This window comes from Coptis chinensis, chromosome 8, assembly GCF_015680905.1.
Source record: "Coptis chinensis isolate HL-2020 chromosome 8, ASM1568090v1, whole genome shotgun sequence".
Taxonomy (NCBI): Eukaryota; Viridiplantae; Streptophyta; class Magnoliopsida; order Ranunculales; family Ranunculaceae; genus Coptis; species Coptis chinensis.
The window spans coordinates 4,262,407-4,334,495 of NC_141463.1; the positions used below are offsets into that span (position 1 = coordinate 4,262,407).

Consider the following 72,089-nt stretch of genomic DNA (forward strand, 5'->3'; position numbering starts at 1 on the left):
TTCCAGAATCCTTATCAGAAACTCCATACACTTTTGTCCATCCCATCTATGCCTAACTTGGAGCCTCGGGTGTTTGGATGTACAACTTATGTCCATATCCCAAAACCAGAACGAAGTAAACTTGATCCTCGTGCGAATAAGTGTATTTTTGTGGGTTATGCAGAGTTTCAGAAAGGGTATAGGTGTTATGATCCAATTACTGACAAAATACATATATCTCTTGATATCTCATTCCATGAATCAGACCCGTATTACTCAGGGTGAGTTTCCCAGTCTTCCCTTCAAGGGGAGAGTGGCAGTGAAGGGAATCCTTGGTCTATTGAAAACTTTGATGTCTTTGAAGAATTGGAACACTTGGAGGAACGATTTGATCTTCCTGCAGCAGAAATTGATCCCCAGTAGCGGTAGAGAATAATCATGAGCGCACAATCAACCATTTGGTTCCCAAATGACGATAAAGAAGCACATAATCGATGTATCCGAACGTAGAAAGACATTTTTCCCCCCTACATCAACAACAACTAAAGATCTCAGTCAGAATGATCCACCTCAGGTACCTCCTATAACCTTTAATGAGTCCGTTGGGTTAGAAAGTCTTGAACCTAGAAAATCACAAAGAGCGAGTAAAGGAGTTCCTAAGAAACAATATGAACCAGACATTAAAGTCAATGCTAATTATCCTATAACTAACTTTATGTCTAACCATAGGCTTTCTAAATCACATGCACTTGTTATAAATCAATTATCTACTGTATCTATTCCTAGTAACGTGCAGGATGCTTTGAAAGATAAAAAATGGAAGAAAGCAATGAATGAAGAATTGGAAGCCCTTCAAAAGAATGTAACATGGGAGGTAGTTGATATGCCTGTTGGAATGAAGATTGTTGGATGTCGTTGGGTGTTTACCGTGAAGCTTAATACAGATGGAACTATTGATAGATATAAGGCAAGATTGGTTGCCAAGGGATACACACAACGTTATGGAATTGATTATGAGGAGACTTTCACACCTGTGGCGAAGATCAATACGGTCCGAATTTTAATTTCGCTTGCAGCAAATAAAGATTGGCCCTTGCACCAGCTTGATGTGAAGAATGCATTTATGAATGGGAATTTGGAGGAAGAAGTATACATGAATATGCCTCCAGGTGTGAAGAACCATCCCAAAGATGTCGGGAAGGTGTGTAAACTGAAGAAGTCTTTGTATGGCCTGAAACAGTCTCCAAGAGCTTGGTTTGGAAGATTTACAAAATCCATGAGAGTTTTTGGGTACAAATAGAGCAATTATGACCATACCTTGTTTATCAAACACAAGGATGGTAAGATTACAGCTCTAATTGTGTATGTTGATGACATGATCATTACAGGGGATGATCCGAAGGAAATAAATAAATTGCAGAAGTATTTGTCAAAGGAATTTGAAATGAAAAATCTAGGACAACTAAAGTATTTTTTGGGTATTTTCAGGTCTAAAAGGGAAATATGTCCTTGATTTGCTTGCTGAAACAGAGATGTTGGATTGCAAACTGATGGAGATACCCATTGAGATTAATCATGGACTCGCTATTCATCCTGACCAAGTTCCTACTGATAAAAGAAGGTATCAACACCTTGTATGAAGGTTAATTTATCTCTCTCATACTAGCCCTGATATTGCTTATGTTGTGAGTGTGGTTAGTCAGTTTATGCATTGTCCGAGTGAAGAACATATGGATACAGTCTTTCATATTTTGAAGTATTTGAAGAAGGCACCTGGCAAAGGTTTACTGTTTGGAAAGAATGATGTATTGGACATTGTTGGACACACAGATGTAGATTGGGCTGGTGATAAAACTGATCGACATTCTAGCTACATCAGGATATTTTACTTTTGTCGGTGGAAGTCTTGTAACTTGGCGTAGTAAGAAGCAGAAAGTTGTGGCTAGATCGAGTGCAGAAGCTGAATTTCGAGGTATGGCACATGGAGTATGTGAATTGTTGTGAATCGGTAATGTCTTGAAGGAATTGGGCTTCAAGCTTCAAAAGCCTATGGATTTACATTGTGATAATCAAGCCGTCATTCAGATTGCACATAATCCAATTCAGCATAATGGAACAAAGCATGTGGAGGTTGATCGTCATTTTATTAAAGAAAATCTTGACAGGAAGGTTATTCGCTTTCCTTTCGTAACTTCAGAGGAGCAATTAGCTGATGTTCTTACCAAAAGTGTATCTAAAAAAGTGTTCCTAAAAACGTGTTCGACAGCTCAGTTGATAAGTCGGGCATGATTGACATCTATGCATCAACTTGAGGGGGAGTGTAGAAAGCTGTATATATATTCTAAATAGGAAACAATATATTTATGATATATTTAGATAGGAAACAATATATTTAGAATATTATGTATTTAGAATAGTGTGTCTTGGTAGACAAGAAACTAACTTGTATATAAACCCATGTTATGGGATGAATCAAATACACTGAATAGAATTGAAGTCTTTTATTCTACACATGGGCCAGCTCATAGAAATGTCCAATTAGGTGGATATTGTCAACGGATAGGGATGGATCAAGACCTGCAAAAATTGATAGTAGGTGTAAAGCAGTGATTTAGAACTAACTAGTTAACATTACCTAAGTAGTTGATTTCAATTACAACCAAATATCTGATTACGTACCACTTCAAGAAGTGTCCCTCAACTCTTTCCAATTTACACTACTCTAAATGGAGCAGAACTGGCTCGCTAGCATGTATCCGGCCTGCTAACATGCCGGAGGCAACGTTGAGGTAATGAGACCTGGAATGAAGCATTATGAGCAGAAGTTACCATTCCGCTCCATTTTACGGATTGAAACCAAGCAATTCTGGAGCAATGAACAGTGGCTCTAAAGCTTTGGGTAGAAATTTCCTCGCAAAAAGGAAACACAGAGTACTGTCATTCCCATTATACGTACAGCTAGAATCACTGCGGGTCTCCGCATCTGTTCAAGAAACTCTGCAGTAATAGCATTCCGACTAAATTTGTCAGGATGAGGAGCATCTATCGACCAATGAACCTAAGTAATACTCCTATTTGAATTCAGTTATGGTGAGATAATGTTCACTAGTGTCGGTATGTAATGCTCATCGGAGTAACATGGCTTTTCGCAGTAATCTTGGAAGATGTTGTAATACTTGTTATCCGATATAATTTCAATGGCAATCTTGCAATGGAGTTCGAACCAGTGAGACCCCTTACGCCAGTCTGACAGAGAAATTGTAGATTCGTAGGCCACATTTGCCTGTTATAACGGTTACGGCTTACTTTTCTCGGATTGTTGTGAGGTAGTTGTAGACAGTGGTGAAGTTAAATATAGGAATGCATACTTCGGAGAGTGATACAAATCTTTGGTTAGACAAGTCGAGGAGAGCATTAGCCAAAAGCCGTCTCTCTGCGTCGATCATTGATGATTTTCCCCATTCCACTGGCTACAAATATCAAAATAGCTATTATTCACCTGAAAGTATAATGCAACTCATACTCCTTATTTTATAGCTTTTTAATGTACATGTCAATTGATAAGATTAGGATTTAGGAGCGTATATGGGATGGAAAGTGAAACACTTATAAGTTATAACCTGGCCTGGCTTGGGATCCTTGGTATGGGATATATATCTGGAAAAAAAAATAAATACTGTGAGGGAGTAATATTCGCATCCAATGAATATCACACACGTGTCCAGCATATATAGAACTACTAACCGACTTCATATCCTCATCCTCAGAACTTGCTTCATAGTGACTCGACTCAAGCAAGAAACCGATCTCATTAACTGACTCATTCTTCATTAAAGCTTTACGCTTTCATGCCCTTCAAGTGGCTCGAAGTTGAGTAAACGATCTCTAGAAGAGACCTCCATAGCACTCAATCATCTTATCCACAATTGCTCGTTTTTCATGAACGTATGTCTTTACCCATATAATAAAATCAACTAAAAGCCTATCAAGACCGGAGCTTGGTGCACGATAAAGAATCTTACTTGTTTTCCTAATGGCTTTAACTAGCCATCATGGTTTGCGAAAGACCTCAAGACTGATCCGGTTTCTACTTTTTTTCTGACGGCTGAAAGCATAAGACATGGGCATCTTGCCTATATAAAGAGGAGGAGGAACAACGCCCCTACAAGGCATTAGGATTCAAGTTCCCCCTCCCCTAACATGCCGGAGGCAAAGAGAACGTAATGAAGCGTTATGAACAGGCCATTTCATCCACACAATGGAACTCGGGTTGGGTAGAAATCCAACTCCAAACACTATCTCCCCATTTCCGCATCTGTTCAAGAAACTCTGCAAATAGCATTCCGACTAAATTTGTCAGGTTAACCAAACATAACCTTTACATTTGAATTCAGTTTGGTGGATTGATTTTTCGGTAAGTTCACAACCATTCAACCTTGGAAAAACCTTCAAACAAATCTCAAGCCCACAATGGAGTTCGAACAACCCTTACAAGAACAAATGAAGAACATGGGTTACGGCTTACTTTTCTCGGATTGGGAACCATGAAACAGTGGTGAAGAAATTACCCTATTATGACAAATCTTTGAAAAACGCCGAGACTTAAAAAAGTCGTGACCCATTGAACCCCATTCCACTGAGTCACCACCTGAGGACGGTATTAACGGCTTAACCAAAGAAAATCAATAAGTTGTCCTAGTGAAGTAGTGAACTGACCAAAGTACTATGAAGAAGGGACCTTGGTATCGGATCAAAGATGTTGAAAACTTATCAAGCATCCCCATTCACACCGGAAGTAATCAATTAGTAAACCCTCCCCGCACAATTTCATTCAGCCACATTTTGCGATGTATGATCATTGTACATGTCCCGAAATGGCTTTAACACGGTTTGCAGAGCTCGCTACATCCAAACCAGCCTCACACACTCTACAAGGCGCAAAGAGTTTGACTACTTGCAATGCCGCTTTTTCACAACCATTCAACCAGAAAGTCCGAAACAACCTACAAGAACCTCGACTAGTTCTACTTACTGGAGCCAAACTCCATCGATAGCTTCGAGAAGCTAATAAACCAGTTCGCTAATCATTACGTCCACAACAGATGTAAGAAAACCGACGTTGACTCACTCTTCATGCTATCTCAGAAGAAAGACGAGTCAATCCGCTCCTTCTTATGGTGATTCAAGACAGACTTGCTGTCTATAGAAAGCGACCTCCACGAGTCCTTTACAATAACCTTGGCATTCACCAAGGCAATCTGAAAAAACACTTGGCTATATAGGTCGCACACAAAGAAGCGTCCTGAAAAATTGGAAGACTTGTACACTTGCGTGTACAAATATATAAAGCTACAAGAAGCTTTAGATCACGACGGTGAACAAGAGGAAGTTGCAGCAATCTCGCATTAATCGCCTCGCCCTCAAAAAGTGACCCGCACCACAAGCGACGTAAGTCTGGTACCGTGTCGCATTAATTTGCCGAAGTTCATTGCGGCTAACAAGATCTCCAAGCTACATACTGGAGAAATAAAAATAGCGGCCTATTATCGACCTGAGGTAAAGTGGCCAGAAGACACACCAAGAAATCCATACTGCGCTTTCCATAAAGCAAAGTGTCATGAGACCAATGAATGCTGCGGACTCAAGCACTACCTCCAAGACCTCATTGAGGCAGGCCATATCAAGCACTATACTGATATAGCCGATGGCGACCTACGCCATAAGTTCATGGCTCGCAAAGAGAGAAGCCGAACTCCTCCACGCAACCACAACCAAGACCTCTCCCGCCTTCAAGGACGCTCTATGGAACAATCTCGTCATGATCATCGCCAACATTCATCTGACAGAGATAACAACAAAATGATCAACATGATCACTTTCCAGGACGAATTTGTCACATCCACAAGGGAGAAAAAGAGACGGGTAGGCGCCCTCCAAGAAGTCTATCTCCTCACAAGCGGCTCCCTCCCCACATGCAACTGCCCACAACTCTGGAGACATCACTTTCACTAAGGCTGACCTCAACAAGGTGTGTCTCCCACACAATGACGCCTTGGTGGTCCATGTCAAAATCAGCGACTGGACTGTCAAGCACGTCCTAATCGACCCAGGCAGTTCGTGTGATATCTTTTTCTACCGCACCCTTAATGAGATGAACATGCCCAGGTCAATCATGATCTATCCAATAGCCCCCTCCCCCCTTTATGGCTTCAACGGATCACGAGCCGAACCCAATAGGAGACATCATTCTACATGTCTTAGTTGGGTCGCACGAAGACAAGGTCAGCATCAATACGCGCTTCAGCGTTCTGGATGTCAACTCGTCCTATAATGCTATTTTAGGACACCGTTGGATCCACAAGATGCAAGCAGTGCCATCAACACTCCATCATGTTTTACGCTTCCCTGGCCCTAGAGGCATGATGGAGCTCAGAAGCAACCAACTTGATGCCTATAATTGCAATCAGATCCTCTCAGTCAACAAGCCTATTGGGGCTTCACTCAAAAACATCAGAGAGATCGCCAAAACCAAGCTAGCAGAAGACTTCATCTCTGAGGTCAAGACCTTGACCAAGACCCCCCACAACGAACTCGTAAAGGAGAACATTGGGGGCTCGGTAAAAGACGTCCCTCCAAAAGTCCAGACCCCTGAGGTCGCCACACCCCTTCCGGTCAATGAGACACCGTAAGAAACCAAGACCCCAGAGGTTGCTCAATCCATAGAGGCAGATGCTCAGATCGAGCTGAAGGAAAAGATCAACCTAGGAACTAAGGATGACCACAAGTTCGTTTATGTAGGAGTTAACATTGATCCTACTCTTAAGGCACAACTTGTAAGCTTTTTATCATTAAATAAATACGTTTTTGTTTGGTCGTATATCGATGTGCCTGAAATTGATCCTAATATTGCATGCCATAAATTAATTGTTAGCCCAAATGCCAAACTAGTTCGCCAATGACCTCAAAAGTTATCCCTTAGATTTTAGAAATCTATCAATGAAGAGGTCAAAAATCTCAAAAAAGTTGGCTTCATTAGGAAGGTCGATTACCGTGAATGGGTCGCTAACATAGTAGCAGTCCCAAAAAAGAATGGCACAGTTCACCTTTGTGTGGACTTTACCAACCTAAATCTAAAAACTCCTAAAGATAGCTTCTCCTTACCAAGAATCGACCGACTTGTGGACCAGACCTGTGGCCACGAGCTCTTATCATTCATGGATGCCTACAACGGCTACAACCAAATACCACTAGCAGAAGAAGACCATGAGAAAACCTTATTCGTGATAGAGTAAGGATGGAAACAAAGTGTAGAAGCAAAAGTAAATAACAAGGTTTTCTCTAGTTACATAATATGAAGACTCTATTATCTCAGACTTGTCCTTTTGAATATCCATTTCCTTCCTTCTTAAACCATCTCCTAATCCCCGTAACACCTAATAAAGACCTCTAGCTCAATTAGGAATAGGTTAGTGTGATAGTAAGTGGTAGATGTGTTTGATCGACTCCTTCCCTCTGTGTGTCATTGAGATTGTAAGATAAAGTGTGCCCACTGCATTAATCGGAGTAGCTTAAACTTGAGTGGAAAAATCAGAGTGTTGTTTCTTGACTATTATTGTGAGAACCTACTTAAGGACGCTTATTCCGAAGTTCTCGAAACAAACCCGCTAAACATTTTATAAGTACTACTATCGTGTATATGTTTATTGTAGATGATAGATTATTATGCATATATTAACTTAGGTTTCTCGACTTGGTTATTCTTATTCAATTGCTAGAGAGATGTATAGATAGTTGAGCATGAATAAGGGAACCATAGTTTTATTTTCTTAGTCGCCAGTAGTATAGATGAAGTTTGTGAGTACCTTCACTCGAAAACTCTCACGAGGCTATAACTTCGTCCACTAGGAAATTCCTAGTGGTTTAAGGCCTTGTTGCATATGGTCAATGCAATCGCATCTTCAAATAAACGAGAGTAGTTAGAACTCCATTTTGGTCACTTATTCTAATTTCTCATCTTTGCTTGAGGACAAGCAAAATGTCGCTCGGGTGGTTTGATAAGAGCCCAAAACTGTAGTTTTAACCCCTTAATAATCATACTGTTAGACCAATTATGTGAATAATAAGTAAGAGTTAATACCGACACGTGTTTTTATGCATTTCAGGCTTCAAAGTCCATTATGTGCGTAAATGTGCCACTTTAGCGAGATAAAGGAGCAAAAGTCGCCAGAACTCCGAATGCCATATCTTTAGACTCAGACCTCGGATTGAGGCCTACCTTATGTCAAAACGACTGGCTCGGAAAGAGCTTTGCAATGGTCCAAGCCTTGACCCAATCAGAGGACCAGAAGTGGACGAAAAGTCTGTGGAAGCCAACTGCAGCTGAAGAGGCCTTTTTGGTTGAAGACTGGGTTTTGGGCACCGATTCTTCGCCCAAAACATGGCTCCAAGCCCATGCACGATTTTTGGATCTGAATGTATAAAAACAAAAGCTTAGCTCTTTGTTAATGGCAGTTAGGTTAGGTAGATAGTTAGACCTAGATTAGTTAGCCTCCATTAATTAGTTTTAGAACTTAGTTTAATTAGATTAAACCTTTGAATCTTGTTCTTCATTTGATTAGATCAATAAAGTAGTATTCTTTATCAATTTCGATTTTGTCATTTCCAATTCTAGATCTAATTTCAATTCCTGTCCTTATTTCATTTTAGTCATTAAATTAGATTTCATTATTGTTTAATTAAGTAAATTTCAATGCTTTATATTATGTTTAGATTTAATTTAAATGGAAATGATTGCGGAATGATTCAAGGCTAAAACTCCATTAGAGGGGGTTGAGAAACCTTGATGAAAGCTTGATTCCAATTATCTGGAGATTGTCGTAATTTCCTTTCAACTCTAGAAACGCGTTTAGTTCACCATGAGAATGGGTTTAATCGCTCACATGCTAATTATTAATTGGTAGGAATGCCATGTGTAATTAGGGATTAGGAAGAACCTATTGTTCTCGCATGCGATTCAATTCGATTACTTACGACTGCGTCGCTAGTGGATTAAGTTGAGTTAAGGTGGAATCAATCCCCCTCTAACTCCTTAACATCGAATCAACGTAGCATTCCCTTAGTTGTTTGATAGTCGACTAGTTGCATTTCGTGGGTAGTTGCATCGTAGTCTAATTCCCCTTCGTAAAGCTCTCATTGACTTAAGACTGATTTCTTAGACTTAGAAGACAATCCATGCTAGGGAACTAGGAGTGGAACGAACTTCCTACTCCACTTAGTGCAATTCGCATCGAGAGTAGAAGCTTTGATAATAAACTAGTAAAAGTCCAGTTTTAGTTTACTTACGGAGTGAATTCATCGTTCATTTCGTAGGTAGACTATACATTTTATAGTTATCACTGACGTGCAGTGTTGTGAAGTTGTGATAGAAGAAGCGGTATAAAGTGTATACAATAGTTGCATTTTGTTTTTATTAAGGATGGAAACCAAACAACACTGGAGCAATTGTTAATAGTGGCTCCAAAGTATTAGGTACAAATTTCCTCACGAAAAAGGAACTGTAGAATTTAACAACCAATCACAGAGACAAAACACAAGATTTATAATGGTTCGGTGCCATTGCGGCAACCTACGTCCAGTGGCGAAGCCAGGAATTTACCTCACATGGGGCACTCACTGACTCATATGCTAATAATTTTATAATTTTAAGCAAGTACTAGTGTACATGTCAACACACAATTTTATTTCGCAAAAAGACCACCATTGTAGTATACAAAAAAAAAGCTAAAGTTGTCAAAATACATTTTGCCACTCTAACAATTCTAAAAATGAAAGTTATAAATTCCCTTTACGATCTGCATCCTGGAAACGCTTCAAGATTGCCTCATTGCTGATGTTATCAAAAATATCTTTTTCTATGTATGTCACCAGACAATCATTCAACCACTCGTCTTCCATTCGATTCCTTAGACGATTCTTCACTATGCCCATAACTGAAAATGATCTCTCAACTATAGCAGTAGAAACCGGTAGTATCAGTGAGAGCTTTATAAGCTTATAAACCAAGTTATAAATAATATTTATTCCCAACTCAACCATTTTTCTAGCTAAACTACTAATTCCTTTAAGTGTTATAAAGGCATCATTATTGGATTTCATATCAATCTCATAAATCTCTAGTTGATTTTGAAGGACTATACGCTCTTGCTCTGAGAAATCATCAGGATAAAATTCAGCAAGACAAATCAACTTGTTAGTATCAAACACACCAAACAAATCATTGGGGTTTAAGCAAGCCATACAAAGAAGCAACTCCGTATTCACCTTATCAAAATGGTTATCAAGCTCAACACGTTGCTTATCAATACAGTCATAAAAGAATCCAACCTGGTAATAATGTAAATTAGTTGCCTCTTCTGCTTTTCTTCGGGATCTTCCTCGATGAACAAACTTAGCATCCATTTGAAGCATGTCTATACCATGTTATGTACAAAATGCAGAAACCTCGCCTAGTAGCGAATCCCAACCACATTCCCTCATTTTCTGCAAACGCTCCTTGCATACTTTTACTAAAGCTAAAGCATTCACTATATCTTGATCTTTTCGTTGCAATGCTTTTGAAAGATCATTAGTGATTCCCAATAGATTCTTCATCAAATGCAAGATGAAAATGAACTCAAATGAGTGCATCAAATCTAATAAAACGTGTGCTTCTCCTTTTTTATCTGAACTTGAGCTCTCTTCCATCACCTCATCAAGAACTTCAACCATGGAGGGAAATATAACAATGAAATTAACTAACGTACCATAATATGAGCCCCAACGTGTGTCGCTAGGTCTTTTAACACCAAGCTCTTGATTTAGTCCTTTACTGCTTGATAGTTCACCATTTCTAAGTTGCTCAAACACTCTAGTAGCTTCTTTCTTTCGAAGGTTGTCCCTACGCTTGCAAGAGACCCAAACAGCATTCACCACATTGCTAATAAAGGTGAAAAATGAAGTAATCTCTTTGATATCTTTTGCGACATGGACAAACGCCAACTGAAGTTGATGTGCAAAACAATGTACATAGATTGCAGACTTGTTCTCATTCAAAATGAGCAATTTTATCCCATTGAACTGCCCTTGCATATTACTAGCCCCATCATACCCTTGACCACGCAGTCTCGAGAAACTCAATCCATGTATGCCGAAGAATTTTTCAAGTGATGTATTGAGTGAAGCTGATGTAGTATCAGGGACATGCATCATGCCTACAAACCGCTCTATCACACAACCTTTCTTGTCAACATATTGCAAACAAATAGCTATTTGCTCTTTAATCGTCGTATCATGAGCTTCGTCAATCAAAACAGCAAATAATTCTTCTCCAAGGTCCTTCATAATAACATTAACAGTTTCAACAGCAGCTGCATTTACTAAAGCCTTCTGAATATCAGGTGATATCAATTTGAGATTTTTCGGAACATTGTTAAGAGCGACACTGTCAACAACTTTGTTGTGAAGAGGTAAGAATATTAAAAGCTTAAGGACGTTTCCCTTGTTTTTAGAGCTTTCAGATTCATCGTGACCACAAAAAGCTAATCCTTGGCGCAAAATAAATCGGATAACATCAAGAGAAGCAGTTAAACGAAGTTGATAGTTAATCCGTTTTTGGTCTGAATGCTTGATAATTAAGTTCTTGATGTGTTGGTCTTGCTTCATTAGATTCTCACTCTTCATACACGCTTCGTTATGAGCACTATTATGGTTCCCAACATGATCCTCAATCCTTCTGCAATTTTTCCAACTCCTAAACCCACCATTGATGAAAGTATAACACCCCGTCTTTTAATTGCTTTTCCTATAATAATATTAATAGTAATAATAATAATAAGAAGGTAAACAGTTAAAACAAAAATAGGATATCCAGTAGTTCGGAAAAAAGCCCGTAAGTAAGTAGATAGGTTTAAAACCCTTGTTTTACGGGGAGGTTTTAAAAAAAACTAGAAAATAAGGGCTTCTCACGTAGAGTTTTTAGGGAAAAACAAAAAGGGAGAGTTTTACAGAGATGAAAAAAAAAAGGGGGTTTGAACAAGAAAGATCGTCGTCGACTTCAGTCTTTGGAGGTTTTTCTCGCGACGAAAGTCGATCGGTTTATAACGGTGAGTAGATTTTTATCTTCCATCAACCAATGTTTTTAAGTCCGGTTAAAAACTTTAATGTCCGATATCCGCAAATCAGAAATTTCTTTCTGTTCAATTATTCATCAATGTTATTCTACGTACTATTCATTCTACATACTGCTTCGTTAGTTTGCTGGCCATGAACAAACTGAACGATTTACGTATTCAGGAATTGGTTGGATGGAGAGTTGTGGGTTCGGAGGTTGTCAAAACCTTGAACCCACCCAAAACGCCCTTTTCTTGTTTTTCATTGAAGTCGGTCCTGTATCAATGTTTACATTGACTCTTTTTAGTTTGTGTTTGTATATGTGTGGAACTGTTTAAACTATGATAGGGTTGAGGTTTGGTCGATTTTGTGTTGGATAGGGTGCCGCTGGGATGAGGATTGGTGTCTTTGAAGAAGCTCGGAAGAGCTTCAATGGTGACCAAACCGGCCCCGCTTTTGATTGTTTGGGTTGGTTTTGTTTGGAATCGTTTTTGTTTAGATTTTGTTGTGAGGTTATGTTGTTGGGTTGAGGGGGATTGTTGGTGGTTGATTGGGTGCTGGAGAGGGTGAGTGAAGCTTGAATAAACCATTAATGGCGAGATGCGTTTTTTTTTCAAGATAAATGTAATGGTGAATTGTTGATATAGGTAGCTGTGGTTTTTTCCCCTGAACCAAACCGCTGGGTTTGTTTTAATTATAGGTGGCCGGTGGTGGCTGTTGTGGTGGTCGGTGGTGGCTGGAGAATGAAGGAGTGGAGGAGATGAACAGTAGCCAAAAACGATTTTGGGCTTGGGCCAAAATCGTGGGCTAATATCTTTTATTTTGGATTTTAAAAATTTGACCTTAAGTTGCACTACGGGCCCCAGTGCTTTGGGCTTTTGGGTTTTGGAGTTTAGGTTAGGTTGACCAATATAGACTGTTGACTAGAGTGGACTCGACTTTGATCGCTGACCAGTGGACTTTGACTTTGACTTTGACCGTGGTTGACTTTGACCAGTTGACCTAAAAGTTGACTTTTTCCTAAAATTATGATTAGGTCTATTAGGATAAGTTTAGGACTACTAGCATGTTTGACTTAGGCTAGGACCTTTATAAATATACTTGGTAATGCGTGTATTTACCGCTTTGTGATTTTTCGGTCTTTTCCGATAAAACAACGCGTTATGACCCTTCTACATTCATGAAATTAATAACGCCATTAAACCAAAAATAATTGAATCAAGATATTCCTACGTTCTCTGAAATAATATATTCAATAAAGTACAATAACGCGTAAACAAAACTTACCGCACCCTTTTAACTCTCAACGCCAAGTTTTGAATCGAAGTTTATGACCGATGATGTCATATGTTAGGTGGGCATTTATTGAATGTGCCATAAATGGCCCATTAGTGTTATATAAGGGTATTCATTGAATGTGTCATGAATGACCCGGTATTCATTGAATGTGCCATGAATGACCGTGATGGTTTGACCGCCCTAAAGAGGAACTAAAGGTATTCGCCATGGTTAGTTGTATTCCTCGAGTGTGTACGGAATGTAGGATTGGGTATTCCTTGAATGTGGCAGAATGACCCAGGCATTCATTGAATGTGCCATGAATGGCCCGTTAGTGATATGATAGGTATTCCTTGAATGTGGCGGAAATGACCTAAGGTATTCATTGAATGTGCCATGAATGACTGAGTTTTGTGCCCAAAAGAGGCTGTGGAAATATGTGTATGAAAGCCCATAGATGGCTATGATATTGTGGTATTTGGGAGAGAGGCACACAGAATGTGTGATTTGGCAAATGTGTGGGAGTGCAAATCGTGGAGTAGGTACTAAAGGGTGGGTGTATAAGAAAAGTAATTGATTAAGTGATAAGAGAAATTTATTTGATTATCGCGAGTGTGTTTTGGGCTTACTTTTGAATACATAGAGGATATCTACATCTGTTATATACAAAGTCTAACTTTCTTTTGCAGGAGGGTAGGACTTAATAATATTTTGTGCAGGGACGCGGTCCTACCCTTATACAGCGGCAGATATCGGTAAGTGTAATTCAATTATTTAGATATAAAAAGGAGTTACTAGATTGAGTAGTAAGATGAGAGTTAATAAAATGGAAGTTTTGCTTGGGAAGAAACCATGCCGTTTGAGATGACGGAACTACTTGTCTTCCAAGCTGAGAATGATTAGGTTATGATAGATTTAAAGTATTAGTGGGATAAGTAAGGTTTTGAAATGTTTATATGTAGTTAGTCTACTCATACCAAAGAATTCCATTTTGTCAATCCATGTTTGCTTTGTTTTGGCAACGTGGGTGTGTTCTTGGGAACATAGGTGGAAGGCAAAGGGAACCGCCGGGCAGGATCGATCCGCGGCCGAGCAGCAGTTTCGGTAGTTTTTTTTAGGTCTGATTCTTTATTGGAAGAATGTAATAACGTAGTTTATCTTTTTCATGGCATGAGAACATGGTAGTGTGGAAATTTTATTCTGAGAGTTTGATTGATATTTTATTTGGAAGGATGTTATCTTAATAAAGAAGTTGCGGATAATTATCGGGATTATGTTATTTTAAGTTGTTTCTTTTATGACATGGCTATTAGGGTTTGTATGTGTAGTATCCTCCGTCATAGTCTGGGTTTTTAAAAAAGTGAACCTAGTGATGTTTGAGATTTTTATATTTCAAATATTCACTTTGTTATTGTTTAGAAATTCGGGTCGACATTTTTGCATCGAGCATAGGTTAGCTTAGTGTTGGAAAGTCTAAGTGATCCTCGGATGTGGAATATGGGTTATAGTGTTGAAAGTTTTGGATATATGTGAATATTAATGGGAGTTTTGTTTGAATTGTAGATCATGGTTGAGACACAAAATGGAAATACCAATCGACTGCAGTGAACACTCCAAAGATAGATGTCGAGTACGCAATTGAATCGGTTGTTGCGTGGCTATGCGAATAACCATCCAGTTTCAGGAGATCCTTTTTCTAAACGCAATAAGGAGTTTGGTACTCTTGGTGGGCAGCGATTTATGGTGTTGGGAACGCGATTGCAGCCGAGTCTTGATTCAAAGTCAGTGAAAAATGTCTTTGAGCCGCATGCGCAGCTTTATCGAGGTTCCGGAAGAGAGTCAAGTTTCCACCAACTTGATGACGCTAGGTTTTGGTGGCGAGCTCTCACCCCTAGTCCGACACTAGAACTTTGACTTGGGAAGACTTCAAGGTTAGATTTGAGAGTAAGTTCATTCCCTCGAGGCGTGAAAGAGCAAATTGGCTCAACAGTTCTCGAGTTGACTCAAGACGGAAGTCGGTAATCGGGTATGTGACCAAGTTTAATGAGTTGTCGAGGTTTGCTCCCTATCTTGTGGATACCTTGACAAGAAGAAAACCAAAAGTTCATACGCGGGTTAGAGAGTCACTTGTTCGGCAAGTTGATTCCTTTTGATCCGACACTTTTGATCGCGTGTTCGACTTGGCCTTGAGATATGAGGAGCGTAATGCAGCCCCAAGAGAGTCGAGGGGAAGAGGAAGTTTGGTGAGATACCAATTGTTGGTCCTAGGCCTTTTGAGAGCAAAAAGTGCAAATAGGTTTAGGCCTTATGATATACCCCGAGGGGTCCGCTTTTAGAGACCACCGGCCCCTGGGGGTTTCGTGGAGGATTTCATCGCCAGGGGTGTATTCACCCTGTGGAGGATTTCATCGCCAGGGTGGTTATAGGCCACCGGGCAGATCGAAGCTTTAGACCTCGGGGAATCGCGGGCGAGGCCGGTCCCCAACCTTCGTGGTCGAAGTTCCCGCTTCGTATCGACGCAGATTAGATTTACTTTTACCGCACTCAAAGACCAACGCCGTGAGCCATAGTTCCCGTTGAAAGGGGCTTGTCGGGAGTGTAAGCAGGTGGGGGCATTTATCTCGCTATTGCCCTACCAAGCGGGAAACCAGCATCGTGATCAGAGCACCAAAGACTACCACTCGTCTAGAGCCTATGCAGCCTATGCCAGGGACACCGAGAATGTTGAAGGTACCTTTAGTTCATCTCGGTTTACATTCAGAGTTTTGTTTGATTCGGTGCTTCACATTCCTTTATATCTCGGCCGATGTTGAGAAAGAAAGTTTTAAAACTACCCTTTACCTAAGCCCTTGTGTGTTGAGACACCGCTAGGGAGGTTCTGTTACCCTTGTATGACGAAAGTGCAAAGGTTTTAAGTTGTGTTTCTTAGACCGTGTCTTTATGGTAGACTTGATCATTTTGGGGTTTGAGGGTTTCCATTTCATACTTGGTATGGACCGGGTTGACACGCTATCATGTTACCTTGGATTGTGCAAGGAGGGGAGGTTATAGTGAATACACCGCATGCCAAGGTTGATTCACACCTGTGTTTTGTAAGGAGGACTCGCGGTGATGTCTAGCTTCCCTCGTTTCTATAGAGATACCCACGGGGATATCAGCGATGTGGAAGTAGTGAGAGACTTCGAGGATGTTTTTCGGAGATTCCGTGGTTGCCACCCAAGAGGGAGGTGGAGTTTCAGTATAGACTTGTTACCGGACTGCACTCAGTTTTAAAGTCATCTTTTACAGTGTTGGCACCTAAGCTATTGGAATCTAAAATGAAAGTGCAAGTCGAGGAATTACTTTCGTGGAAGGGGTAAGAGTTTAATGTTTAGTGATTTTGTTTTTGGCTTAACCATATCTTTTGAGTATATGGGTTTGAATCTTTTAAGGTGTGTATGACCAGGTTCATACGACCGAGCAACTCACCATGGGGTGCGCCTGCTATCTTTGTTTCCAAGAAGGATGGTACTTTGAGGATGTGTATTGACTTCAGGGATTTGAACCAGGTGACTATAAAAAATAAGTATCCGCTTCCTAGGATTGATGACTTGTTGGATCAGTTGAAAGGGGCTAAGATATTTTCAAAGTTTGATTTAAGGACTGGTTATTATCAGATGGGAGTTGAAGAGAAGAGTATTCCTTTGACTGCATTTAGAACTCGTTATGGGTTGTATGAGTTTTCTGTGATGATGCCTTTTGGGGTTTAATGCACTGCATTCTTTATGGACCTAATGAATCGTATATTCAGCCCTATTTGGATAAATTTGTGATTGTTTTCATTGATGACATTTTAGTGTATTCACAAAAACACGTAAGAACATAAGATGCATTTGAAGATAGTGATCTGCGACGCCCGAACATAAGTTGTATGCTAAGTTTAGCAAGTGTCATTTTTGGGAAGAAGAAATTCGTTTCTTGGGACACGTGGTATCTAGTGAAGGGATTGCTGTAGACCCTGAGAAGGTTGCTGCAGTGAAAGAATGGAAACAACTAACCAATCGCTACGAGATTAGAAGTTTCTTGGGGTTAAATGGATATTATCGGAGATTTATTGAGAAGTTCTCACTTATTGCGCCCGGCTCACCAAGTTAACTAGGAAAGATGTGAAGTTTATGTGGACTAATGATTGAGAGAAAGCTTTCCTAGAATTGAAACAGAGGTTGACTCAGACTCCAATTCTAGTAATCCCACTAGAGGCGGAAAGCTAGTGGTTTTACTAATGCTAGTGGAACCGGTTTTGGGTTGTGTGTTAATGCAAGACCGTATGGTGGTGTCGTATGCTTCACGGCGGGTTGAAGATACACGAGAGACGCGTTATCCTACTCATGACCGGAGTTAGCGGTAGTGGTTTTTGCTTTGAAGGTGTGGAGACATTATTTATATGGTGAGAAGTTCGAGCTTTACACAGATCACAAGAGTTTGAAGTATCTTTATTCACAGAAAGAGTTGAATATGAGACAGCAGAGATGGATGGAGTTCATAAGTAGTTATGACTTAAAGATTCAGTATCACCCAGGCAAAGGCAATGTAGTTGCAGATGCACTTAGTCGATTGCCTGGTGTTTTGACCACTCTTATGGTGCAAGAGTGGAAGAGTTTAGAGACTATAGCAGCTTATGATGTCCGGACTACACCAGATACGCATGAGGGGTATATATATGTAGTTTGGAGGTTAGGCGGTGATTTTTCGGAGAGTGATTGCCATGCAACACGCAGAGACCGATTTCTTTTGAGTCGGTTGGATGATCCGTCATTGATATTTTAGATGATTGTCCGTCCGATTAGGCGAGGATTCTCGATGGAGGATTGAGATTTCATGAGAGATTATGTGTACCGATGATGCAAAGTTAAAGAAGGAAATCTTATATGAAGCTCATCGTTCTCGGTTTACAATTCATCCCGAGGAACGAAGATGTACCAAGACTTGAAGAGGACCTTTTGGTGGGAAGGAATGAAAAGAGATGTCGGAGAATATATTTCGGTGTTTAACTTGTCGCCAGGTTAAGGCAGAGCATCGAGGGCCTTCGATTTATTTGCAGCCATTAGAGATACCGATGTGGAAAATGGGAGCACATTTCTATGGATTTCATTGATGGCTTGCCTAAGTCTCGGAGAGGTAATGAATCTATTTGGGTTATTGTTGATCGCCTAACGAAGTCTCGCTCATTTCATCCCTATTGACGTCGTAGAAATACGATAAGTTAGTTTCCTTTGTACATTCGGAAGTGGTCGGGTTACATGGGATTCCAAAGAGTATTGTTTCGTCGAGATCCTTTGTTCACTTCGAAGTTTTGGAAGAGTTTTCATGCTATGGGCACTAGTTTGGCGATGAGTAATGCTTATCATCCCTCGCACGGATGGACGCATTTAGAGAGGGTGAATCAGATATTAGAAGATATGTTATGCTCTTGTGTAATGGATTTTGGTGGAGGATGGGAGGAACATTTACCTTTGGTGGAGTTTGCATATAATAACAGTTTCCAGTCGAGCATTGGTATGGCACCCTTTGAGGCTTTGTATGGGCATCCATGTCGATCACCTGCTTGTTGGGCAAATGTGGGAGACCGAGTATTGCTTGGGCCTGAGATAGTGAGAGAGACATCTGAGCAGATTAAAGTCATTAGAGAAAGGATTAAGGCGGCCGAGTAGTAGGCAGAAAAGTTATGCAGATTTGAAGAGAAAACGGGTAGAGTTTTTACAGAAGCGATTTTGTGTTTTTGAAGGTTTCCCCATGAGAGGAGTTATGAGGTTTGGCATGAAAGGAAAGTTGAGTCCACGATATATTGGACCATACGAGATAGTAGCCTCCGCTGGTAGTTTAGCGATCGTCTTGCTTTGCCGCCTAACTTAGCGATGATTCACGATGTCTTCCACGGTCTATGCTACGGAAATGTGTGAAAGATCCCACCGAGGTTATTCAGCCCCAGAGCTAGAGTTGAACGATGATGTAACTTTTTATTGTGAGGCCTATCATGATAGTAGATAGGGATGTGAAACACCTTCGAAGGAGGATTGTAAACTTGGTAAAAGTGCAGTGGAGTGAAAGGGAAAATGACGTGACCTGGGAACTTGAAGATAAGATAAGACAGATGCACCCTGAGCTCTTCTCTGACACGCTACCTTGAATCTCGGGACGAGATCCTTTTAAGGTGTGTATATTATAACACCCCGTCTTTTAATTGCTTTTCCTATAATAATATTAATAGTAATAATAATAATAATAATAAGGTAAACAGTTAAAACAAAAATAGGATATCCAGTAGTTCAGAAAAAAGCCCGTAAGTAAGTAGATAGGTTTAAAACCCTTGTTTTATGGGGAGGTTTAAAAAAAAACTAGAAAATAAGGGTTTCTCACGTAGAGTTTTTAGGGAAAAACAAAAAGGGAGAGTTTTACAGAGAGGAAAAAAAAAAGGGGGGTTTTTGAACAAGAAAGATCGTCGGAACTTAGTCTTTGGAGGTTTTCTCGCGTCGGAAAGCTAATCGGTTTATAACGGTGAGTAGATTTTTATCTTCCACTAAACCAATGTTTTTAAGTCTGGTTAAAAACTTTAATGTCTGATATCTGCAAATCTGTAAATTTCTTTATGTTCAATTATTAGTCAATGTTATTCTACGTCTTCGTTCATTCTATTCTACATACCGCTCGTTAGTTTGTCGGGCCATGAACAAACCGGACGATTTACGTGATTCAGAATTGGTTGGATGGAGAGTTGTGGTTCGGAGGTTGTCAAAACCTTGAACCCACCCAAAACGCCTTTCTTGTTTTTCATTGAAGTCGGTCCCGTATCAATGTTTATGAACTCTTTTAAGTTGTGTTTGTATATGTGTGGAACCTGTTAAACTATGATAGGGTTGAGGTTTGGTCGATTTGTGTTGGATAGGGTGTCTTTGTTGGGATGAGGATTGGGTGTCTTTGTTGAAGCTCCTAAGAGCTTCAATGGTGACCAAACCGCCCCTGTGTTTTGATTGTTTGGGTTGGTTTTGTTTGGAATCGTTTTGTTTAGATTTTGTTGTGAGGTTATGTTGTTGGGTTGGGGATTGTTGGTGGTTGATTGGGCTCTTTGGAGAGGGTGAGTGAAGCTTGAATAAACCATTAATGGCGTAGATCGCTTTTTCTTCCTGATAAATGAATGGTGAATTGTTGATATAGGTAGCTAGGGTTTTTCTCCACTGACCAAAACCGGCCGGGTTTGTTTTAATTATAGGTGGCCGGTGGTGGCTGTTGTGGTGGTCGGTGGTGGCTGGAGAATGAAGGAGTGGAGGAGATGAACAGTAGCCAAAAACGATTTTGGGCTTGGGCCAAAATCGTGGGCTAATATCTTTTTATTTTGGATTTTAAAAATTTGACCTTAAGTTAGACTATGGGCCCTAGTGCTTTGGGCTTTTGGGTTTTTGGAGTTTAGGTTAGGTTGACCAATATAGACTGTTGACTAGAGTGGACTCTGACTTTGACTGTTGACCAGAGTGGACTTTGACTTTGACTTTGACCAGGATTGACTTTGACCAGTTGACCCGAAAAGTTGACTTTTTCCTAAAATTATGATTAGGTCTATTAGGATAAGTCTAGGACTACTAGCATGTTTGACTTAGGCTAGGACCTTTATAAATATACTTGTGTACGTGTATTTACTGCTTTGTGATTTTTCAGTCTTTTCCGATAAACAACGTTATGACCCTTCTACATTCATGAAATTAATAACGCGTACACCAAAAATAATTGAATCAAGATATTCCTACGTTCTCTGAAATAATATGTACAATAAAGTACAATAATGCGTAAACAAAACTTACCGCACCCTTTTAGAACTCTCAACGCCTCAAGTTTTGGAATTGAGTTTTATGACTGATGATGTCATATGTTAGGTGGGCATTTATTGAATGTGCCATAAATGGCCCATTAGTGTTATATAAGGGTATTCATTGAATGTGTCATGAATGACCCGGGTATTCATTGAATGTGCCATGAATGACCAAATGGTTTGGACTGCCCTAAAGAGGAACTAAGGTATTCGCCTTCCGGGTTAGTTGTATTCCTTGAGTGTAATGGGAATGTAGGATTGGGTATTCCTTGAATGTGGCAGGAATGACCCAGGGCATTCATTGAATGTGCCATGAATGGCCCGTTAGTGATATGATAGGTATTCCTTGAATGTGGCGGAATGACCTAAGGTATTCATTGAATGTGCCATGAATGACCTGAGTTTTTGTGCCCAAAGAGGCTGTGAAATATGTGTATGAAAGCCCATAGATGGCTATGATATTGTGGTATTCGGTGGGAGAGAGGCACACAGGAATGTGTGATTTGGCAAATGTGTGGAGTGCAAATCGTGGAGTAGGTACTAAAGGGTGGGTGTATAAGAAAAGTAATTGATTAAGTGATAAGAGAAATTTATTTGATTATGCGAGTGTGTTTGGGCTTACTTTTGAATACATAGAGGATATCTACATCCGTTATATACAAAGTCTAACTTTCTTTGCGCAGAGAGGGTAGGACTTAATAATATTTTGTGTCGCGAGACGCCGGTCCCTACCCTATACGAGATATCGGTAAGTGTAATTCAATTATTTAGATATAAAAAGGAGTTACTAGATTGAGTAGTAAGATGGGAGTTAATAAAATGGAAGTTTTGCTTGGGAAGAAACCATGCCGCTTGAGATGACGGAACTACTTGTCTTCCAAGCCGGTAATGATTAGGTTATGATAGATTTAAAGTGTTAGTGGGATAAGTAAGGTTTTGAAATGTTTATATGTAGTTAGTCTACTTCATACCAAAAAATTCCATTTTGTCAACCCATGTTTGCTTTGTTTTGTAAGAACGGGTGTGTTCTTGGGAACATAGGTGGAAGGCGGGAACCGGGCGTGTGATTGGGATCCGTGCCCGGAGCGGAGCAAAGTAGTTTTTTTTTTTAGGTCTGATTCTTTATTGGAAGAATGTGATAACGTAGTTTATCTTTTTCATGGCATGAGAACATGGTAGTGAGGAAATTTTATTCTGAGAGTTTGATTGATATTTTATTTGGAAGGATGTTATCTTAATAAAGAAGTTGCGGATAATTATCGGGATTATGTTATTTTAAGTTGTTTCTTTTATGACATGGCTATTAGGGTTTGTATGTGTAGTATCCTCCGTCATAGTCTGGGTTTTTAAACAAGTGAACCTAGTGATGTTTGAGATTTTTATATTTCAAATATTCACTTTGTTATTGTTTAGAAATTCGGGCTGTGACAGAAAGCATCCCTATTATCTCCAGACTCTCGCCTCCACAAGTAACAGTGTAAGCAAAAAACAGCATCCGTGTGAATGCTATACTCCAACCAATTTCCATACATAGTGAAAAAGTCTTTCTTGAAACGCCGAACCTTATTTCCATCTTGTGTTGGTGGATAGTAAGCTAGAAATGGTTGACTAGGCCCTCTTAGCAAATATGCCCTTCTAACAGCTTCTTGATCCTTTGGATGATAATTAGAAACTTTAGTTATAAACCAGGATCGGATTCAAGATTCAACACATCAACCTCAATACAAGTTAGACTTATCTTTTTCAATCTAGGCTCCATCTCCACTTCCTCATTGTTATGAATATTTTGAATAGGAGCCACTGGATTAGACACATCTTCACGATTTATTTTTTGAAACAAACTATCGATTCTCTGATTTTTCATTATTGAAATAAAAAAAAAAGAAACAAATGTCTACTGCGAGATATATATATATATATATATACCACTGTAGAAAATCAATAATGAAGAATGAAAGTTGAAGAGAATAAACTTTGAATAAGTGTAACAATAGGCAGTAAAAGGCTAGCAGCACCTGGTTTGAATAAAAATATTGAAAAGTGAAAACCCCATTTTTTTTATCTGTACGAGGAGGCGAGAAAGTGGTATGTTCTATTCAATCGGTTGGGCTTGGGCCTTGGGTGTTTTGTTCTCGCGATACATAATTTTTTTTTTTTGACAATTTCACTTGGGGCACATGCCCCATGTCACTACAACGTGGCTTCGCCACTGCCTACGTCCACGGGAGAAGAAAGAGATGTTATTGCTTGATTAATTTTTTAGGGTTCCATTACAAAGATATATATAGGCACAACACAAGTACACAAAATCGTCTCTTGTTTATAAGAATGGAGTCTTCCTTTTTATAGAAACACCAATATCGGTCGAACTTGTCATGAACCGACTGAGCGCGCCCGTGCCTAAGCGACTGTCTCTCACTTCTCCCACACTCCCCCTCAAGTTGGTGTGAAGATATCCAGCGAGCCCAACTTGAAGAGTATATCATGGAACTTGGAAGCTGGAAGTCCCTTGGTAAAAATGTCTGCAAGCTGTTGGTCACTTCGAACAAAGGAGGTAGTGACAATGATAGATTGCACTTTTTCACACACAAAATGACAGTCAACTTCAATATGCTTAGTTTTCTCATGAAACACCGGATTTGGAGTAATGTGCATAGCAGCTTGATTATCACAGTAAAGTGTAGTTGGCAGATGTAAACCAAAACACAAATCCTTTATAAGAGCGTGAAGCCATATGATTTCACTGGTGGTGGAAGCCATAGCTCTGTACTCAGCTTTAGCACTATAACGAGCCATTACATTATGTTTTTTGCTTTTCTAAGTGACCAAATTACCTCCCACAAAGGTACAATAACCAGAAGTAGACCGTCGATCAACTGGACATCCTGCCTAATCAGCATCTGTATAAGCAGTAATAGATGTATGTCTATTTTTCCACATCCAAATACCTCTACCTGGCGACCCTTTCAGATACTGCAGTATTCTGGAAACTGCATTCATATGTGGAGTCCTTGGAGCATGCTTAAAATAACTAACCAAGCTTACTGCATAAGAAATATCTGGTCGAGTAATAGTTAAATATATTAGTTTACCAACTAATCACTGATACTGACCAATGTCAGTAAGAAGATTACCGGTGTTGTCCAACTTGACTCTACTGTCAGTTGGAGAATCAGATGGTTTTACCCCCAGCTTTCCTGCTTCACTCAAAAAATCCAACACATACTTTCTTTGATTAAGAAATATACCTATTTTTGAATAAGCAATTTCGATCCCAAGAAAGTACTTTATAATACCCAGATCCTTGATGGCAAATTTCTTGTGCAGTAGATCATTGAGCTGAGAGATTTCAATATGGTCATTACCTGTGATAACAATGTCATCAACATAAATAAGAACAACAACCAAGCCTGACTTGCTAGACTTAACAAATAAAGAAGGATCAACATCACTCCGCTTAAGACCGGTCATAGCTAGAACAGAATTGAGCATGGCATACCACGCTCGTGGAGATTGTTTAAGTCCATAGATAGCCTTTTTTAACTTGCATACTAATCCAACCTTAGTCTCTTTCGGATGTCCAGGTGGGATGCTCATATACACTTCTTCTTTAAGATCGTCGTGTAAGAATGCATTTTTAACATCCATCTGAAACAATTTCCAGTCTTGATTTATAGCTAGAGATACAAGAACTCTAAACGTGTTCATCTTTGCAACTAGTGCAAAAGTTTCCTTGTAGTCCTGACCATATGTTTGGGTGAATCCCCTTGCAACGAGTCGAGCTTTAGACCTCTCTAAGGAACCATCACTGTTGAACTTGTTTCTGAACACCGAACAACAATCAACTATTTTCTTTCCGTAAGGTAGCATAACAATCTCCCAAGTTTTATTCTCGTCTAGAGCATGAAGTTCTTCTTGCATCGCCTTTCTCCATACTGGATGAGAGTTAGCTTCTCTAAATTTCTTGGGTTCTTGCACATCATCGACTGTACTCAAGAAAGCATAATGAGATGAAGTGATATTGGCATACGTTATATACTCATGTAGAGGATATGAAACGTCATGCAATGAATAAAAAAATTCCCCTGTGAATCACCGGGGATCACGCTTCTCTATCGATTTATAGTAATCCTTGAGGGTTACTGGAGGTCGTCTATCTCGTTCTGATTCTTGAAAAACTAGAGGTGCTGGAGTAGCTGGAGGAGCTAGAGCGAGTGCGCCCCTTAGTTGCTCAGCATGAAAGCGCACCCGTGCCTCGCTCTTGTAAAGTCGTCGATAGTGAGGGGGAGGCCCTGGTTGCTTTCGGTATGTGGCTGGCCCAGCGCTATTTTCTATAAAACCTATAACTTCATTAGGTTCACTAACTTCTACAGCAGGAACTATATCTTCACCAACTTCTGGGAGAGGTGCCAAAACTGCCATAACTACTGGGAGAGGTGTCAAATCTGCTAAACACTCCCCCTGGGACCGATTCCTAGACATAGCTGAATCTTGAAAAAACTTCGATTCCCACAAATCATACATCATGAGAGACAACCCGGTTTTCTTGTGCCAGATTGTAACATATGTAGCCTTTTTGTGTGGTAAAATAACCAACAAAAATACATCGAGTAGCCCGAGCATCAAATTTATCTTGATGAATAGCTTGCTGATGCACATAACAAACACACCCAAACACTTTCGCGATGAGAAAGATCCAAATGACTTAGATTTGAGCACTTCCAATGGGGATTTAAAACCAAGAACCCGACTTCGGAAGACGATTAATCAAATAAGCAGCCGAAGCTTAAGAGACACCATGAGACCAAAGATTGCTTAGGAACATTCATGCCCAACATAAGAGCATGAGTGGTCTCCAAAAGGTGCTGTTTTTTTCTTTCACCACACCATTCTGGCGAGGGTGTGCCAACACAACTAGTTTGATGAATTATCAAAAGTGCCTGTTTTTTCTTTTCAGCCACACCATTCTACCGAGGTGTGCCAACACAACTAGTTTGATGAATTATCCCCTGGTTATGAAGGTACTCAGGTAACAAACCTTTGCAAAACTCAGTGCCATTGTCAGATCTAAACATCTTGATTTTTGCACCAAATTGATTAGTAACCATAATATGAAAATCTTTGAAAACATTCACAACCTCAGTCTTCGATTTCAACAAATATAACCATGTAGCACGAGATTTTATCATCAATAAACAACACAAAATACTTATAGCCATCATAAGAATTAACGGGGCGAGTCCCCATAAATCGAGTGGATTAACTCAAACAAATTATTAGACATAGTATGTGAGCTTGGAAAAGGAAAACGAGTTTGTTTAGAAAATTGACAAACATCACAAACATCATAAGAGTTTATAGAAACATGTGGAAACAAATTTGACATGACATGACTAGATGGATCCCAAAGTCTTTTATGCAAAATGTGACTCTCAAGTAACCCACTAGCTTGACACGCCTTTTTATTCGACTTCAACAAATAGATCCCATTGGAATAAATTCCTTCACCAATCATCCTCTTCGACTTTCGATCCTGAAAGACGATAGAGTTCTGAAAAAAATGCCACAATTTAAAGAATTTGTAAGTTTGCCAACAGATAGAAGTTGGACAGGGAAGGAAGGAACAACTAGAGCGTCACTCTTGAGACTTTGATTAAAAAAATCCATTTGACCACTACCTAGAATGGGAACGGTGGATCTATTGGCTATGAAAATATTATGTTTGTCGGTTTTGGACACAAAATTATGGACAGAGGCAGGGCAATTAGCCATATGATCAGTAGCCCTCGAATAAATTATCCATGAGTTACTATTTTCTGGCATAGTAAAATAGACATGTAAATTACCTGACACATGAGTTGAGACATACTGACCTTTGCTAGATGGCATGGAATTAGTGAGTTGTTGGAGAATTTGATTCAACTGGTGACAAATATATGAGTTGGAAATTGATGTCTCGGCTACTGCAGCATGATCTTTCTTGGACAGTTCCTTTTTAAGATGCGGATGTAATTCCCAACAATGGCCCTTGGTGTGCCAGTTTTTTCCACAATGATCACAGTGAGACGGTTCCCTTTTTCCCTTACCTTTTTCAAATCCTTGTGAGTTCTTTCGAAAATCATTTTCTTCAAGTAATATAGTAGATTAAGAGATTGAAGACTTCACCTTGGAGTTCATAGTTTTCTTCCTTGCTTTCTCTCTCTGAATAGTTATACAAACAGCATCAAGTGTTGGAAGAGTGTTTTCCATTAGAATATTGCCTTCCAGATTTTCATATTTTGGTTTAAGACTACGAAATACTGTGAAGATTTTATCCTCTTCAGCCCGTTTCAAAAAAGTCTTAGCATCTGTGGTGTGTGGACGATATATGTTTAACTCATCTCACAATTTTTTAAGATTCCCAAGGTGTTCTATAAAAAATTTCTCACATTGTTGCAAAGTACCGATTGCAAGTTGAAGTTCAAAAACACGGGCAAAATTTTTCTAGTTTCCGTATAAATCTTCAATTGAATCCTACATCTCTTTTGCAGAATCAGAAAAATTAAAAATTTCAGCAATAGTTAACTCCATCGAATTGAGTAACCAAGATCGAACAAGCTGATCATTGGAAACCCAATTCTCGTATTCGGCATCATCAATGGTAGGACACACCTTTGCACCATTAATGAACCCTGATTTCCTTTTGCCACCCAGAGATAGCAAAACAATCCTGGACCAAAGTATATAGTTAGGTTCATCCAAAAGAATTGATGACAGCTTCCAACCGGGATTAGAATCAGTCTCTGTTGTTACAGCAGACTTAGGGTTTGGTTTTGGATCTGTCATAGTTTTTTTATGTTTGAGTAAGTTGAGATTGATTGAGAGAGGAGATTAAGCACTCCACTTTAATACCATGTAGAATTTAACAACCAATCACAGAGACAAAACACAATATTTATAGTGGTTCAGTGCCATTGCGGCAACCTACGTCCACGGGAGAAGAAATAGATGTTATTGCTTGATTAATTTTTTAGGGTTCAATTACAAAGATATATATAGGCACAACACAAGTGCACAAAATCGTCTTGTTTCTAAGAATGAAGTCTTTCCTTTTATAGAAACACCAACATCGGTCAAACTTGTCATGAACCGACTGAGCACGCCCGCACCTAAGCGCCTGTCTCTGACTTCTCCCACATGAATACATAGAAGTGTTGTCGCCATTATACGTGCAATTAGAACCATATCGCATCTGTTCCAGAAATTCTACATTAAGGTCCTTGTCATTGAATTTCCCAAGATGAGGGGCCACCCCTTGACCAATCGACCCAAGTAATAGTCCTATTAGAATTCATTTCTGGTGAGATAATGTTCACAAGTGTTGGTATATATAAGAATTCTATTAAACGGATTATCCGTTTATGGACATGTTATATAATGTCTTGACGCAGTTTATTTAGTGTCTTGCCCACGACCATGTTAATAAGTGTAAATGAAAATTATTCAAGACACTATATAAGTTGTTCAAGACACTAAATAAGCTGTTCAAGATACCATGTCCGTTAACGGATAATCCGTTTAAGAGAAGTATTAGAATATGTCCTATATGTAAAGTTCCACGTTTCTATAAGTGTGGATATTCATATCTAGTAGTTTCCATTCTCATGTTGTTTTGGGTTACTTCATACCTCTTATGTTTTGGGTTACTTCACACCCAATGTAGGTTAGTATAAATATGTAACTCTGGATAGAAAACTTAATAACTCATTCTGAACTCTAACCCTAATCAATCTCTATTCTTCTCTATTGCTCTTCTTTTTGGTTTCTCTCAATATATCAATGTAACAACTCTCCCAATATCACCACTAACATGGAATTTAACAAAAAGTCCTGTTGGTATATAATGTTTGGCTGAGTAACATGTCATTTTACAGTAATTTAGGAAACCGGGGTAGTATCTGGTGTCTTAGATAATCTCATTGGCATGGTTGCGATGTACTTCAAACCATTGATGGAGACCTCTTTCACCAGTCTGAAACAGAAATTGTAGGCCACATTTTGTTGTTGTACCGCCCGCAAGCTGTCGAGCTGATTTCCTTGGGTTGTCGAATGACTCCAGGTAGCTGTGGTTTGAGTTAATATTTAATAAGGTAGTTGTAGACTCTGGTGAGGTTAAATAGAGGAATGCGTGCCTCTGAGAGTAATACGAAAAGTTCGTTGGAAAAGTAAAGAAGGGCATTAGCCAAAAGGCGTCTCTCTGCGAATATCATTGACATTTGACAATGTTGCCCATTCCACTGCCTGCACATATATTCATATATATAACAATCGTCAAACCATGTATACATTTGTGTTTTGTGTGTGGTACTATATGGAGAACATATGGTGTACATATGATACAGAAATCAAGTAATAGGGTTACCACCTGGCTTGGGATCCTTTTACCATAAAAAACAGAATCCTGGGACGTTGTATCATTGAACAATGGGTGAGAATGCACATAAATAGAGTAAAGCCCTTCATTGAATTGCCTTTGAAGAACTTCTCCCATAGAGGAGCCAAAATGGAATAGGTCCCTTTGTTAGAAACATAAAAGCAACCTTAGGGACATACTCATAAGGAGTACTATTTATCTTAGGAACCATAGATGCTCTCCAGAACAACTCCCTGTCATCCATATTGTGCATCAAAGATGAATTATTTCCTCTCTGTTCATCATGGCTACTTGCATTAAAGGCTCCTCCTAGTGTAAGAAAAGATATATACTTCAAGTGGTGGTGGCGGTGGTGTTGATGCCAATGAAGGAGACAGTAATATTGGTGTGTCCTTAAAACCAATTGAGAATTCGAAGCTTGTTAATTAGATACAAAGTAAATAAGAAGGCAAAAGAAACACCACGAAAGAAGAAAAACAAAGTGGGAACAAGGTTAAATGCTAAATGGGTATTGTAGAGCTTGTTGATGTTAGAAGAAGTATGTTTTTAAGTAATCATTTTGGTGAAAGAGTCTTAGAACTAGAGATCGAGGGAGAGTGCAATGAGAAAATTAAGCTAAAAATTCTGCTTAAATAATAGTACCAAGTTGAGGGGAAGGGAAACTTTGTTAAAAAACAAACATGAACTTTGACCACATGAAAACAGGGTTAATTAGTATTGAGAGGGTTCTAGGGACATATTTTATCTTGACACGTAAACAAACTCAAAATCGTTAGGACATTTATAAGTTTTGGATTAGACTAATTTTTTGTAGATATGATCTCCTAACTATTTTAAATATTGTCACAAATAATCAAAAAAATCAAAAAATTCTAAACTTGCCAAATATAGTTAACAATTTACAAAATTTGGCTTTGTAAACCGTTCATTTTCACCATTTTTTATACTATATTTGGTAAGTTTAGAATTTTTTGATTTTTTTTTATTATTTGTGACAATGTTTAGAATAGTTAGGAGATCATATCTACAAAAAAATTAGTATAATCCAAAACTTATAAATGTCCTAACGATTTTGAATTTGTTTAAATGTCAAGATAAAATATGTCCCTAGAACCCCTCCCATTAGTATTACACCCCCACTAGATAAGCTAATTAGGATTTCCCCCAAAATACACTTAAAAAAACACACGGTCAATCCAAATTGACTTTTGTTTTGTGTACTTGGGGGGAGACCCTAAACATTTTTAGCCGAGTGATTGTGAGAAACTAAAGGGTATTTCGGTCTTTTTCTCTTTTATTACTTCTTTTGGTTCAAAAACCCTGAAGGAGGAAAAGTTGCCATTATTGGCATTGTTTGACTGATGTTCTCTTGTGGGTAACTGCTGTTGACTCCAGAGTAAAGTCATCATGGAGGGAGGTGGGATCTCAGATCCACCTGAAAACCCAAACTCTCATCTGGTGCAAGCAGATCGAGCTGGAACACAACCTTCAAGCCCTAATTCTTCAGGATTACGGTCATGGAGTTCTCTTTTCAATTCGAGCAAGAATTCCATACTTCAACCAAACCTCAAAAAGGTATATCCTAACTTCTGTGATGGTATAGCTGAAGTACCTATTGATATTTTGGAAGAAGGTTTGGAACTATGGAAGGACTATGTTGTCGGTTTCTTTGTAGAAAAACGATTATCTTACCCCTTTGTAAAAGATGCAGTGTTGAAACAATGGAAGTTGAAGGGGTTTTGATATGATTCCTGATAAGGATTTGTTTTACTTCAAATTCTTTAATGAAGAGGATAGACAAACTGTAATCGATCATGGTCCATTATTCTTAGCAATAAGAATATTTGTTGTAAGATCTTGGTCACCTGCGGTAGAAAGACAGAGAAACAAGATTAAGGCCTCTACCTATATGGATCAAGATAGATTTACCAAAACAACTCTGGACAAAAAATGGGATTGATTTCGTTTCGAGCTTACTAGGTGAACCAATTTGCATGGATGATGCAACTGCAAAACGAACAAGAATCAATTATGCAAGAGTATGTGTGGTTGTTGATATTGATTTTGGATTCCCATCCTTTATTCCAGTGAAACTTGGAGAACGGGATTTTATTGACATAAGTTTAGACTATGACAGGGTTCCACAACAATGCAAAAGAGTGTAACATCTTTGAACATTCAAATGAGAATTGTCCAAAGAATAAGGACAAGCAAGAGATAGCTACGACTAATCTGCCCTATAACCAAGCCAAGAAGAGTACGAGGCTACAACAAAAGAAATTTCAGCGAGATGGACTCCTAAAAACTGCTACCCGAGGGGCAAACAAATTGCTTGAGAGATGATCATGGAAAAGCTATTACTGAGGGTCAGAACGAGAATACATCAGTGATAATAACTGAGGATAAAGATCATACTAAAGGAGACAAGCAAGGTGACCAAGACACTCTCAATACTCGGGGTATGGAGGAACTGAATTCTGAGAAGGCACAAGATGATATACAAGAAGAAGCACAAATCATTATTTATGAAAATCTTAATAACAATATGATTACACCAACCCAAAGTCATCAGCCTAGAGTTATTCCAATTAACCAACTGCCAAGTAGTAGAGAACGAAACATGTATGAAGGGCTAGTTGCTGGGTATGAGGATGAAGATGATGATCTCTCAGAGAATGAGACGGAGTTCTTTACGGATGCTACTACAGTAGCCCCAACTATTGTTTTGCATAAGAGCTCATCAAGGTATGTTGCACCTTCTAAGGATCAACATCAATGGACTATTGTGAAACCAAAAAGAAGCAAAAGAATACAAGAGCGTTCTTCAGGAGAAATAGAGCCTACGCTTGCAATTATGAAGAAGGTAAAGTCGCTAACGAAAAACAAAAAGATGAGAAATGTTGAAGACTACACTAAAGAGTTTTGGGATGATACTTTGGGACTCACTTATGTGTGTTGTGCTTGTGAAGGTTTCTTTTGTAACTATGAGAAAGCGCAGACTCATCTTAGGAAGGATCATCCTAAAATTGTTAAAGAAATCATGACTAGGAAGTAGGACTACTATCTCTACTTTCTTAGGCTCGAATGTAGGATGACTAGGATGTTATCTTATGTATGTTAGGCTTGAAGCCTGTCGGTATAGTGTGGTTGTGTTCCTCTTTTTAATGATCTAACTCTTAGGGAGGCTTGTAAGGTTTAACCTTTTGCAATAATAACAGGTGGGGGTCTGCCTTAACCCCAAAAAATACTAGTTAACCCTTATATAAAAGTGCTTTACTTCACAGTTCAAATATTGAAAAGATATTGAGAAATTTAAGGGTTCGTTCTGCATAATGTTAATTTCCAAACCCATTAGATGCTGAACTATAATTTTAGCGTGTGTACAAGTAACAAAAATTTGTTGAGTGTTAAACTGTTAATATGATGCATGATGGTCATGAGGAGATGATTAAGGATGATGATGTACTCTATCTAATCTCCTATGCCAAGTTCTCGACCACACCGTTGTACATTATTACAAGACTTTCTCTTGAATGACATTGATTATTGACTAATCAACCAACGAAGACAAAGGTAGGCAACTTAAACAAAAACAGAAGTTCAAAAAGTTTAAGGTGGACTTACAATTCTATCTGTTCCGTGCATGTATTAGGTGTTACTCGACGGTAGCGCCTGCATAGTAAGTGAATCTATGCCCCGTGCTGGTTTCAAACTCACAATCTATTAAGGAGTTTTTCTATTAAACGGAAACGAGCTATCCGTTAACAGGCTATGTTATGTAGTGTCTTGAGCAGTTTTTATAGTGTCTTGCATAGCGTATATAATGTCGTATTGCTCACAAACAGTTAATAAGTGTAAATTAAAAAGTTGTTCAAAACACTATATAAACTGTTCAAAACACTATATAAGTTGCCCCACGAACATAAGAGAATGCCTGATTAGTACTGCAATTTTTTTAATAACAGGGGCCGGTAACTGTAACCTTCAAGTCTTCATACTCGGTTTCTCTAGGAGTCAGCGCGGTAATGGCTCCATGGTGAATTACCCTTTGGAACTAGAACTGGTAATGTTATCTCCCGAGGCCATGGGGGCCTAATTGCTTATTAGGTGCACTAAGGCTAGAACAAGTCTTCAAAAATGTGGCAGCTCGTAATCCTCGTATGTATGATGTGTGATATGGAGGTGATGGGACTTGGAGTATGGGACTACTTACGTGACAATTCTTTGTTAAACCTGGTTACTTTGTTACTTGGCAATGCTTCGGCATAGTTCCTCGGCACGCAACCAAAAGAACTAGTTAGCGATCCGGTCCAGCACATTCTTCGGCGTAGTTCATCAGCAGCCCACCAATGAACAATCCCACCCTAATTCCCAAAGCCCACATACCTCCATTTATTGTGTCAAATTCTTGGCAGAAAGCCAGCTTGTGTAAGGGTTTTGGAAGTCCAAATATTCACGAGCCAGACGAGTCACGAACTCACGACTAAATCTCATTCTTAACTTAATCGTTCACCTGGAAAATGATAAATATTTGGATTTCCAGTTCCCTCTAATCCTCGGACGTATTTTTCCTAATAGCACTATGCCGTTATATATCTCATTTATGACTATTTCGGTTTCAAGCCGTAGGAAAAACGAACTATTACAATTACATAATAAAGGCAAATTTGTCTTTGTTCAAATGTTATTACTCTGTAACAAACTTGGGTCCATGTTCTTTACAGAAAACGTTTCCCAAATCTAAATGAGCCATCAGTAACGAAACAAATGTAAGAAGCTCTCCTCCTCTACTAAGTTGCTGGGCATAAACATTATATAGGCCCTGCATTTACTAGCAACATAATATAAGATCTACACCCACACACTGATCATTATGCTCCGTCTCATTTCCAATATAATCCAAATAGTTGAAAGTATAATCGCATCAAAAAGCGTAGATTTGTTTCGTTTTCCTTTCACTGCCGCAGGCCTTATATATGTAGATAGACCAAATAGCATGTCAATTGCTTGTCCTAGTTGGTGTCTTGTTCTCAAATCACGTTTGCGAGACAATTCCTTAACCTCTTTACAGGTATCATGGTATCTGATCTTCCAAATACCCAATGTTGGCATCATGGGTTCGGCTGCATTACCATTATATATACTAGGTGTGTGCACGTGCTACGCACGTTATTGTTAGCTTGTATATGATGAATTGCAATATCATGTATGGTTCAGATTCTATGAAGATTTATATTGAGTTGCAGAGCTGGAAGCCATTAATTTATATTGTACTGTAGGTTTCTCAGCCAAATCATAGCACCCACTGTCACTTGGTGTATCTGGTTTGAGAGAAACCAAAGCTTTTGAAAACAGATTTTGTGTTTTCCAGCAAATAATTTGCAATTGTAAAGCTAACCTTTGGGCGTGGGTGTGTCATGAACCTTATGTTGGAACATTAGGCTTGATAGTATTTTTGTAAGTTTGTAACTGATTGAAATTCCGGTGATCGGCCTTGAAGGCATTGTCATGCTTATGTATCCTTGAATATAGGTTTATTGATACTAATGTGTTTACAAAACAAAACAAAAAAGAAAAAGAAAACTGTACACCATTCAGTGGATCTAAAGAGAATCAAAACAAATATATCCTGTGTTTGTAGTAGTCCTTTGGCCAAGAAATGAATAGACCTTGCAAACAAAATAGCTCCCAATCAAACTACATCAACATATGGTAGTACGTACAGTTCTAGAAGATTTTTTCTGAGGCTTGGGAGCACCAATGCCTTGAAGATGAATATATGAAATAAATAAATAAACTAACATCAATTCCACATTTCCGGTAAGCACATTGAGAAGGACAATTGATGAAGCAGGCAAATTCCTGGACCAAGGTAATGAAAGAGCAGGTTCATTACCTTGCATGTGTGTTATACATTCTAACATTATTACTTTTTAATGAAGTTTGATAATAATGTGATGAGATAAGTAAACTGAGGGTGTTATGACTAACCTGGGACTCTGGATCTCCAACTGATCAAGCCTTTCTTCAAAAGTTTATAAAGAATTTAGAGGTACGCCAAAAGCAGTTACAGGTGGACAGACCATTTTTGCACCCTTAAAATCGTACCTCGCCCAAATACTTCTGCACAACCTCTGACCCAACGACACGCCTCGAGAAGGATCTATACCGATCTACTTGTATAGATCATGATACGTCAAAGGTAACTCCACAGCTTCAGCTATTTCCTACATTTGAATGTCACAGTTGCCAATATCCTGTTCCACCACAAACAGTCAGTGTAAATTACACATTTTAAATAACCATGAGCAGTATTTCACACGAACACCTCTTATAAGAAGCATAATCACTTCTAGTGTCAGATTTCGAAATCCACAAAGTGAAATTCAAGAATCGAGTATCTTATTTTCAAATGTAAACTTATTAGATAAACTAAACATTCATAAGTAAATAAACATATCGTTCTTTATTCAAAGAGGATAATAATAATAATAAAAGGGTCAATTGTTGAAAGCCTAATTACCAACAAAAGAAATCTAAAAATTTATGATTAAACAAAAGGAGGTACTCTCTAGGCAGTTGGGACGAAAACTTTAATTAATTGGAATGTACTTTCAGCAGGGAAAAAAAACAATTAAAAGTATATTTCCAACATTTGAATGTCACAGTTGCCAATATCCTGTTCCACCACAAATAGTCAGTGTAAATCAGACGTTATTAATAACCATAAGCAGCATTGCACACGGACACGGACACCTCTTATAAGAAGCATAATAACTTCTAGAACAAATCTAAAAACTTATGATTAAACAAAAGGAGGTACTCTCTAGGCAGTGGGGATTAAAACTTTAATTGTAATGTATTTTAAGAAGGGATTCAGCTTAAGCATTCATGTACTTCTTTGGCTCAACCAAAATAGTCAGATGCAATGACAAAATAAAAAACCCACGTGCTACAAAATGACAACCGAAAACCATTATCACTCATGAACCCCCAACCACTTAGAAAGTCCATTTCCACAGTACAAACAATTCTACAGCTACCGATGGAAGAAGGATTAAAAAGTTAACCTTGCATCAAACTTGTGAATATTCTAGAACTGGTAGCTATGTATTCTAATTACCCTGCTGTAAGCACAGTAAAGACAGAACACCCTAACGACAAAGACGAAATCCTCACATGTTAGGATGTGGCAAGAGAGCAGTGGCTCAAATTGCCGTGAAGTGGGTTTCAAAACCAACAGCAAAAAGAATTGGAAAAAGCTGACATTTCTATCACTCATTCTCAATAGACTGTCCGGAATGGTTCCTTGTAAAAAAAAAAAAAAAAACTAACATTCCAACAAACATCAAATAATGAATCAAATAAGAACACAACAATAAGCAATGAAAGAAACAGTCTTCTTACCTTGTTACTTGCTTTCTTCTTCTGCTTATTTTGTAATTTAAAAAGAACAAATTGTTCGATCGATACAGAATGGATGGGTTTGCATTTATCGCACAAAAATCAAAGAACAGAGCACCCAAGTTGTAAATTCTGACTTTGTTTGTTCTTCTTCAAAGAAATCCAGCAAAGAGTAAAACAACAAAAAAAGTTCCACTTAGCTATAGTGCAACAACCTATTGAACAAAAAAAAAAAAAAAAAACACAGTAGGCGATGAATCCATCGACAATAGAGTTTGGGTAATTTGGGTTTAGCGAGGAAAGGAAGAGTGGAGGAGATTTGTGGGTTTCCTGATAAGAGAAGAATAGTTGATTTTTTTGAGTTTAGCGAGAAAAGAGATTTGGTTTCTATATTATATTACGATGATTAAAAGCACAGAAGATAAGAACAGCGTAGAACTACGGCTTCCAGGCTTAAGTAGCTAAGAGAAAACGTGTTACATTCCGGTTGGATAGTTCAACGGAATCACAGCTCAAAGGCTTAGAAGGCTAAAAAGCCCAGGTGTTCGAAAGTGGTAAGATGGTATGGCGGTGGAAGGCTAGCTCGTTAAAGCCTCTATGTAACGGCGGCTAAAGCCAGGCTTAACAGCTTGTGCACGCTCCTTTAAAGGGGTTTAGATATACAATATAATCGGATAGGAGTTTACACATTTCGCGTTTCTGATTTTCATGTGTAGTAATGATTATGTTAGTATAGCAGATATCAGTAGCAATGTGCCATAATAAAACGCTCTCATCAAATTCAACCTCAACATTCCATCTAAGTGATTCATAATGAACGCTGTAAATAAGATCCCATTCAACTATGCTTGAACTTGAACTTGATTTTGAAGTAGCCAGGGGCGGCTCAAGGCAATCGGGATAAGCAAAGTTACAATAAAATTATTATATCATAGATCGATATAATTTGTTTACGTTATTTTATATAAATACAAACGCTTAGTTTATTTAACAAAAAAAATTAGAAAATAACAATTATTGTAAAAATTGGTCCTAATATTTTTTTTTTTCTTTTTTGAATAGTCTCCCCCCACAAACATTTTTATAACAAAAAATTTAGAAGATAACAATTATTGTAAAAATTGATCCTAATATTTTCTTTTTTCTTTCTTGAATGGTCTCCCCCACAAACATTTTTTTTTTATAACAAAAAATTTAGAAAATAACAATTATTGTCAAAATTGATCCTAATATTTTCTTTATTCTTTTTTGAATAGTCTCTCCACAAACTTTTTTTTTAATTGAATTTTATTGATAAAAAGAACAGAAATACAAAGTGAAGTAGAAATATAAGAGTGTTGTGAGGGAGATCTTCACATACAGAGAGATCTAAGACAAAACACTATAAATACACAAGGAAGAGTGGAAGAATAAAAAAATATTATATACTTATAACATCGTAGCAAATCATGGCCAAACAACAATGTCACAAACTTGAAATTTTAATAGATTTATTTAACAAAGAATTATACAAGAGGAGAGAGAGAGAATTCTATACCAAATTAAACAAGTGTTGGTGTCACGTCCCGAGACCCATCACACATCCCAAGGACGTGGAGATAAATCTTGAGCCAATCACTATCCCAATTCTATTGAAATTTCAGCGGAGTTTCCTTTATTTAATCAATGTTTCGTATACTTACAACCTGTCATAACCTGGAAATCATATACTACATCCTTCCCAACAACCATATCTATATTAAACTAACTTCATATACAACAGTGATGTATATATACATATCCACAAAATGTTTAAGTGTAACCGTCACTCAAATACATCAAGTATTACATCGAAATGAACTGAGCTCTCTCTATCATTGTCACCAAATACGGGTTTAAAACGCGTTTAAAACCCGAGATATTGCCGAGGCGTCTGGTTCCAGTTTAAAACCTGGGTTTTTCAACAAAATACGTTTTAAACGTTTTAAACCCGTTTTAAACTTAAAAAACGTTTAAAACCCGAGATTTTGAAAATCTCCCGTTTAAAACTTTTTTTTTTTTTTTTTTTTTTTAAAAGAAAACGCTAGAAAAGAAAAGGGTTATGGAGTTTACCTTTTTGAAGAGTGGGCGTTAGATTGACTTATTGAGACCGTTCTATTTTGCTTTGGACTATTAATAATTAATTGAAATTTTTTAAGTTATTAACTTATTTGTAGTACTTAATTATGCCATTATGGTTGGTAATTAGTAGTATCTTATTTTGAATAGTGCACTAAATCTAAAACTTCTAGTATTTGGATGAGTAATGATAATTTGATACTTTCATGTATTTGAATTTTCTTTCATTTGTATTATTATTATTTTTATTTTATGTGTCTATTTTTTTTCCCACTTTTATAGAAAATCAAACTCTTTATCTATTATATTATTTATCATCGGTTTTTACCGTTTCTTTTACGTATTATACGTATTATACGTTTTAAACCCGTTTTACCGTTTTAAACCCGTTTTTTATGCCCCACGTTTTTTTACGCTTTTTTTTTCCGTTTTTTCCCGAGACGTTCCGTTTAAAACACGAACTAAGTTTTTTTCAAGTATACCGTTTTAAACCCGTACCGTACTTGGTGACAATGCTCTCTATACAACCAAAAATGAACTATACTCTCTCTATACAACAAAATGAGCTAGATTTGCCCTATACAACAAAATAGCTTGACTCTGTCCCTCGTCAAGCATAAGGAAAACCACCCAAATCCCCATAACCATCTTCACTAGTGGTAAGGATAGTCTCCTCCGCAACTAGTTCGTCTGAAATGTTAGTGTAGGATGAGCAAAACAACTATGCTCAGTAGAAACGCACATAACCAATAAATAGTCTACTTATAGCAACCATTTAAAACATGCAGGGTTTCCATAATAATATCAAAATATCGTGACTATATAATACATCACTAACTAGCAGAAATCATTTCGACATGCTTCTTTAATATTCAAAATAGAGTTTTCACAATCATCATATAACTATTGTGGCCGCTGCATTCTATTAGAATGGTGAGGGTACGACCGGGTACTTCGGCCAGGTCCCCGGCATATCTCTCGTTCAAGACTTTCCAAAGTGAACCATGCACCGTTGTTTTCCCCTCGATTTTACCAAAGATGGAGAGTCGAATGTCGTTGTTGTGTTCATTACACAAAATCCAAAGCTTTTAGGGCTCGGGTGGGCCCTCAGAATCCACGACCCCCCATATGGGTTGTCACCTAACTTACGGTGGTCAACCGTTCGACGACCGCAGATCTTTCGGGATCCCGACACGCATCCGAGTAGACTAAACTCTCACTCCTAGCGTCCTAAAACCTCATCGAGGTAACATGTCACCTCACACAAGCTAAGCACCATACAAATGACACGCATGAAAGCATGGTTATCTAGAAAAGTAGAAAAGGAATTCTCGGACTACATCCCCGCGATGCATCCCTTTAAAGATGGCCCACCACCTCGAAGGTGTACACCACAAGAATCTAGAATGAACTGCCTCTCGAAAATGCGACAAACAGCCTCCTTCTTTATAGGAATTCACCAATTCTTTTCCAAATCCCCTCGTGATAAGAATATTACTATATACTCATATTACCGGTTATTTCAAAATACTATAATTACATATTTAGTTTTCCTTTTAAACTGCTAGTCCTGTATGTGTGAGTTCCTGGATTTCCAACAAATCGCTTAAATACAACCTATGACTCCCAAACGAGCCAGTCATAGTAAATGACAACCGATGATTCCTAAACGGCGAATCATCGAAAATAACAACGAACTATATCTATGGAACAATCCAAAATCTCGCACATAGTTACAAACAATCGGGTAATCCATACCCACATAACAAAATCCATCTCTCTTTCTCCTTCCTGAGACAAAAGACGACAACCCCTCCCAAAACCAGTTTTTGCTTTTTTAACGAAAGAAAACAATCCCCACTACCCCGATTTCACAAACTCATCTTTTTCATACAAAAGCTATCCATATATTTAGTTCATATCGAGGGAAAACTACAATGCAAAACATGAATATCACATATACATGCATGGTTGATACGCAAACTATCTATTAGCAATTTAAACAAATCAAATCATGCATAAAAATAAGCATGCTATATATTGGTATGTAGGTTCCTACCTTAGCCAGCTCCGTTCTCCTCAAGCCCCACTTAACCGAATACACTCTTATTTAACTCCTATAACATCATATACATAAGTAGGCTATCATAATTTATCAGACTAATGAGAGTTCTTATCTAACGTAAGCCGAGAAGAAATCTCGACGCTAAAAATTTGGTTTCAGGTAATTTTTTTTTCCTCTAACTACAGTTAATAGAGCTACAGGCCATTTCTAGCACTGTTCCTTTGACAAGTCTCTACAGGCCATTTTCAGCCACTGCAGGCCCTCATGTCAACACCAATCATATCACTTCCAACTTCCCCACCCTTCAATTCACATTACATCTAGCAATAATTACGATTGTGTTCCTTATCAATCGTTCAGTACTCAATCTAATCTTAAACAAGTATAAACCGACATGAACTGCTTAAAAATGGAGCGGATAATAACGATTCTTACCAATCCAGTAAAGATATCTCCTTTAGCTTTCTTCTCCATCAATTTCGCTAAGCCATATCTCGCCAATTAGCTACTGCCGAAATTAAAAACCACCCCATTCCATTATTTTCGTTATTACAACCAATTCCATCGAAATTGTGTTTAAACTAGCTAATTGGGAAGAATTAAACTCACCTTTCCCGTTGATACGCTGGAAATTCGAGGAATTTCGAACTCTCACACTCGAGTTTAAGGTTTCTAAGGGATTGGGTGTGAAAACTTTAGATTTTAATCTATTGAAATTGGGTGAATTGGTTTTCTCTCTCCTAGGTTTTCAAATGGCGAAATGGGGAAGAAATTGGGTGCGATTTCTTTGGTTGGTGCGATTTCATTTTGGGGATAATTCTAAAGTTTGGTAAAAAGACCATCCTACTCTTACCTTGTAATTTAGTATCAAGCAAGGGTTTGATCACACGCTCTCGCATGCAACGGTCTAAGTTCGTGCACGTTATCCAGTAATTACTAAGCTGTCGTCAATGACTTGTCCAATTCTAAAGTTTCTGGGTTTACAGGCGACAGACTCGTATTGACTATGCAAGTATTTAGTTATGCACACACGAATTTACTATGTATCGAATTATTTTATCACTTATTATTTATCTTCTTTTTCGATCTTCGTATATTCTAGGTAACTAATGATATGAAACCTTAGAATTTTTTTCAAGTGGTTTTTTCTTAATTAACTTGATTTCTCAGTCGGTGTTAAATTAATTTATGTTACGTCAGGCTAAACGTCTATCCGACTGGCCACGTATGTAATCGTCCCTAAGGTTCACGTGTCTTTTACTAATTTACCCTTAATAAGAATTCAGGACTTTACAGTTGGCTTCAATTTGATAAATTGTCATAGGGTGTTGAAGAAGTTTAATTAGTTATGGAGGCGTGCCTGTCTATTTATTGGAGAAGGTGAAAACGCTAAGAAAACGAAGGGGTTTAATGCGATTTTCCAATTTCCAATTTTTCAATATAAAACCATTTATCTAATAGATTAAAATAAATGAAAAACAAATAGTGAGCTTTTTTTTCACAATAAAACAATAATAGACTTAGTACTGTAGGTGGGCTAAGATATATTGGGCCCCTTTGACTGCGGGCCCTAAGCGGCTACTTATTTTGCTAAAGGGTAGAACCGGCCTTGGCCATACCTGAAGATTTGGGGTTGAAGAAGGAAGAAGAACAACGTCTCTCTTTGTTGGGGTTTAAGAAGGTAGAAGAAATGAGATTGAGCTGGGCTTTAGATTATTTACGTTACTGCCCTTGTTTTTACAATAAAACTTGGTGACGTTCATTGACCCTTGTAGTGGAGGAGTTAGGGTATAAAAAACTTATTGAAAATATAAACTGAAGAAGGTTTCAATAACTTTCCATAGGAGATTGTAACAAGGGGCGGAGAACGCTAGAAAGCCACTGAAGACGGGAAGGTGCGTGAAACCCTCCTTTCATTTTTCTTTTTTGTGTTTTTTTAGTTCGTAGGCTTAACTTGTTCACTCATTGTTCCGATTTTACCCTCGCAGAAGACATGTGGGTGAAGGTCGCGCGACCACGCCTATATAGTCTGCGGCTAACTCGAGGCTTACTCAAGGTAATCGGGGGCCCTAAGCAAAGTTCCAATAAAATTGTTACATATTATAGATCGATATGATTTGTTTACGTTATTTCATATGAATGCAAATGCTTAGTTTATTTAACAATTATTGTAAAAATTGATTCTAACATTTCCTTTTTTCTTTCTTGAATAGTCTCCCCCACAAACATTTTTTTTTTATAACAAAAAATTTAGAAGATAACAATTATTGTAAAAATTGATTCTAACATTTTCTTTTTTCTTTCTTGAATAGTTTCCCCCACAAACATTTTTTTTTTATAACAAAAAATTTAGAAGATGACAATTATTGTAAAAATTGATCCTAACATTTTCTTTTTTCTTTCTTGAATAGTCTCCCCCACAAACATTTTTTTTTATAACAAAAAATTTAGAAGATAACAATTATTGTCAAAATTGATCCTAATATTTTCTTTATTCTTTCTTGAATAGTCTCTCCACAAACTTTTTCTTTAATTGAATTTTATTGATAAAAAGAACAGAAATACAAAGTGATGTAGAAATATAGGAGTGTTGTGAGAGAGATCCTCACATACAGAGAGATCTAAGACAAAACACCATAAATACATAAGGAAGAGTGGAAGAATAAAAAAATATTATACACTCGTAGCAGATTATGGCCAAACAACAATGTCACAAACTTGAAATTTCAATAGATATATTTAACAAGGAATTACACAAGAGAGAGAGAGAGAGAGAGAGAGAGAGAGAGAGAGAATTCTACACCAAATTAAATAATATAGAAAAACCAAATAAGACAAAAGAATGATAGAAATAATATTGAAATGTTGGCTTCAATTTGATAAATTGTCATAGAGTGTTGAAGAAGTTTAATTAGTTATGGAGGCATGCCTGTTTATTTATTGGAGAAGGCGAAAACGCTAGAGAAACGAAGGGATTTAATGCGATTTTCTAATTTCTAATTTTCCAATATAAAACCGTTTATCTAATAGATTAAAATAAATGAAAAACAAATAGTGAGTTTTTTTTTTCACAATAAAACAATAATAGATTTAGGACTGTACATGGACTATGATATATTGGGCCCTTGGACTGCGCGCCCTAAGCGGCTGTTTATTTTGCTAAAGGGTAGAACCGGCCCTGGAAGTAACAACATAAACAAATTTCTTCTTCATCTCACGCATAATGGTGCTCTTTAGACTGTCACAGACTGGACGGTGGCCCTTGTATTGAATTTCATATAGCATGCTTGTGAAGCATAAAGTATCCGCTATTCAGCTATCTTTTCCACCCATTTCGGCCGTTTCCAAAGGCAAAAGCATATCAAGTTAACCTTCAAATGTGATTCGCACCATCTCGATCCACAGAATTTGTAAGACCACAAAATTCCGGTAACATCAAGAAATTACAAGGAGTTGACAATGCTAGTACAGTTATAACACCCCGTCTTTTTATTGCATTTCCTATAATAATATTAATAGAAATAATAATAATAATAATGTAAATAGAAAACAGAAATATGATATCCAAAAGTAGTTTTGGAAAAAAAAAAAAAACGTATAAGTAGATAGGTTTAAAACCCCGGTTTTTCGGAGAGGTTTGAAAAACTAGAAAATAAGGGTTTCTCACGTAGAGTTTTTAGGAAAGAAAAAAAAAAAAAAAAAAAAAAAAAAAAAGGTGAGAAAAAAAAAAAAAGGGGTTTGAACAAGAAAGATCGTTGTCGACTTTCCAGTTTGGAGGTTTTCGATTTCGGGAGCCGTTTCGGTTATAACAAAGGAGTAGATACTTTATGTTTTTATAAATTTCGTTATCCGTTAGAAAAAAGGTCGTGTTCATACTGTGTTTTGATATCGTGTTTTGTTACGGTTTTCGTTTTCTGCCGTTATTCTAGCTTTCTCTCCTCTTGTTTAGCTATGGAATTTGGTTATATGTTAGCATAGGGAATTGGTTAATAACCGGACTCTAAATTGAATCGGCCGAAAACTCTCCGAACATAGCATCAATGGCGTCGCCATCACCGGTGAACAAAACCGTACTTTGTGTTTTTTTTTTTTTTCAAGTGTGGTTTTTATTGATTTGTGGTAATGATAATTGTTAACTGTGAATGTTATTGTTTGGTGTTTGGGTTGATTGGGTGAGATGGGGAAGCCTTGGAAACGTACCATAATGGCGCTCAACCATATCACAAGCGCTTCCGTTTTTTGTTGTGTGAATGTTTTGTTGGTTGGAATTGAACATGGAGGATGTGGGGTAAGGTGTTGAGGGTTGTGTGTTGAGTGGAGATGGCTCGGTGGTGCCGAAGATACAATGGGAAGCTTCGAGAGAGAGCTTTAATGGCGTCGGTCGATTTTTGCAGATAAATCAAGTAATCAAGTATTGTTGATATGGGTAGATAGGGTTTTTCTCCCTGAACCAAACCGCGGGGTTTCTTTTTGCCATGGATGGCCGGTGGTGGCTGTGTGGTGGTCGGTGGTGGTTGTTTGAAATTGGAGAGGAAGGAGATGAACAGTAGCCAAAAATGATTTTGGGCTTGGGCCAAAATTGTGGGCTATTATCTTGTTGTTTTGGATTTTTAAATTTTGACTTTTAGATTAGACTATGGGCCTTAGGATTTGGGCTTTTGGGTTTTTGGAGTTTAGGCCGGGTTGACCAGAGTTGACTGTTGACTTTGACCAGAGTTGACTATTGACTTTGACCAGGGTTGAATTTGACCAGTCGACCCGAAAATTTGACTTTTTCCTAAAATTATGATTCGGTCTAATAAGATAAGTCTAGGACTATTAACGTGTTTGATTTTTTTGCTAAGACCTTTATAAATATACTTGTGTACGTGTATTTACTGCTTTGTGATTTTTCTGTCTTTTGAGATACACAACGTTATGACATTTATACATCTATGAAATTAATAACGCCAGAAAACCAAAAATAATTGAATCAAGATTTTCCTAATGTTCTCCGAAATAATCTATGCAATAAAATACAATAATCGTAAAACAAAACTTACCGCACCCTTTAGAACTCTCCACCTCAAGTTTTAGAATTGAGTTTATGGTGATGAAGTCATATGTAGGTGGGCATTTATTGAATGTGCCATAAATGGCCCGTTAGTGTTATATAAGGGTATTCATTGAATGTGCCATGAATGACCAAATTGTAGTTGGACTTTGCCCTAAAGAGGAACTAAGGTATTTCGCTTACCATGGTGAGTTGTATTCCTTGAATGTATGCGGGAATGTAGGATTGGGTATTCCTTGAATGTGGCAGAATGACCAGGGCATTCATTGAATGTCCCATGAAAGGCCCGTTAGTGATATGATAGGTATTCCTTGAATGTGGCGGGAATGACCTAAGGTATTCATTGAATGTGCCATGAATGACTGAAGTTTTGTGCCCAAAGAGGCTGTGAAATATGTGTATGAAAGCCCAGAGATGGCTATGATATTGTGGTATTCGGTGGGAGAGAGACACACAGGAATGTGTGATTTGGCAAATGTGTGGAGTGCAAATCGTGGAGTAGGTACTAAAGGGTGGGTGTATAAGAAAAGTAATTGGTTAAGTGATAAGAGAAATTTATTTGATGATGCAAGTGTGTTGGGCTTACTTTTGAATGCATATAGGATATTTACATATGTTATATATACAAGTTCTAACTTTCTTTTGCAGGAGGGTAGGACTTAATAATATTTTGTGCAGGGACGCGGTCCTACCCTTATACAGCGGCAGATATCGGTAAGTGTAATTCAATTATTTAGATATTAAAAGGGAGTTATTAGAATGAGTTAATAAAATGGAGGTTAATAAAATGGAAGTTTTGCTTGGGAAGAAACTATGCCGTTTGAGATGACGGAACTACTTGTCTTCCAAGCTGAGAATGATTAGGTTATGATAGATTTAAAGTGTTAGTGGGATAAGTAAGGTTTTGAAATGTTTATATGTAGTTAGTCTACTCATACCAAATTCCATTTTGTTTCCATGTTTGCTTTATTTTGGCAACGGGTGTGTTCTTGGGAACATAGGTGGAAGGCGATGGAATCGCTGGGCGTGTGATTTGGGATTCTTGCCCGAGCCGGGTTCGTTAGTTTTCTTTTAGGTTTGATTTCTTTGTTGGAAGAATGTAATAACGTGGTTTACCTTTTCATGGCATGAGGACATGGTAGTGATGAACTTTATTTGGAGAGTTTGTTTGATGTTTTATTTGGAAGGATGTTATCTAAATAAAGAGATTTGGGATAATTATGGGGATGATTTTATTTTAAGTTGTTTCTTTTTTATGACATGGCTATTAGGGTTTGTATGTGTAGTATTCTCCGTCATAGTAGTCCGGGTTTTAAACAAGTGAACCTAGTGATGTTTGAGATAATTATATTTCAAATATTCACTTTGTTATTGTTTAGAAATTCGGCCGACACATTTTGGTATCGAGCCTAGGTTAGCTTAGTGTTGGAAAGTCTAAGTGATCCTCGGATGTGGAATATGGGTTATAGTGTTGAGAGTTTTGGATATATGTGAATATTAATGGGAGTTTTGTTTGAACTGTAGATCATGGTTGAGAGACGAATGGTAATACCATCTTGGACTGCGCAGAAACACTCCAAAGTCTGAGATGTCAAGAGTACAATTGAATCAGTTGTTGCGGTATCGCGGAATAACCATCCATTCGGGGAGATCCTTTTGCTAAAAGCGAATAAGGAGTTTGGTACTCTTGGTGGGCGGCGATTCTTGGTGTTGGGAATCACGATTGCAGTGAGTCTTGGATTCAAAGTTGTGAAAATGTATTTGGCGTATCACGACTTCTCGAGGTTGAAGCGAGGAGTTGGCGGCTTCACAACTTGATGACGCCTAGGTTTTGGTGGCGAGCTCTCACCCCTAGTCTGGACACTAGAACTTTGACTTGGGAAGACTTCAAGATTAGATTTGAGAGTAAGTTCATTCCTGAGGCAATAAAAGAGCAGTTAGCTCAACAGTTCTCTGAGTTGACTCAAGACGGGAAGTCTGTGACTGGGTATGTGACCAAGTTTAATGAGTTATCGAGGTTTGCTCCCTATCTTGTGGATACTGACAAGAAGAAAAACCAAAAGTTCATACGTGGGTTAGAGAGTCACTTGTCCGGCAAGTTGATTCCTTTTGATGGGGACACTTTTGATCGTGTGTTGGACTTGGCCTTGAGATATGAGGAGCAGAATGCAGCCCTAAGAGAGTCGAGGGGGAAGAGGAAGTTTGGTGAGATACCAGTTGTTGGTCCTAGGCCTTTTGAGAGCAGGCAGCCGAATCGGTTTAGGCCTTATGATGTACCTCAGAGGGTTCCGTTTCAGAGACCACCATCCCAGGGGTTTCAGGGAGGATTTCATCAGCAGGGTGTATTCCGACCCCGGGGAGGATTTCATCGCCGAGGTGGTTATAGGCCACCGGTAGACCGGAGGCTATAGACCTCGGGGGAATCGATGGCGAGGCGGGTCCCCGCCGAGGTCGAGCTCCCGCTCTTCCGTATCGACCGGCGAAACATTACTTTTACCCGCACACCCTGACCTACTCTGAGCCATAGTTCCGTTGAAAGGGCTTCTTTCGGGAGTGTAGCGTGGGGGCATTTATCTCGTTATTGCCCTACCAAGCAGGGTAATCAATGAGAGCAGAGCACCACCAAAGACTTTCGTCGTGCTAGAGCCTATCAGCTATGCCAGACACAGGAATGTTGAAGATACCTTTAGTTCATCTCAGTTTACATTCAGAGTTTTGTTTGATTCGGGTGCTTCACATTCCTTTATATCTCGTCAGTATGTTGAGAAAGAAAGTTTTAAAACTACCCTTTTACCTAAGCCTTTGTGTGTTGAGACACCGTTAGGAGGTTCTGTTACCTTGTATGACGAGTGCAAAGGTTTTAAGTTATGTTTCTTAGAACGTGTCTTTATGGTAGACTTGATCGTTTTGGGGTTTGAGGGTTTCCATTTCATACTTGGTATGGATTGGTTGACGCGTTATCATGTTACCTTGGATTATGCAAGGAGGGAGGTTATAGTGAATACACCTGGCATGCCGAGGTTGATTCACACCTGTGTTAGTAAGGATGACTTAGTGATGTCTAGCTTCCTGTGCTCTATAGAGATACCCACGAGGGATATCAGCGATGTGCAAGTAGTGAGAGACTTCGAGGATGTTTTTCAGGAGATTCTAGGGTTGCCACCCAAGAGGGAGGTGGAGTTTCGGATAGACTTGTTTAACCGGGACTGCACCAGTTTCAAAGTCGGCTTACAGGTTGGCACCTAAGCTATTGGACGAAATGAAAGTGCAAGTCGAGGAATTACTCAAGAAAGGGTAAGAGTTTAATGTTTAGTGATTTTGTTTTTGGCTTAACCATATCTTTTGAGTATATGGGTTTGAATCTTTTAAGGTGTGTATGACCAGGTTCATACGACCGAGCAACTCACCATGGGGTGCGCCTGCTATCTTTGTTTCCAAGAAGGATGGTACTTTGAGGATGTGTATTGACTTCAGGGATTTGAACCAGGTGACTATAAAAAATAAGTATCCGCTTCCTAGGATTGATGATTTGTTGGACCAGTTGAAAGGGGCTAAGATATTTTCAAAGTTTGATTTAAGGACTGGTTATTACCAGATGGGAGTTGAAGAGAAGAGTATTCCTTTGACTGCATTTAGGACTCGTTATGGGTTGTATGAGTTTTCTGTGATGCCTTTTGGGTTGACAAATGCACCTGCATTCTTTATGGACTTGATGAATCGTATATTCAGGCCCTATTTGGATAAATTTGTGATTGTTTTCATTGATGATATTTTAGTTTATTCACAAAACACAGAAGAACATAAGATGCATTTGAAGACAAAGTGATCTGCGTTAAAGGGAACATAAGTTGTATGCTAAGTTTAGCAAGTGCCATTTTGGGAAGAAAAATTAGTTTCTTGGGACATGTGGTATCTAGTGAAGGGATTGTTGTAGACCACCGGAAAAGGTTGCTTACTTGATGAAAGAATGGAAACAACCAACCACAGTCACAGAGATTAGAAGTTTCTTGGGGTTAGCGGGATATTATCGGAGATTTATTGAGAAGTTCTCACTTATTGCAGCTCCACTCACCAAGTTAACTAGGAAAGATGTGAAGTTTATGTGGACTAATGATTGTGAGAAAGCTTTCCTAGAATTGAAACAGAGGTTGACTACAGCTCCAATTCTAGTAATCCCGACTAGAGGCGGAAAACTAGTGGTTTTTACAGATGCTAGTGGAACTGGTTTGGGTTGTGTGTTAATGCAAGACCAGAAGGTGGTGTCGTATGCTTCCACGGACGGTTGAAGATACACGAGAGACGTTATCCTACTCATGACACGGAGTTAGCGGCAAGTGGTTTTGCTTTGAAGGTGTGGAGACATTATTTATATGGTGAGAAGTTCGAGCTTTACACGGATCACAAGAGTTTGAAGTATCTTTATTCCGCGAAAAAGTTGAATATGAGGCAGCCAGAGATGGATGGAGTTCATAAGTAGTTATGACTTCGAGATTCAAGATCACCCGTGCAAGGGCAATGTAGTGGCGGATGCACTTAGTCGATTGCACAGTGTTTTGACCACTCTTATGGTGCAAGAGTGGAAGAGTTTAGAGACTATAGCAGCTTATGATGTCCGGACTACACCATATATGATGAGGGGTATATATGTAGTTTGGAGGTTAGGCCGGTGATTTTTTTCATGAGAGTGATTGCCATGCAACCACGAGACCGATTTCTTTTGAGTCGGTTGGATGATCCGGTCATTGATATTTTAGATGATTGTCCGTCCGATTGGGCAGATTCTCGATGGAAGGATTGAGATTCCATGAGATTATTATGTACCCGGATGATGCGAGAGTTAAAGAAGGAAATATTATATGAAGCTCATCGTTCTCGGTTTACAATTCATCCCGAGGAACGAAGATGTACCAAGACTTGAAGAGGACCTTTTGGTGGGAAGGAATGAAAAGAGATGTCGGAGAATATATTTCTCGGTGTTTAACTTGTCGGCCGAGGTTAAAGCGCAGAGCATCGAGGCCTTCCGGATTATTGCAGCCATTAGAGATACCGATGTGGAAATGGGAGCATATTTCTATGGATTTCATTGATGGTTTGCCTAAGTCTCGGAGAGGTAATGAATCTATTTGGGTTATTGTTGATCGTCTAACGAAATCTGCTCATTTCATCCCTATTGACGTCATGCGAGAAATACTGAGATAAGTTAGTATCCTTGTACATTCGGAAGTGGTCAGGTTACATGGGATTCCAGTGAGTATTGTTTCAGATCGAGATCCTTTGTTCACTTCCGAGTTTTGGAAGAGTTTTCAGCGTGCTATGGGCACTAGTTTGGCGATGAGTATTGCTTATCATCCTCAGACAGATGGACAGACAGAGAGGGTGAATCAGATATTAGAAGATATGTTACGGTCTTGTGTAATGGATTTTGGTGGAGGATGGGAGGAGTATTTACCTTTGGTGGAGTTTGCATATAATAACAGTTTCCAGTCGAGCATCGGTATGGCACCCTTTGAGGCTTTGTATGGCGTCCATGTCGATCACCGCTTGTTGGGCGATGTGGGAGACCGAGTATTGCTTGGGCTGAGATAGTGAGAGAGACATCCGAAAGCATTAAAGTCATTAGAGAAAGGATTAAGACAAAGACCGAGTAGGCAGAAAAGTTATGCAGATTTGAAGAGGAAACGGGTAGAGTTTTTACTCAGAAGCGATTTTGTGTTTTTGAAGGTTTCCCTATGAGAGGAGTTATGAGGTTTGGCATGAAAGGAAAGTTGAGTCCACGATATATTGGACCATATGAGATAGTAGCCTCCGTTGGTAGTTTGGTGTATCGTCTTGCTTTGCCGCTAACTTAGCGATGATTCATGATGTCTTCCACGGTGTCTATGCTACGGAAATGTGTGAAAGATCCTACTGAGGTTGTCCAGCCAGTAGAGCTAGAGTTGAACGATGATGTAACTTTTACAGTGAGGCCTATCATGATAGTAGATAGGGATGTGAAACACCTTAGGAGGAGGATTGTAAACTTGGTAAAAGTGCAATTGGAGTGAAAGGGAAAATGACGTGACCTGGGAACTTGAAGATAAGATAAGACGGATGCACCCTGAGCTCTTCTCGACACTCTACCTTGAATCTCGGGACGAGATCCTTTTAAGGTGTGTATATTATAACACCCGCCTTTTTATGCATTTCCTATAATAATATTAATAGAAATAATAATAATAATAATGTAAATAGAAAACATAAATATGATATCCAAAGAGTTTTGGAAAAAAAAAAAAGCCCGTAAGTAAGTAGATAGGTTTAAAACCCTGGTTTTTCGGAGAGGTTTGAAAAACTAGAAAATAAGGGTTTCTCACGTAGAGTTTTTAGGAAAAAAAAAAAAAAAAAAAAAAAAAAAAAAAAAAAAAAAGGTGAGAGTTTTACTGAGAGAAAAAAAAGGGGTTTGAACAAGAAAGATCGTTGTCGACTTCAGTCTTTGGAGGTTTTCGATTTCGGGGAGCTGTTCGGTTATAACAGTGAGTAGATACTTTATGTTTTTATAAATTTCTCGTTATCTGTTAGAAAAAAAGGCGGTGTTCATATTGTGTTTTGATACTGTGTTTTGTTACGGTTTTCGTTTTCTGCCGTTATTCTAGCTTTCTCTCCTCTTGTTTAGCTATGGAATTTGGTTATATGTTAGCATAGGGAATTGGTTAATAACTGGACTCTAAATTGAATCGGCCGAAACTCTCGGAACATAGCATCAATGGCGTCGCCATCAGCTGAACAAAACCGTTCTTTTTTTTTTTCTGAAGTGTGGTTTTTATTGATTTGTGGTAATGATAATTGTTAACTGTGAATGTTATTGTTTGGTGTTTGGGTTGATTGGGTGAGATGGGGAAGCCTTGGAAACAGCCATAATGGCGTTCGAACCATATCACAAGCAGTTTCTGTTTTTTTTGTTGTGTGAATGTTTTGTTGGTTGGAATTGAACATGGAGGATGTGGGGTAAGGTGTTGAGGGTTGTGTGTTGAGTGGAGATGGCTGGCAGGTGCCGAGCTATACGTGGAAGCTTCGGAGAGAGCTTTAATGGCGTCGGTCGATTTTTGCAAGATAAATGAGAATCAAGTATTGTTGATATGGGTAGATAGGGTTTTTCTCCCCTGAACCAAACCGCTGGGTTTCTTTTGCCATGGATGGCGGTGGTGGCTGTGTGGTGGTCGGTGGTGGTTGTTTGAAATTGGAGAGGAAGGAGATGAACAGTAGCCAAAAACGATTTTGGGCTTGGGCCAAAATCGTGGGCTATTATCTTGTTGTTTTGGATTTTTAAATTTTGACTTTTAGATTAGACTATGGGCCTTAGGATTTGGGCTTTTGGGTTTTTGGAGTTTAGGACGGGTTGACCAGAGTTGACTGTTGACTTTGACCAGTTGACTCGAAAATTTGACTTTTTCCTAAAATTATGATTCGGTCTAATAGGATAAGTCTAGGACTATTAACGTGTTTGATTTTTTGCTAAGACCTTTATAAATATACTTGTGTACATGTATTTACTGCTTTGTGATTTTTCTGTCTTTTGAGATACACAACGTTATGACATTTATACATCCATGAAATTAATAACGCGTAAACAAAAAATAATTGAATCAAGATTTTCCCTCGCCTTCTCGAAATAATCTATGCAATAAAATACAATAATGCGTAAACAAAACTTACCGCACCCTTTTTAGAACTCTCCACCTCAAGTTTTAGAATTGAGTTTATGACCGATGAAGTCATATGTAGGTGGGCATTTATTGAATGTGCCATAAATGGCCCGTTAGTGTTATATAAGGGTATTCATTGAATGTGCCATGAATGACCAAATTGTAGTTGGCCTAGATTAAAAGAGGAACTAAGGTATTTAAGCCTTGGATGTGAGTTGTATTCCTTGAATGTACGGGGAATGTAGGATTGGGTATTCCTTGAATGTGGCGGGGAATGACCCAGGGGCATTCATTGAATGTGCCATGAATGGCCCGTTAGTGATATGATAGGTATTCCTTGAATGTGGCGGGAATGACCTAAGGTATTCATTGAATGTGCCATGAATGACCTGAGTTTTGTGCCCAAAAGAGGTCGTGAAATATGTGTATGAAAGCCCAGAGATGGCTATGATATTGTGGTATTCGGTGGGAGAGAGGCACACAGGAATGTGTGATTTGGCAAATGTGTGGAGTGCAAATCGTGGAGTAGGTACTAAAGGGTGGGTGTATAAGAAAAGTAATTGATTAAGTGATAAGAGAAATTTATTTGATGATGCAAGTGTGTTGGGCTTACTTTTGAATGCATATAGGATATTTACATATGTTATATATACAAGTTCTAACTTTCTTTTGCAGGAGGGTAGGACTTAATAATATTTTGTGCAGGGACGCGGTCCTACCCTTATACAGCGGCAGATATCGGTAAGTGTAATTCAATTATTTAGATATTAAAAGGGAGTTATTAGAATGAGTTAATAAAATGGAGGTTAATAAAAATGGAAGTTTTGTTTGGGAAGAAACTATGCCGTTTGAGATGACGGAACTACTTGTCTTCCAAGCTGAGAATGATTAGATTATGATAGATTTAAAGTGTTAGTGGGATAAGTAAGGTTTTGAAATGTTTATATGTAGTTAGTCTACTCATACCAGCAAATTTCATTTTGCTGACCCATGTTTGCTTTATTTTGGCAACGTGGGTGTGTTCTTGGGAACATAGGTGGAAGACAGTGAAATCGCGGCGTGTGATTGGGATTCGTGCCTGGAGCGGTTCGTTAGTTTTCTTTTAGGTTTGATTTCTTTGTTGGAAGAATGTAATAACGTAGTTTACCTTTTTCATGGCATGAGGACATGGTAGTGATGAACTTTATTTGGAGAGTTTGTTTGATGTTTTATTTGGAAGGATGTTATCTAAATAAAGAGATTTCGGATAATTATGGGGATGATTTTATTTTAAGTTGTTTCTTTTATGACATGGCTATTAGGGTTTGTATGTGTAGTATTCTCCGTCATAGTCTGGGTTTTTAAACAAGTGAACCTAGTGATGTTTGAGATAATTATATTTCAAATATTCACTTTGTTATTGTTTAGAAATTCGGGCTGTGACAACAGTAGATACATATCATACATTGAAGCGAATACTTGGTACTTTCGCCTGTCCATGTTATAATGCAAAATGCACACGCTAGAATGGAGTAAATTTTGGTTATCGGTTGCTCCAAGTAATTTTTCATAGGACTTGGTCGAACATGTGCCGCGATTCATGCGTATTCATTGACAATTATCTTGCTCATATAACGTTGATTACCATCTCCATAATCTAGCTTATACTAGATATATACATTGAATTTTAATCGGTATAATTGAGTGTTTTTTTGCTCCCAGCAGAGGCCAGACGGGCCAGAGCTCGAGCAAATTTTCTCCACAGATCACAATTGTCAAATCCTATGTTACCGGTTACCCTCACTAAAGGAATCAAAGAAATAAAAGGAAATACACGTTTCGTGTTTTGTCCTCTATTGTGCACGAAAATCCTGGAGTTTGATTGTTCTTTTAGTTGCTGCAAAAATATTTCACTGCTAGGGTCAAATTCACTATACTCATACTCTTTAATGAACCTTGCATCTAACATTACCCCCGAGTCAATTCAGTTTAGTAGTGTTGCTTTGGAACCAATTTAACTTTTATAAACTGAAATTTTACACCAAGAGACAGCTGACCATGCACTATGTCCATCTGGTTAACAATCCATTAAACTTTCATGCTATATCTATGACTAGCTTGGTGAACTTGAAAGATACGCCGAGATTTTGAGGGGTTGAAATTTGGAGTATACCAAGAGTTTATGTATGACTAGTTTTTTGGCACGATGGTGGTGCGTGTTCTAAAATAGTTATGGGACTGCAACCCACACACCTTTTTCAGCATTACAATTTTTAATTCTTCGAAAGCCCTCAAAACCATCAAAGTTACAGATTTTTTTAAATTTTACATAATGCTTTCTCCAATGTATCAAGAAGGCTTAGCTTGCAATATATCATGTGAAGTGTGAAACCATGAAATTAGATGACCAAACTATTTAGAGCTAAATAATTTATTTCAGTTACAATCCAGCAAATTGAGAATAGGCAATAGTTGATGCAGGACCAAAAACTCCGTAGGGTCCCTCAATTCATTCCGGGAATAGGACCAGAACTTTGACATCCTGCATACTCACATGCTGCCTTGTGAGTTGAGAAACAAGAAACAGTATAAAGTGTATATGCAATAGTTGCATTTCGTTTTAAGGATTGAAACCAAACAACGCTGGAGCAATTGCTAAAAGTGGCTCCAAAGTATCAGGTGCAAATTTCCTCGCGAAAAGGGAACACATAGAAGTGTCTTTGCCATTATACGTGCACTTGGAACCATATCGCATCCGTTCCAAAAATCTAAAACTAATGTCCTTGCCAATGAATCTCCCAGGATGAGGAGCTCTCCTTGACCAATCGACCCAAGTAATAGTCCTATTAGAATTCATTTCTGGTGAGATAATGTTCACAAGTGTTTGTATATAATGCTCGTCCGGCAAACATGGCTGTTTACAGTAATTTTGGACGGCGTAGTATTTGGTGTCTGAGATAATCTCAATGGCATGGTTGCGATGTACTGCAAACCATTGAGACCCCTTTCGCCAGTCTGAAACAGAAATTGTAGGCCACATTTGGTTGTTGTATCGCCCGCGAGATCCTTTATCCGATTTGTCGACGAATGACTCCAGGTAGCTGTGGTTTGAGTTAATAAGGTAGTTGTAGACTATGGTGAGGTTAAATAGAGGAATGCATTCCTCTGAGAATAATACAAAACGTTGGTTGGAAAAGTCCAGAAGGGCATTAGCCAAAGGTGTCTCTGCGTCTATCATTGACACTGTTCCCCATTCCACTGCCTGCACATATAACAATTTAGTTATATATTATTCTCTTTGAAAACACAGGAACTTGATATATCGATCAATGAAATAATCGTCAAAACATGCAGACATTTGCGTAATGTGTGTGTGGTGGTAGTGTGCAGTGGTACCATATGGAGAAGGAGAACATATGGTGTATATATATGGATATGTGATACAGAAATCAAGTAATATGCTTACCTGGCTTGGGATCCTTCGACCATAAAAAACAGAATCCTGGGACGTTGTATCATTGAACAATGGGTGAGAATGCACATAAATAGAGTAAAGCCCTTCATAGCCTTTAAAGAACTTTTCCCATAGAGGAGCCAATGGTAAAGGTCCCTTTGTTAGAAACATAAAAGCAACCTTGGGGACATACTCATAAGGAGCACCATTTCTCTTGGGAACCATAGATGCTCTCCAGAACAACTCCCTATCAGCCATATTGTGCATCAAAGATGAATTATTTCCTTTCAGTTCATCATGGCTACTTGTATTTAAACTTCCATGTTTAAGAAAAGACACTGGTGGTGGTGTTGCTGTTGGTGTTGATGTCAATGCAGGCGGAGATGGTGATATTCGAGTGTCCTCAAAACCAAATGAGAAGCTTGTTAGATTTAAAATAGATAAGATGCCATTAAAGGAAACACCAAAGGAAACACCAAGAACAAAGAAAAGCAAATAGGAAGAAGAATGCTGTTTAGTAATCATTTTGGCTAGAGAGAGATTGGGTGTGGGGTGGGGGTCTGGGCTTAGAAGGTAGAACTCGTGCTCACAAAAAAAAAAAGGAAGGTAGTACTCTGCTTAAATAGTGCTAAGTTGACCACATGTCCACATGTAGTACATATGGTACTTAAATATTCCAAGTATAGAAGTGCTTTACTTCACAGTGCAAATATTGAAAAAGATATTTAGAAATGATACCAGCACGGCAGCATTTAGGGGGTAAAAAAGGCTCTCAAGCCCTCCGCCCGGCCACGGAGTCGAAAAAACTCTCAAATTTAAGCCTTTCATACAATTTGAGGGCAAGCCGTTTTGAGAGAATAGTAAGGGCCTAGATGTGAAAACATGAGGGTATCACTCAGCCCGACCCTCAAAGGCCTTCACAACTTTTCTATATAATTTTATTTATATTTTGTTAAAAAGTACGTAATTGTATAGATAGCAAAATAAAAAGTATGTTTTATATAAATTAGTGTTTTGTCACTTTTGTGTAGGCTCCTCCAACGTTACATGAAAAATCTAGTTCAAAATAACAAATTGTTCTATTATCGGGATATGAACCTAGGTCACTTTTCCGTATATAAATAAAAATAAAATATAAATTAGAGTGATGTGATATGATCCTTGCTATATGGTAATGAAATTTTTAATCAACTTCAACTAATCAAACACAAGTTATTTTACAATCTACAACACCACATTATATTTGGGTTTTCATTTAGACACCACTGATTTTACTAAGGGCACTACACACTAACCTCAAAACAAACGGGTCCTAGAATTAGGACTACAAAGAATAATCTTTTAAAATAGTTAATTAATAATCAAAACAAAATTTTTATTTTACGAAATTTTTTGATATTCAAAATCAAACAAAAAATATTTACAAAAATTTTTATTAATCGAAGATACTCATTGATTTATTTTATTTAAAAAAAAATGGTTGAATTATAAAATTTATCAAAGTTTGGAGGAACCCCAACATAAAAATAAATAAGTCTCATAATAAATTATGAATAAAATTTATAATCTTTTCTCCACATTATTACAGTTGAAATCAAAGCAAAATTTTTAATGAAATTATTCAATCGCACATTTGAATATACCCATTCGTTCAATTTTATGGAAGATGATTAAAATTTTGAATCTGTCAATATTGAAAAGGCACATTGATTCAATGGAACATAAGATAAAACCAAACTAATCAAATTTAAACAATTTTTTTTTATAAAAACATTAAAATCTTAAGTGGTGCCTACCCAATTTTCAAGTGCCGCCCATTTGGTCTTAGGATCCATTTGATTTTTTGTCTCATAAGTGGTGTCGTTTTCTAATTCAACTTGTGACGCACAATGCTGTCGTAACTATTAACGAGAGGACGATTTAGGAAGGAACCTGCGACACTCTTGGTCCGTCGTAAATCACAAAAAAGACGGCTGTACCATTTTAAATCTTTAATTCTGATGTAACAGCCATTTTAAATCGTTAATTCTGATGTATTGTTTTTATTGGGTAAGTTAAATTGTATTAAAAAGAAAACATAAAAACATGACAAAAGGTGTTTGGAGAGGCAAACGGCTTGAGGGCCAGCCTGGCCTGGCCCAGCCCGTTTTACACCCCTAGCATCATCCAATTTAATTGTGAACTCGTTGGATTTGTTAGAGCGCCCATCAAAATGAAAATGGTAACAACACACAATGCCTTTCATTTTCTTTCCTATTCGTACAAAACAGAGTTGGGTACTTGGGTGAAGAATCCCTAATGTGATCTAAGGGAAACATGGTACTCTTAATTACTTGACAAGCTTAGTAGATTACATAGAGTAAGTAGTAATTAGGAAGGAATTAGGAGTGGGCAATTCAAGCCATGATTACCAATGTCCTAAACACAACTAAAACAAGTTAAGCTAGACGTACTGCAAATGCAATGTGCACATGCAAATTAAAAATGGAAGGAAAACAGGTTGTTTGCTTCACCTATTAATTCATTACAACTGAACTGGTGCTGCTAGTCATGCATATTCATTAAGAATTGTCTTGCTTAATGTTGATTACCAAACCAATTAGATGCTGTAGTATATTTTTAGCGTGTACAGGAAACAACAAAAAACAGAAATCTGTGGGCTTTGTGAAAAAACAGAGGTCTGTGGGGCGTGGGCGACTGAACTACTCCAAAGAATGTGCTGACTACTTTTGGTTGAATGTGGAGGAATTGTGTCGAAGCATTGCCAAGTAACAGAGTAATTAGGTGTAAGTGTGTAACCAATGAATTGTCACCTAATAGTATCTTTAGGAGCAACATGAAAAAAACACCAAAATTTTGAACCAAACCAAACACCAAACTAAAAAAACACCAACCAATTTTAAGAGCAACATTAAATATTCGACATCAAATTACGCGGTTTTGGATAAACTGTGTCATATAGCCTACGCGGCTTTCTCAAAACCGTGCCACTAAAGCCCATTTTAAAAGCCCAAGCCCACGCGGTTTTCCAATCTCTCGCGCGGTTTTCACAAAACCGCATGATTGAAGCCCACTGTTTATCCCAAGCCCATGCGGTGTTGGAAAAACCGCGCTACGCGGCTTTCTCAAAACCGTGCCACTAAAGCCCATTTTAAAAGCCCAAGCCCACGCGGTTTTCCAATCTCTCGCGCGGTTTTCACAAAACCGCATGATTGAAGCCCACTGTTTATCCCAAGCCCATGCGGTGTTGGAAAAACCGCGCGGTGTTGGAAAAACCGCGCGGTTTTACCAAAACCACATGAGAGATTTGATATAGCACCAAAGCTGGAACCAAATTTTGGCCAATTTGGTGTTTGGTTTGGTGTTTTTTTGGTGTTTTCATCAACATGTGACTCTCCTGAAAATGAAAAAATACTAAATTGTTGGAAATTTGGTGTTTGATGCTAGGAAAGTATCTCTCCTAAAGATGCTCTAAGTAGTCCCATACTCCAATCACCTCCATATCACACATCATACGAGTTGCCAGCCTGCCACCTCTTTAAAGACTTGTTTTAGCTTTAATTGTACCTAATAAGCAATTAGGCCACTATGGTCTCGAAAAATAAACTAATAAAGGTACCAATTCAAAAGGGTAATTCACAATGGAGCCATAACCTGACCAAAAATTCTATAGTAATGCACAACATGGACCGAATGGCCAAACACAATGACGTGGCATGGAAAACGCACGTGATTTATCATGACTTTCACAATTTCACTTTGCCAAAACAAAAATTCTATATGAACAAACAACTTTGAACATACAATTGTGAACAAACTGACGTGTCAATGCAACATTCATGTTGCAGTGGGAGTTGACAGTGCAACATTCATGTTGCAGTGGTATTTGATAGAGCAATATGGCTTGAACAAACTGACGTGGCAGTGCAACATTCACGTTGCAGTGGGAGTTGATAGTGCGATATGATAGTGCAACACCCATGTTGCAGAGGTAAATAGTGGGATTTGATAGTGCAACATTCATGTTGCAAAGTTAGATTTGATAGTATAACACCTATATTCACGGAGGTAAACGATTAGGATTCGATAGTGCAACATTCATGTTTGCGGTGAAGTTGATAAAGCAACACTCATGTTGCAGAGGTAAATAGTGTGATTTGACAGTGCAACATTCATGTTGCAGTGAGATTTGATAGTACAACATCCATATTGCATAAGTAAGCAGTGCAACATCCATATTGCATAAGTAAACAGTGCAACATAGCAATGAGAGTTGACACTATAACATCCATGTGGCAATGGTAATTGACACTGCAATATGAATGTTGCACTGCCACGTCAGTTTGTTCAGAATAGTTTGTTCAAAGTTGTTTGCTCATATAGAACAACTCTTGCCACTACCACGTCAGTTTGTTCATATATATAGAAGGAAAAGAAAAGAAAATGGATTGCACGAGATTCACTTAGCCACGTCAGTTTGTTTAGAAATTTCGGTTCACCTTTGTGTGTTGCTATAGAAAAACTCTAACCTGACTCCGATCCTTAAGAAACAAGCCTAGAGTTACAAACCTCCCCCCCCGCCCCCCAACACACACACACACACAAAACCCAACTTCCTGGTTCCTACCCCTGTGATTCAAAACATTTGCAGTACAAAAGGAATAAAAACTCCCCCAAGAGATGGTGAGTTTGGAATCAGCAACCTTCTGCATGTGGAGGGGGCGAGGGGCGGACGAGCATGATTACAAGCATCAAGCCACTAACGAAGGCCCTACAAGGAATTTCGTTATCAGCTCATATAACTCCACCAACTCTATCTTTTTCATTCTTTGTTAAAACTTTTTTTTTCCATAAATATTCTGTCAAAACTTTTTTGTTACCTTTCTTACTGTAACCCTCCCCTCCCTTTTTCCCATACTCAATACAATTTTTAGAGCATTATCAATGCGCTGTTAAAAAAAATTGTGACACATCAGTTTTTTTCATCAATCACAATTGTTTATATACGTGTCATGTACCAACGCATTTTTGTGAAATTGTTAGTTTATATTTCGGACAGCAAAACTTGTCCCGTCCAAATTTTTTAATTTCCGTTGGGCCCAAAAAAATCTAGCCGTTTTAATTTATTATTTTAATCTGGACTGAAAAAGTTGACCCGTCCAACATCTTAGGCCCCACGGTACAAAATCGAGCTGCAAAACTAGACTAAAGTTGTCCCATGCAAATGGCTGCTAAATTTCTGAGTATTTTGGTCGAGAATTTGACAATTGCTGAGATAAAAATGAGTGTTTGGCAACGCGTTGGTAAACGAAATTGCCAAAAAAAATTCTACCTATCACATTAGAAATGGTTTTTACGCAGTGTGTTGATGATGCTCTTAGCTCACTTAGCAAAAAAAAAAAACAAAACTCTAAAATGAAGGAAAGAAAGGGAAACAAAAAAAAACCAAAAAAAAATTGGACAATGGTGAAAATAAGATTGAAACCCAAGTGAATGGATAAGAAGGTCAACAGAATAATGAGAACTTGAAAAATGGTTTGGTTTGCGAGTTCCATAAACTTGAAAGAAGGACACGACATAGGGGATGTTTCGGCTTAATCTAACAAAACTAACTATTTAGAGAAAAAATTCTAAGCATGTATTATTATTACGGTAGTACTAGTGAATGCCCGTGCCAGTCGGCACTCTAGACACATTGCTTTTGAACAACACCCCAAGAGACCATCTCTATGGTAGCATTGGATCGATGATATAACCATTTCCAACAGTTTTATACTTCATAATCATTTCATACGCATACTCAAGTGAGCTTAATTATTACAATTCTATGCATTTCATTTCTCACAAACCAACTCATTACACATACTCTTAGACATTCATTAATTCAATACATATCAGAATGAGAATGATGAAAATAAAGGGAGAGAGTCTTCAATTAAGAGCATCATCATTTTTTTTTAAATAAAAAAACCCAGCAGAGTCTCCTTTGTATTTTCAACATTTCAAAAACCTAAATCCTGTCATAACCTGAAAATCAAACAATACAATTCTCATAGATCAACCATACCAAAATATATAACTTCATATTTATACATAACACAAATTACTTCTAAAATTAAAAGACAACTCATTAAACATTAAATAAGACTTTGCATAATTTTTCACCTGGGATTAATTCTAGTAACGAAAGGGAAAAATAAAATAAAATAAATACTCCACTCTCACTTATCGAGTTCCTCATTTCTCTCATTCTCCCCTTTATGCATACTATTCACACCATTCTGCTATCATATGGATAAATGCGCCATGGAGCAAAGACTACAATCATGTTGTTGAAAAATTATGGCAATTTAACTTGGTACCTGCAAACAAACCACATACACATGATTTTTTTAGACTTGATACATTTAGCATATTGTTTACAAAAGAGATGGTTCTCAAAATAAAATAATCTCTATTCTTATTTTTAAGTATCCACACTATCATAAATAAATAAATAAACTATCATAAAAACTTACATAGCATATATATGGATACAACATATTCTTTAATTTCTAAACCAATAAAAGTAACATTCTTTAATTTCTCACTCGCCTTTTCTCATTGGTATCGATGTCCTTAGAGAAGAACTTCTGGGTATACGATATTTGTCGTACAATTTCTTGCATTAGGTGGAAGAAAAATGGATATTCTTTTTGAAGAAGTACATATGGACATGGCCACATAGAGTTGCCCATGACTGAAAACTGGTGTCCTCAAATCAATGCCAACATATTTCACTGACTGGCCTTGCGACTTATTAATTGTTATGGCATAAGCTAGACGAACAGGGAATTGTCGCCTTGATAGTTTGAAAGGCAACTCTGAATTTAAGGGAGCCAGAGATATTCTTGGGATAAGTACCGGATTTTCAGCTTTCTCTCCAATCAAAATTTTGGCTTGAAGGACTTTACTCGCACATTGAAGCACCATAAGTCGTGTCCCATTGCAAAGGCCATCTTTAGGTGCTATGTTCCTGAGCAACATTATAGGGCATCCAGGTGTAACGCCCGTATTTAAAATATATATTTATCTATTTATTAATTTATTTATTTATTTATTTAAAATTTGTTGAACTGGATTTGGGATATGTGGGCCTGATTTCTGGGCCCGAGTCTGTGTTGGGCTTAGGTTTCAAATCCAAATATATATTCATATTTTTCTAAAGAATAGGGTTTTTTTTATAAAACTAAAATAAAAATGGAGGCGGAAATAAAAGCTCGTTGGCTAGAGCGTTGGAGCACGGCGATTCAGACTAGGAGGGATTCATCGAGCTGTTAATTAAGGTGAGTGGTTATATTTTTTAAATTTTCACCGAACCTACGGTACTGTCAGAGTTTTGCTTCGGGCTCAGTATATTTTTAGCTATGTTTACTGTCGATAATCTTTTCCTCCTGTCGTTTTGATAAACTGTTAAATCTGAAATTATGTCGTATTGACTGTCGAAGCTTTATAGGTAGTTAATGGCGGCTAAAACAAAAAAATAAAGAAGTCGTCCTGCATGTTTTGTTTGAACTGTTATTGGTATGGTTTGTATTGTTGGTTGTTAGTCGAAGATGGGTGCTGGCGAAGCTCTGTTGAAGCTCGGCAACTGTATTAATGGCAGCACTAGGAAATCACCAGAAAAATTTATGTAACTGTTATTGTTATTTGTGTGTTGATTGAACTGTGTTTAGGAATGGATGTTGGGTTGGTGTTGTATATGGTTTAGGGTGTTGTGGAAGCTTTGAACCGGCGTTAATGGAGGCGCCAGCCCATAGAGATCGGTACTGTTAACTATTTTGAACCTCGATAATGTTTATTATGTGGTGGTTGTGGGTTAGTTATGTTTGGTCGATTGAGTGTTGGGTAGGTTGATCGAGTGTTGGAGATGGGAGCTGTCAAAGCTTGGGGAAGCCGTTAATAGAGGTTGAAAACTTCGGATCTAGTTTGGAGGAGTGAGATCGAGGTAGGGAATTGAGTGGGGGCTTTTATTAAAGTTGTTTGGTTTTGTCGGGGGATCAAAACGCTAGGTTGAAAGGGGGCTGACGAGTGGAGGTGGTGGTGGCCGATTTGGTGGCTGGCTTCCGGAGCTTAGGAAGATGACCGGTTGGGCCTTGGGCCGGTTTAAGTTTTTGGGCTTGGGGCTTGGGCCTTAGATGGTTTAGTTGCTGGGCCGAAATCTAGTTTTAGTTGTTGGGTCGGATTCATTTCTATTAGTTTTGTTTGGGCCAGTTATAATTCTGTATACATGGGCCGGTTTTCATTTATTTTGTGGGCTGGGTCATTATTGTTATGTGGATCCGGCTAACATTATTTAAACCTTTGGTTGAGTCATAGGCTTGGCTAGTTGGGTCCGAACCATGGCCTTAACCATGACTTTAGCCATGAGCCCATGAGCCATGCACCTTTACCTTAGCCATGACATGAACTTTGACCTTAGCCATGAACCATGGCTATGACCATGAACTGTTGAACATGGACACGACAGTTTGACTTTGACAATAACGTGTTGACTTTGACTTTGACCGTTGACCATTGACCGTTGACTGTGGAATGTTGACTTTTTCCAGATTTTCACATATTTAAGAATATGGACAAAGGTAGTAATAAAATATTGTCGAAAAGAGTATAATTTTGTTTGTCATTATCTAATTAAGATTTGACGTGAGTAATGTGTAAAGAATATAAATATTGGCACGTAACAAGAGGAGAATTCTTATAAGACTTGTGATTTGGACTCGAATAATTATGCGTGATATTTGGACTTGAGTTGTTCTTTCTTTTTAAAGTCATTTCATTTTGATATTTGGTGGAATGGACTTATATTTTTATTATTTATATACTGTTTATATTGTGCACAAATGGAAATAATGCGTGCCTTTGATGGTGAATTGAGTTCACATAAATATATTGAACGAATACGTTACAGGATTGATTACTATTATGAGTTGCTACTTAAGTGAATTGTAGTTTTTATGAAGGCTTGAGATATTTCATATGGTGTAGTGTAATATATAATTGGCACGTAAAATAATAAGTTTCGAGATTTTATATAGAGATATTTGGATATCGTGCAATAAATAGTATTGGCACGTGATAATGTGGATTGTATTATAACGAGAAACGTTGAGCTTCAGTACAATTAAGTATACTGGCATGAGATAGAATAAGAATTATTCTGAGATATAAATGTATGACACCTGAATAAATTACGTAACGAAAATTCTAGAACCTAGCTACCACAACTCATATGATTTGGCCTTTGTGATAGGCGTATGTGATATAATTGGCCCAAAAATTTCAGTGAATCTGAATGGCCCTTCTGGCGTAAGTAATGTGATTGGCCCTCTGGCGTTTCAGTGAAGTTGAATGTCCCTTCTGGCGTAGCCGAATGGTGGCGTGATTATTCCGTTCGCAAAACTAGAACGAGACGCGCGATATTTTATGCCGTATAATGGCAGTACTCACATAATGGCTTTCGTGTGAGGGTTACCCGTGTAACGCATCCCAACAGGGTAGTTACGCCTGGAGTGGTTCATTATGTGAGGGGATGTATGTGGATGTACATGTTCGGCATTGGGAAGCGATTGTGGTAACCAGGGAAACTAGGTAAGACATAGATACGACGTGATTTTAGGGACACACAAAGAAAGCCTTAATTAATATAATTATGGTAATATGTTGGTTAAGGATATATCTTTAGATAGATGATTGTATATGGTTTTGCATAAAGGTGGGTCAAACTAATTACTTGTGCAGAGACGACCCACTCTGTAATTGAGCATAAAATGCGGTAAGTATAGAATATGCTTGGTTGGTTATTAGTTTAGTTAGAACCTAATAAGCCGCCTCGTGGAGGAACTAAATGCCTTTTTATTATGCGTATAGTTTGTTGTGTGGTTAGTGGGAAGTTAAGGCGCCTCAGTGGAGGAACTACCTGCCTTACTTATTGTAGTTAAGAATGTCGTATTAGTTGTTGGAAGTTAAGGCACCTCGGTGGAGGAACTAACTGCCTTATGGATGGTGTATGTATATGTATAAGTATATATTGTATTTTAGAGCTACTCACACCAGCATTGTTTATAATGCTGACCCGATTTGCATGTTTGCTTATCGGGTGTGTTCATTAAATGAACATAGTTGATAAGTCTTGACAGGTTTAGTGTTGAAGAAGGTTGGTTGCTGCTTGTGGTTTGCGTTAGCGTTGCATTTCAGGATATGTTTTGTTTTCCCTTGAGGTGATATAGATTTTCAGTCTAGACAATGTTTTTTGTATTTTCATTTGTAATTTTAATTAAATAGTTATTGAAAGAAGAGTTGTAACCTAATCTTATTTGTGAAGTTTTGTAATGAAGAGGACTTTTGTCTAATGTTAAATTTTTATTGGTTTTTAATTATCCGTGTATTTAAACTGATTATGGGTTTTTGAGAGTGGAGAGTGCATCACACCTTGAAAATCGAAGAGTCAGGAACAAATATTGCTTTTCCAAATTCTGTCGAAATTCGAGGTGTGACACCAGGTTTTAACTTGAGATTGAAAGGTGGTAAGCTAGAAGGGTCGAGGGAGTTCAGAAACTCGGTGGGATAGTGAGCCCCACTTGGATTATCAATATCATCTTCGATGATTTTATTTGCAGCCAAATACTCAAGCGCTTCACCAGGGAACAAATTCAGTGCAACCTCATTAATTGCACTCACATCATCATTATGGGCAGCAAGAATAGTACGATCAGTTAAGAAATTTGGAGACGGTGTGTCCATAACATCCAATTGGGGATAGACAGCGAAGATGAGTTATTGGATATTGGTACACTTACGTATTTCATTAGGCAATTGTACGCATTCTTTGAGATTTGAACCAATCTAAATGAATTAAAGCAAAAAATGAATTCATTAGTTTCTAAAATAGTTCATTTATATATGGAACTAATGGAGAAAAAACATTCTAATCAGAAGGCATTAGTAACACATCTCTAACAAAAAATCGGCGAATTCGACATTCTCAGACTCTGCCATTTCAAGCCGCATGTTCTGCACCAAGTGCAAAACTTCTAAATAACTCCAAAGGAAAGAGCGCCGTAGTGATGCACCAACAAATTGCTCTCTCTGGCCTAACGGTATAACAAGCAGTGTTTGTCGAAAATCACCACCAAGAACTGTAGTGATACCATTAAATATCTTCTTGTTTCCATAAATATCTTGAAGTGTTCTATCCACAGCCTTAACACAATATCTATGTTGCATGGGCACCTCATCCCAAACAATTAGTTTTGTTTCTTTAAATAGGTCAGAATGTTTAGTGAAGCCGCAAAAAGTGGTATCCATCACATCAATTGGAATTTTAAATGTAAAATGAGCAGTGTGTCCACCAGACAATAACAAAGATGCAATTGTATTATACAAAAAAGTTTTCCCTGTACCAGCTGCTCCATTCAAAAAGAAAAGTTTGCCCTTGTCACCAAATACTGATCGAATCAGTCACAGCAGTGTAAGCATGAAGTTGTTCGTCATTAAGACGACTCACATCAACTGCATCCTTTTCTCCTATGCCTTCATGCTGAAGTTGGCGTTGCTCCCAAATGAGCCTATAGCCAACAATTTTACTCCAATCCTCTTTTGGCTTTGGCATGGGCGGGAAATTTTCCAATGTCTTCCCAGATTCTAAAAGGATTTGTTCCACCAGATATAAGCCATAATCTGTTATTTGCTCATCAGTTGGATCTGGGATGTCGTGTTTTGTTAGAAGCCAGTGTCCAAGATCATCACTACTCGATGCAAATTTGCTCCAAAGTAGATCTGGTCGTAACGGATGACACTCTAAAAGAATTACACAAAACAACCTCCGCAGTTGATATCCAGTTTTCATTATCGCTGCCTCTTTTAGGCATTGTATCCACTCATCATCAGCTTCCAACAGCCCACGGGCAATACATGCTTCTTTGTATGTGTTGTACATGGTATCACTAACTTTATAAAGATATGCAAAGGAGGTAGGCCCTTTTACAACAGTAAGTAGCAAGCGTAGATAAAACCGATCCCCGGCATTAGGGCTTGCAAAATACATCCTACCAATGGAAGGTCCCTGAGTCCTAGGAGTTCACTCTTTAGAGTCTTTGTGGAAAACATAGTGTCGTGAAAATTCTTGATAGGTATATGCTCGTGCATCTGGATCTTCATCACAACGCTTAAAGAAAGCTGTCAGTGTTGAAGTTTGGTCTCTGGCTCGGGCAAGAATTGCATCCATAGGTTCTTTGCTATTGAAAACAACCCTATGCATACCTTCTAAATGAAGCGCCAATCGTTGGACACTTAGAAACTCTTTATGCATTGGATTCTGAAATAAATGTCATGCAGCTTCTGTTGGTCCAATGTACCTTGCATTAGGGGTGGGAATTTGGCCCTAACGACCCTAACCCGACCGACCGAATCTCGACCCTAAGCCCTATAAAGCCTCCTCACAACTAAAGCCTCCAGAGTTTAGGGCCGGCCCGGCCCGCCCTAATGCCTTCTAGGGGCAGGGCTAGGGCTAAGATTCTAAAACATAGGCCCGACCACTAACCAAGCCCTAACCGCCCCTTTTCATACTTTCACTATAAATACACATACCATAATTGTCCAACTCTTTGTTAAATATTTTCAATTAAAATAACATTGTCCTTTGTAATTTATCACTTACACCCAAGGGTACTTCCAATAACTTGTTTTATATAACAAAACTTATCAACTTAGCGACCATGAAGAACAATGAGCACTAGCCTAATAAAAATAAGACTTTATTCCTTTGATCATCAAGTCAAAGTCCATAACTTATTATTCTCAATTTCTTTTCTCACTTATTTCTTATAAATTATATTTTTATTCACATCCAAGCCAAGTCTAAAACTAAAGATTTCCTTCCACACCATTAAAGCAAAATACAGAGCATACATTTGTAACATAGAAACCAAAAAACAACCTTTGTCAGAAAAATGATATTTGTAATCTCAAACCTTTCTCCATCACTTGTTCAAAAGCCAATATTTTCATTTCCATATACAAAGCTTGAATCACTTTTAAATTAGAAGAAAGGTAATATTATATTTGTTTGAATCTATTATAGAAATAATTTATGATATTACAAATAGTTTAACAACTTCCATGACCCTTAACCAAAACTATTATGTTTCTTCTTTATATATATTACTTCTTCCTTTAAAATGATAATATAATTATTTGTCTATGTATTTCAATGTTAAATGTAATTTTAGTGAGGTTTGAGTACAAGGAAGAACAAATTCCGAACTCTGGATGTACTTCAGTTCATTAGATTGTGGATGTGCATTTTAAATTTTTGGACTTATACAGGATTATTACTAGATTGGTTGGACTTTGAGTTTATAGATTATTGTACATTTTTGTAATATAAATGAGTTTTAAAACTGATGTAGTAAAAAAAAAAAAATATATATATAGGCCCGGCCCTAAAGCCCGGCCCTAAAGCCTTTAAAAGCTAGGGCTAGGTCGTGGGCTTGAGGTTCGACTTGTGACCCAGCCGGACCCGCCCTATGTCGACTTTAGGGCAGGCCGAATCCGCCCTAATATCTTAAAGGCTTTAAATGTTTAGGGCCGGGCTAGCCCGACCCGGCCCATTGCCCACCCCTACCTTGCATCGATATATTGCTGAATCTCATCATTTGTTCTTGCCGCCACCACTGTTGTTTTGTCATAGCCTTTGTAGATGTACTTGTTTGTTAATATATTTAATAGCTTGACACGACGCACAAACTTCAACATTGATATGGCAAATAAACATTTCGCATGGATATGCATTGTAGGGAACAACATCTCCATTATCAACTTTAACCATTTTATTCTTCCTCTTCACAAAATATTTCTTGCCAAAATCGCTTTTCTAAAAATGGAGTACCCTTTTTATCCATAATTGTTTCCTCCACAAACTCTTTTGGATAGCCTTTGGTGCATCGACCATTTTTCATACATGAAGCACTCGGATCTCGATCACCACGGGGGCCATGAACCATGCACTTCTTCACCGCTTCAAACAATGCGGGGTGGGTGTCGAGGTCTTGGAATTCAGCACATACAAATTTATCCACTTGCTCACTGTTTCGGATCTTGTCACCATGCGCGAGAAATAAAAGGCAATGCATGTGTGGAAGACCGCGCTTATGAAATTCAATGGTATAGACATATGCAACCACCCGACCGAAGATATCATTCTTCAAGATTTCTTTCATAATTGCTTTTCGTTTCAGCTCGAATACCGGTGCAACTATTTCAGGCCGAAGTGTCGAAGTTTGGTGTTCCTTGAGCGCATCTTTAATTTCCTGCCAATTAAGGTTTGGAGTCACCGTAAGAAAAATATCTAGGTGCTTATAGTGCCGGGTGATAGTCATTGAATCCTGAAAAATCTTGTACATGTGCCTTGGACTTCCAACATGCGAGGAAGGCAAAATGAACCGTTGGCTAATTTGATCAGGACTTAATCCCTCAAGTGCAACATCTGTCAAGCACTTGTACACATCCGAACGGATGGTGTCTTGATTTAGTCTAATGTATCGCAGACGGTTCTGTTCATATGCAGCCCAAGCATCAACCAAAAATTCATGCAACAATTTACACCCTAGCAAGATGGATGAGTACTCTGTGGGTCGTTCAAACAAACGGTAGGCGTAAT

General features: G+C 38.2%; 3 protein-coding genes, 2 long non-coding RNA genes and 1 pseudogene across 7 annotated transcripts in view; all 6 read right to left on the reverse strand.

The window, feature by feature from the left end:
- Window positions 1-2,681: 2,681 nt before the first annotated feature.
- On the reverse strand, window positions 2,682-29,910 carry LOC147479430 (glycosyltransferase BC10-like; annotated as a pseudogene).
- A 1,121-nt stretch (window positions 29,911-31,031) lies between these two features.
- Window positions 31,032-31,859, reverse strand: LOC147479431 (uncharacterized). Its single transcript, XR_015205314.1, has 3 exons — window positions 31,635-31,859; window positions 31,350-31,522; window positions 31,032-31,269 (listed from the first exon to the last, which is right to left on the reverse strand). It is a non-coding gene; the product is annotated as an uncharacterized LOC147479431 (long non-coding RNA).
- A 3,310-nt stretch (window positions 31,860-35,169) lies between these two features.
- Window positions 35,170-37,717, reverse strand: LOC147479432 (uncharacterized). Of its 3 annotated transcripts, none has more exons than XR_015206058.1 (3): window positions 37,065-37,696; window positions 35,649-35,914; window positions 35,170-35,553 (listed from the first exon to the last, which is right to left on the reverse strand). It is a non-coding gene; the product is annotated as an uncharacterized LOC147479432 (long non-coding RNA). The 3 variants fall into 3 exon arrangements; XR_015206057.1 differs by having other exon boundaries at window positions 35,170-35,519; window positions 37,065-37,693; XR_015206056.1 differs by having other exon boundaries at window positions 35,170-35,914; window positions 37,065-37,717.
- An 18,578-nt stretch (window positions 37,718-56,295) lies between these two features.
- On the reverse strand, window positions 56,296-57,958 carry LOC147479433 (glycosyltransferase BC10-like). Its single transcript, XM_086578950.1, has 2 exons — window positions 57,404-57,958; window positions 56,296-57,199 (listed from the first exon to the last, which is right to left on the reverse strand). Exons 1-2 carry the CDS (start codon window positions 57,914-57,916, stop codon window positions 56,558-56,560), a joined length of 1,155 nt encoding a protein of 384 aa, XP_086435076.1. The 5' UTR covers window positions 57,917-57,958; the 3' UTR covers window positions 56,296-56,557.
- A 10,413-nt stretch (window positions 57,959-68,371) lies between these two features.
- On the reverse strand, window positions 68,372-69,476 carry LOC147479434 (uncharacterized). The gene is made up of 2 exons (XM_086578415.1): window positions 68,879-69,476; window positions 68,372-68,835 (listed from the first exon to the last, which is right to left on the reverse strand). The coding sequence occupies exons 1-2, from the start codon at window positions 69,474-69,476 to the stop codon at window positions 68,372-68,374; spliced, it is 1,062 nt and encodes a 353-aa protein (XP_086434541.1).
- A 1,783-nt stretch (window positions 69,477-71,259) lies between these two features.
- Window positions 71,260-72,089, reverse strand: part of LOC147479435 (uncharacterized) — a 1,056-nt gene continuing 226 nt past the window's right edge. The window contains exon 1 of the mRNA XM_086578416.1: window positions 71,260-72,089. This exon is cut by the window's right edge and continues 226 nt beyond it. Within this exon, the coding sequence (XP_086434542.1) occupies window positions 71,260-72,089 (830 nt within the window).

Bases quoted from the DNA above. Each gene is read 5' to 3' on its own strand.
- LOC147479433 (XM_086578950.1), bottom strand. From the start codon at position 57,916: ATGATTACTAAACAGCATTCTTCTTCCTATTTGCTTTTCTTTGTTCTT. The intron at 57,200-57,403 runs GTAAGCATATTA...TTATATGTGCAG, and splicing joins GTCGAAGGATCCCAAGCCAG to GCAGTGGAATGGGGAACAGT.
- LOC147479434 (XM_086578415.1), bottom strand. From the start codon at position 69,476: ATGTATTTTGCAAGCCCTAATGCCGGGGATCGGTTTTATCTACGCTTG. The intron at 68,836-68,878 runs GTATTTGGTGAC...TGAATGGAGCAG, and splicing joins TGCTGTGACTGATTCGATCA to CTGGTACAGGGAAAACTTTT.